This window comes from Loxodonta africana, chromosome 10 (assembly GCF_030014295.1).
Source record: "Loxodonta africana isolate mLoxAfr1 chromosome 10, mLoxAfr1.hap2, whole genome shotgun sequence".
In the NCBI taxonomy this organism is placed as follows: domain Eukaryota; kingdom Metazoa; phylum Chordata; class Mammalia; order Proboscidea; family Elephantidae; genus Loxodonta; species Loxodonta africana.
In genome coordinates this window covers 31,295,232-31,367,320 of record NC_087351.1, presented here as the reverse complement: position 1 = coordinate 31,367,320, position 72,089 = coordinate 31,295,232, and the positions used below count along the sequence as shown (strand labels likewise).

The 72,089-nt window shown below is 39.8% G+C and overlaps 3 protein-coding genes across 3 annotated transcripts; 2 read left to right on the top strand and 1 right to left on the bottom strand.

The window, feature by feature from the left end:
* Positions 1 to 7,178: 7,178 nt before the first annotated feature.
* LOC100663841 (olfactory receptor 4E2) lies at positions 7,179 to 8,313 on the bottom strand. The gene has a single exon (XM_010600978.3). It carries the CDS (start codon positions 8,208 to 8,210, stop codon positions 7,179 to 7,181), a length of 1,032 nt encoding a protein of 343 aa, XP_010599280.3. The 5' UTR covers positions 8,211 to 8,313.
* A 30,877-nt stretch (positions 8,314 to 39,190) lies between these two features.
* Positions 39,191 to 40,838, top strand: LOC100667828 (olfactory receptor 10G2). The gene has a single exon (XM_003421588.4). It carries the CDS (start codon positions 39,626 to 39,628, stop codon positions 40,580 to 40,582), a length of 957 nt encoding a protein of 318 aa, XP_003421636.2. The 5' UTR covers positions 39,191 to 39,625; the 3' UTR covers positions 40,583 to 40,838.
* A 17,573-nt stretch (positions 40,839 to 58,411) lies between these two features.
* On the top strand, positions 58,412 to 59,698 carry LOC100664412 (olfactory receptor 10G3). The gene has a single exon (XM_003421583.3). It carries the CDS (start codon positions 58,612 to 58,614, stop codon positions 59,551 to 59,553), a length of 942 nt encoding a protein of 313 aa, XP_003421631.2. The 5' UTR covers positions 58,412 to 58,611; the 3' UTR covers positions 59,554 to 59,698.
* The last annotated feature ends 12,391 nt before the right edge of the window (positions 59,699 to 72,089 follow it).

The following is a 72,089-nucleotide window of genomic DNA, read 5'->3' as shown; positions in this document are numbered from 1 at the left end:
GTGCAAGACCAATGAGTTACTCACTGGAAATATCTTTTCTCAACAACATAAATGGCAACCATACATGTGAACCTCACCAGGTGGAATACATTGGAATCTAATTCACTACTTCTGTGTAGAGAGACGATGGAGAAACTCAATATCATCAATCAAAACAAGGCCAGGGGCCAACTGTGGAACAGACTGCATCAATTACTCATATGCAAGTTCAAGTTGAAGCTGAATAAAATTAAAAGAAGTCCACAAAAGCCAAAGTACGACTTGAGTATATTCCAGTTGCATTTAGAGACCATCTATTCTCAAGAATGGATTCAATGCATTGAACACTAATGACTGAAGACCAGACAAGTTGTGAGGTGATGTCAAGGACATCATATATAAAGAAAGCAAAAGGTCATTAAAAAGACAGAAAAGAAAGAAAAGACCAAAATAGATGTGAGAAGAGACTCTGAAGCTCACTCTTGAACATAGAGTAGCTAAAGCAAAAAGAAGAAATTATGAAGTAAAAGAGCTAAACAGGAGATTTCAAAGGGCAGCTCGAGAAGACAAAGTATTATAATGAAATGTGCAAAGACCTGGAGTTAGAAAACCAAAAGCAAAGAACATGTTTGGCATTTTTTAAGCTGACAGAACTGAAAAAAAAATTCAAGCCTCAAGTTGCAATATTGAAGGATTCTGTGGGCAAAAAATTGAATGACACCTGGAAGCATCAAAAGAAGATGGAAGGAATACACAGAGTCACTGTACCTAAAAGAATTAGTTGACATCCAACCATTTCAGGAGGTAGCATATGATCAAGAGCTGATGGTACAGAAGGAAAAAGTCTGAGCTGTACTGAAGACATTGTTTAAAAACAAGACTCCAGGAACTGATGGACAACCAATTGAGATGTGTCAACAAATGGAGGCAATGATGGAAGCTCTCACTCGTCTTTGCCAAGAAATTTGGAAGACAGATACCAGGCCTCCGGACTGGAAGAGATCTATATTTGAGCTCATTTCAAAGAAGAGTGATCCACCAGAATGCAGAAATCATCAAACAATATCATTAATATCACAGAAGGTAAAATTATACTGAAGATAATTCAAAAACTGTTGCAGTGTTTCACATGCATACGAGGTGCTTGAAAATCCCTTGGCTTGGATCAGGCACACCTTAGTCCTCAAAGTGACATCTTTGCTTTTTAACACTTAAAGAGGTCTTTTGCAGCGGATTTGCCCAGTGTGATACATCATTTGTTTTCTTGACTGCTGCTTCCATGGGCATTGATTGTGAATCCAAGTAAAACGAAATCCTTGACAACTTCAATCTTTTCTCCATTTATCATGATGTTGCTTATTCATCCAGTTGTGAGGATTTTTTTTTCTTTATACTGTGGTGTAACCCATACTGAAGGCTGTAGTCTTTGATCTTCATCAGTAAGTGCTTCAAGTCCTCTTCACTTTCAGCAAGCAAGGTTGTGTCATTTGCATATCATATTGCAGGTTGTTAAGGAGTCTTCCTCCAATCCTGATGCCACATTCTTCTTCATATAGTCCAGTTTCTCGGATTACTCTTTCAGCGTGTAGATTGATAAGTATGGTGAAAGGATACAACTCACACCATTCCTGACTTTAAACCACACTGTATTCTCTTGTTTTATTTGAACTACTACCTCTTGATCTATGTATAAGTTCAACCTGAGCAATTTAGTGTTCTAGAATTCCCCTTCTTTGAAGTGTTATCCATAATTTGTTACGATTTACACAATAGAATGCCTTTGCATAATCAATAAAACTCAGGTAAACCTCTTTCTGGTAGTTTCTGCTTTCAGCCAAGATCCATCTGACATCAGCAATAATATCGCTTGTTCCACAACCTAGCTTGAATTTCTGGCAGTTCCCTGTCAATTTTGGCAGTGTTTAGTTCTGCTGTACATAGGGTCACTGTGAAACAGAACCATCTCAACAGGCACCCAACAACAACGACATATTAAATAAATTATAAATCAATTTGGTTAGACCAATCACATTAATCATGTTTTTTTATTTACGTGTGGGAATATGTTTACTTCCCCATCTCTTCAAGTTTTCTCACCAGAACTTTATAGTTTTTTCATAGAGACACACATGATTTCTTTACTGGACAAAAAAAAAAAAAAAAAAAATTCCATATAAATAAGTCTGTATTAATTTTACATTGCTACAAATTACCATAAATTCAGCACTTGAAACAATGCAAATTTCTTATCTTACAATTCTGTAGGTTAGAAGCCCAACACCATTTTCATTGGGCTAAATTCAAAGTATCAGCAAGGTTGCGTTCTTTTCTGTAGGCTTTAGGGGAGAATTTCCTTGTCTTTTCCAGTTGCTAGGGGCTTCTCACATCCCTTGATTACTGGCCCTCTTCCTCCAACTTCAAAATCAGCAATGTTGAATCTCTCTGTTGGTCAAAAAGCATGGTCAAATTTCTTAATATGTTATTACATTTGAGCTCTCCTTTCATATTTAATTTATGATATAATGATACCTTACAATCAATAAATAGGTTTAGTGAATAGGTTCATTCAACATGCCTTTTCAAGCAAAAAATCTTCACTTTTTATAAGTTATCTCAAGGAAAGATAGGCAAAAAAAAAAAAAAAAAAACTAAACAATTGTATTCCAGACTAGCTGTAGCTATTCAAACAGCATCAGTAATATTCAGTAAATGTAGGAAGGCTACATTTATTTTATGTGACTTCACAAAATTAAATAATCACATGGAAATAAATGTTACAGTAAAAAAAAAAGTGGTGTACTTTAGAAGGGTAAATTTTATGGCATATGAATTATATTTCAATTTTTTTTTTAACAGTGAAATCACAAAAAAAAAATGAGAGGGAAAAAATTTTTGTTGTTGTTGTTAAGCAGGCACCACTCCCTTTGTATCCACATACGCAGCTCTATTTTTCTTGGACATTCATTATTCCTGGTGAAAACTGGGTCAGGTGAGTTTTGTAAAGTCAAGAAAAAACAGAACAACTGTACATATTCAGCATGCATGAAGAGAAAGACTGTGTGAGTTTCCAGGACACCAGCATTCACAAAATCCAACTTGAATGATTCACTGTCAGACAGCCACTAAGGGACTCTGAGCTACACTCTTGCACTTTCAGGCCATTTGAGTTTTCAGAATTCCATAAAAGTGGAGGTTACAGTTTTCTCATGATTTGAAAAGCTTAAACCAAACTAGGCAAGATTCCATGATGCCAAATCATATATTTTCACGTGGCCAAAAAAAAAACCTTCTATCCACACATGACACACATATATACATATATACATATTCGATCCTCTGCTTTGTCTGCATTCCCCCACCCCAAATCCCACCAAACACCCACCACCAGGCCATACTGTGTAAACACCTGCCTGTCCTATAGAAAGCTGACTGTAACTTTAACCCTTTACCTGTAAGCTTGGATTCTATTTCCAATCATACCTTATTGTTTTGTTTTGTTTTTATTTACTCTCCAATTAAAAATTCTAATAAGAAATGCAAGTAATGCAACTTTCACAAAGTTCTGACTAAGAATTATCTGAGCTTCTAGACCTAAGGGTTTCCAGTGACAGAATCTCTAAACAGTACTTCCTTCTGTCAATGTGGCCTAAACTAAAAATGATAGTAGGTGACTGGGTGTTGATATTCCCACCCTGAGGAAGTAAAACCTAAAGTTTAGTTATGTATTCACTGAATACTCTGTGTGTACAAAAACAGAATCTGGGGAGTTACAAAAGAATAAGAGATGCCAATATCATCCCCCAAAAAATGATTATTTGACTATAATTGGAATAATTGGATCAATATGGGCAGCCAAAATAATATAATATATATTATCCACTGCTTCATAACAAATTACCACAAACTTAGCAACTTGAAGCATTTATTTATTATCTCACAGGTTTTTGAGTAGCAATCCAAGCACAGCTTACCTGGATCTAAGATCTCTCATAGGCTGCAATCAAGGCATTGGCGAGACCTACGATCTCATTGAAGGCTCAACTAGGGAAGCATCTACTTTCAAGCTCAAGTGGTCGTTGGCAAAATTACAGTTTCTCAAGGGCTTCTGGACTAAGGATCCCAGTTCTTAGCTAGCTATTGAGCTGAGGCTTCCCTTGGTTCTTTGACAAATGGGCCTTCCCAAATTAGTAGCTTACTTCATCAAAGTCAGCAAAAGAGAGTGTCAGCTAGCAAGACAGAAGTCACCATGCTGCCTAACCTAATCGCAGAAGTGACATTCCATCATCACCTTTGCCATATTCTTGTTCAAAGTAACAGGTCCCACTCAAACTCAACGGAAGAGGATTATGCAATGGCATGAACTCCAGGAGGTGGAGATCACTGGGGGTACATCTTAGAAGCTGACTGCCACGTACATTATCCCAAATTTACTTAAGTTATTTCACCCTTAGACTGTTCTTAAAGATTTAATTATTTAACTCAAAAAAAAAAAAAAAGACTTAGGAACAAACTTAATGACATACATGTGATGACAAATGAAAATGATGAATATTGCTGAGAAAATTTAATGAGAGATATGTTCATGAATTGGGAGACTGAACATTGTTAAGATGTCACTTCTCCCCCAAAGTGATCTATAGATTCAATGCAATCCTAATTAATGTTCCAAGAGATCTCCTTATAAAAATAGATGAGCCATTTCTCAAATTTATATTGATATGCAAAGGACCTGAAATAGCAAAATCAATTTTGAGAAAGAACAAATTTAGAGGTTTCACACTATCTGATTTCAAGCTAAAATAACCAATACAATGGGCTATTGGTGTAAAGATAGACATATAGGTCAACAGAACAGAATAAAGAATCTAAAAGTAAACTCACAAGTAAAGATTGAATTGATTTTCAACAAAGGTGCCAAGGTAATTCAATACGAAAAAAATAGTCTGTTCATATGATGCTGGATCAACTTGATATAAGAAAAAAAATACATCTCCACCCTTATCTCATGCCATATATAAAAAATATGCTCAAAATGGATCACAGCCCTAAAATTAAAGGTAAAACTATAAAATTTCTAGAAAAAAAAAGAAAATCTTTGAGTCTTTTGGGTAGTGAAGGATTTTTAGATAAAACACAAAATGCATGAACTATAAAAATACAAAATTAATAAATTGGACTTTATCAAAATTTAGAACTTCTGCTCTTCAAAATACTCTACTAAGAAAATGAAATTGCAAGCCACAGAGTGAGAAAAAATATTGGCAAGATATATATACAAACTAAGGACTTGCATCTAGAATATACAAAGAACTCTTAAAATTCAGTAATAGGAAGACAAAAAATAATAGATGAACAAGCAAAAGATTTGAATGGACACATCACAAAAGAAGATGTACAAAGGTCTAATAAGCAAAGCAACATCAACATCATGATGATCAACATTATCAATCATTGTTGTTGTTGTTAGGTGCCATTGAGTCAATTCCTATTTATAGCCACCCTAAGTACAACAAAACAAAACACTGCCTGGTTCTGTGCCATCCTCAGAATCATTGTTATGTTTGAGCCCATTGTTGCAGCCACTGCGTTGATCCATCTCTTTGAGGGTCTTCCTCCTTTTTGTTGACCCTTTACTAAGCATGATGTCCTTCTCCAGGGATTGGTCCCTTCTGATAACATGTCCAAAATACATGAGATGAAGTCTCGCCATCCTCACTTCCAAGGAGCACTCTGGCTGTATTTCTTCCATGACAGACTTGTCTGTTCTTCTGGAAGTCCATGGTATTAACTTGAGCTGTAAACTTTCACCTAAGCACAATAAAAAAAAAAATTTTTTAAAGACTAACAATATAAAGGTAACCCTGGTGGCATAGTGGTTAAGAGCTACAGATGCTAACCAAAAGGTTGGCAGTACAAATCCATCAGGTGCTCCTTGGAAACCCTATGGGGCAGTTCTACTCTGTTCCATAGGGTCGCTATGAGTCCGAATCAACTTGACAGCAATAGGTTTTTTAATAATATCAAATGTTGAATGTGGAAGTCTCATACTTCTCTGATCAGGTGTAAAATGGCACAACCACTATGAAAAACAGTTTTGTCATTTCTTACAATGTTAAACATACATTTACCATGTCATCCAAAACTCTACTCCTAGGTATTCATGCATGAGAAATGAAAATATGTGTCCACACAAAAACCTGAACATAAATGTTTATAGCTACTTTATTCATAATTGTCAAAAACTGAAAAAACTCAAATGTCTATCAATACATGAATAAATAAACATATTGTGGTATACACATATAATGAAATATTACTCAGCAATAAAAAGGAACAAACTACTGATACCCACAGCATGGACTGATCTCAGAAACTGTATGCAGAGGTAAAAGATGCCAAGCACAAAGCAGTACATACTGCATGATTCCATTTATGTGAAACTTGAGGAAAGACAAATCTAATCTATAGTGACAGAAATCAGATCCTTAGATACTTGGGAAAGGTAGAGGGATTGGCTGGGAAGGGACTATAAACACTTTTTTGGGTGATGGATATTCTGCATCTTGATGGTGTAGGTGATTACATGGATTTATATCTGTGTCAAAACTCATCAAGCCATACAATTAAAATAGGTGAATTTTATTACATGCAGATTTTGCCTCAATATAGTTGATTTTTAAAATGAGTTCTTTATACATTTACATTTCGATTTCTTTAAAACAAAAGTCCTACCAAAAGTCCAAAATAGACCCAGAAGTAGTGAGAATCACTTTCAAAAGTAACAAAGTGTAATTCAATGTAAATAAGTAAAGGCTTAAATAAACACCTTGAAGATATATTTGGAAGCAGGAATGAAACCGCTATAATGCATGAAACACAGTGATGTATAGCTTCCTGGTGGCAATAACCCACAGAACACTATAAATCAAGAGAATAGATTCTCACAGCTGTTCCTGATCCTGAGTCTGTCCCCAATTGTATTCTTGTGCTGATGCAACAGGAAACCATCTTTAAACTTTCCAGGCCTTTTTTTTCTATACATGTTCCATTATGACCTTTCCCGTTAACAATATAGTTAATAAGCCCCTCTCTTTAATGCAGAAGTCTGCTATTCTCCATGCCATTTCACCTAATGATTTTGATCCTTCACTTGTGCTCTTTCATTAAAGAAATGGCCATATCAATAATCCCAGTGTTCATCATGTGTAAGATTTCATGAAAACAACTTGTCTCTGTCTGAGCTGCTTCATGGCACTTTTTACCTCCTCATTCCTCAAGGTGTAAATGAGGGGATTCAGCAAAGGTGTAACCACTGTGTAGAAAACAGACACCACCTTGTCAATGGAGTAGCTGGTACCTGGTCGCGTGTAGATGAAGATACATGGCCCAAAAAAGAGGGCAACCACCATGAAGTGGGCTGAGCAGGTGGACAGGGCCTTCCAGCGCCCTTCAGCTGACTGTTTTTGAAGGGAAATCAGGATGACTGTGTAGGAGGTGACCAAGGCCAGGAAACAGGTTAGGGAGATGGTTCCACTGTTGGACACAATTAGCATTCCTGTGAGGTATGTGTCTGTGCAGGCCAGTTTGATGACAGGAGGCACATCACAGAAGTAGCTATCAATAATGTTGGGGCCACAGTAAGGTAGATGAATGGTCAAGAAGGCCTGCACCAGGGAATGAATAGTACCCCCCAACCAGAGAGCAAAAACAAGCTGTACACAGACCCTCATGTTCATCACATTGGGGTAGTGTAATGGACTGCAGATGGCTACATAACGATCATAGGCCATAATGGTCAGCAGAAAGATCTCAGCACAGGCAAAAAGATGTAGGAAGAAGAGTTGTGCAATGCAGTTGTCAAAGGAAATGGTCTTTCTCTCTAAAAGAAAGCCCTCCAGCATCTTGGGCACAGTGACAGATGAGTGGCAGATATCAATAAAGGAGAGATTGCTCAGGAAGAAATACATGGGGGTTTGAAGATATGAAGTAAAAATTATTGTAAGGATGATGAGAATGTTCCCCAAAAGAGTTAGCACATAAGTGACTGAGAATGCCATGAAAAATATTATCTCCAGCACCCAGTTATCAGTAAGACCCCAGAAGACAAATTCAGCCACTCTTGTTTGATTTAGTGAGTCCATCCAATGAGCTTTCCAAAAGACCTTGGGGGAAAAAATGAAAGTTAATTTAGCTTTAATAGTACAGGTATCCCCTTCTTTTCGAAAGTTCATTTTAGTCCCCTTCACTTTTACGAAAGGCCTATATTAGTACCTGTTTTCACTAAGCAAAAGAAATCCGAAGAAGATTCTCACTTTTGTGAAAAAAAGGTGAAATGCAGAGATAACGTTCAGCGTTTGTTTTGCAGGGAGCCGTTAAAGAAGCAGCGCACACCCCGCGAACAGGGAGAGTGGTGTCGCCAAGCTCCTTTCCCCGGACCTACACTCACCATCAAGCGGCCATAGCTTTGAACTGCGTCTGTGAGCATCTGCCCTTTCTCACGATTTATTTTGTGCATGCGTTAGCAAGATGTGTCCTAAGGTATCAGAAAAGCCTAAGAGAGCTCTGTATGGGTTTTTTGGGTTATTTGGTATGATTTGGTAGGTTATGTTTTGGGCCTGGGAATGCTCAAAGTTTTTTCCCATGTAAACTAATGGTAATTGTTTCTTCACTTTATGCCATTTCAGCTTACAAAAGTCTTCATAGGAACGCTCTGCTTTCGGATACCAGGGGAAGCCTGTAAAGGAATGTAGCTAATTGAAGTGATTCTGCATTCCTATATGAATTGCTTATTTATTATCAGGGGATAGAAAATATAAGACCAATTAGATAATAATTACTAGAACATAAAAAAATTACATATTAGGAGCTATGCCAAGCATTTTGTGTACACCATTCTGTTTAATCACAACACCACGGGATAAGCATTATTGTTCCTTGTCTTGCAGATGAAATAAGTGAGACTTCACAAGAATAAAAAAGTTGCCAAAATCCTTTAGCCATTAGTTAGCTGGCTCTTTCCACTTCAATCCAGTCCACTCATAGCATCAAATTAATAGTCTAAAACATAATAACCAGTTAAAATCATTCAGAATTTTACTCTTCCAATCAAATTAAATGTACGTTCAAAGCCTTCAAAATTCTACTGCGCACTGGTTTTTTTTTGGTATGGTGTCCCTTTATTTTCCTTATGCATTCTTCTCTCCAGGTAAGCAAGCCCCTATGCTCCAGGCACGCTAGCCCTAGCTACCTACTTAAAACATCGCTGCCTTTATTTATTCTGTTCTCTCTCCTCAGAAAACATGCCCTCAAATCAATTGTATTTGCTGATTATTAAAATACTCTTTGTCCTTCAAGACAATCTCAAAGACTGCTACCTTTAAGAAAACCTTCCTGACACAAGCAATCAAATCTTCTTTCCTCACTTTTATACTTCTTTATGGCACTTAACTAATAAAAAGTAAAATGTGATATTTACTTTAGCTTCCCATTAAACTGGGATTTTCTTAAAATCAAAAACCGCGCATGACTTACCCCTTGCAGCACTTGGCATTGGGTCTTGCACACAGGGGGTATGCAAAAAAAAATTTTTTGTTTGGGCTGAACCTAATTTCTTTGGTAACCTGAAAAAGAATCCAACCCTTCCCTCACAATGGAGCTAATAAGATCCTTCAGAAACTTATTTTTTTTTTTAATCCTGTAATATGATTTATTCCCTAGGAGATATGAGTGTATAAACACAAAAATTTTATGCTGTTAATATACACATACTTATACATACATACTTGATCCCAGTTCTCCTGCCGCTAGGTCTTTCCACTACTCAGCAGTTGCCTCCAGAGAGTTACGCTAGATTAACTCCCAGATCTCTTTTAGTATATTATATTCAGTTTCTTTTTTTAATATTTTTATTCTTCACAGAATATAAGGAAATGATCTACCCAGTTACTAACCAAAATAAGGAAAAAGAGCTCTGAGAACAAAAGTTGCTCTGAGGTTTTAGAGGTTTCATTGATTGAATTATGTCCCCCCAAAAATCTGTGTATCAACTTGGTTCTGCCATGTGTGGTTGTCCTCCATTTTGTGATTGTAATTTTGTTAAGAGGATTAGGGTGGGATTGTAACACTACCCTTACTCAGGTCACCTCCCTGATCCAAGGTAGAGAGAGTTTCCCTAGGGTGTGGCCTGCATCACCTTTTATCCCTCAAGAGATAAAAGGAAAGGGAAGCAAGCAGAGAGTTGGGTACCTCATACCACCAAGAAAGCAGCACCAGGAACAGACCACATCCTTTGGAAACAGGGTCCCTGTGCCTCAGAAGCTCCTCGACCAGGGGAAGATTGAGGACAAGGACCTCCCTCCAGAGCTGACAGAGAAAGAAAGCCTTCCCCTGGAGCTGACGCCCTGAATTTGGACTTGTAACCTACTAGACTGTGAAAAAATAAATTTCTCTTTGTTAAAACCATCCATTTGTGGTATTTCTGCTACGGCAGCACTAGATGACTAAAACAAGAGGTAAGAGCTATTTAGGATCATAACCAAGTGGTGTTCTCGTCTCTGCATACAGAGACAGCATTCAACAGCACTTCTTATATTACAGCGATGTGTGTCATGGTGAGTTATGTCCCAGAGAGTGACCCTGAGTAGGGAAAGCCCAGGAGAGCAGAGCTACCATGCCTCAGCTGCAGTCCTCCATATCTTCTCCAGAACAACCTAAGTCTATATGCTGAGCACAGCAAGAATAGGCTTTCTTTAGTGGTATTAAGAACGCCCTTGCTTAGACTAAGAGGCAAACAAACAAAGACTGGATGCTCATCTGCCAGTAGAAGAGATTTATTTTTACTTTGGAAGGTTGGATCATATTCAACATTCATTCTATAAACATTTGCAAGTGCCTAATACATTCCCTGCACTGTGCTAAGGATGCAAACACAAAGGAACACAGAGAAGTAATGGTCTTGATCACTTCTATCCTCAACACTCTACAATCCTATGGCTTTTTTGGATACCTAGGAAAAAGGGACAAAAGCTGTGGCAAAACCTAGAAGGCTTCAAGTCATAATCCCAGGCATCTTGAAGAATCCTGGAGAGTGTATATATTTGCATGTGGATGCATGTGCGTGTGCATGTGTGTGTGTGTGCGTGTGTGTGTGTGACTGCGTGTAGATGCTTTCAGAAAAAGCAACACATTGAAAAGGTATGCTGAGTCCTCAGCGGAAGAGAAGTTAAAATGATTCTCCTAAGTTAAAAGGGCCCTCTAGTAAACCGCTAAACACAGACTTAGGTGACATAATCAAACAAGTGGTTGAAATAGGGTCTTGCTTAGTACCATGCACATACGTGTACATATGTGTATTCCCTAAAAAGCATGACAAGCACATAGGCGGAAGAAGTAGTAAAACTCACCAATTTTCTCCAATTTTATAGGGGAAATTAGCTAATTGTTGCAAAGTTCTTTCATTCACTTTTTTCACAATTCTTTCTAGAAATGAAACAGAAAAGAAAAAGGCAAAGTTAAAACAAAAAACTCTGATTTGGATATTAGTAACTGATTTTCTGCTTCAATTCAACCTTTCTAATACTGGTCTCTGAATTTTAGAATCCTTTTTCTTCTCTTTTTCATTTGTTCTTTTCAATATTCTTGCCTTCTTTCTGGCCAAATAAGGTAGAACTAAGCCTATTTGTCATTTCCATTTCAATCTATGGACACTATTATAATTGCATTTTATCAAGTCCCAGAACCTAGTACTCAATGACCATTAATTTAATATTAGAGAAGGAAACAATTACTGGTGAAAGAAGGTAATTATTTCTAGTTAATATAAATAAACAGTACAGTTTGGGAGCTATAACCTGATGCTGACTTTAAGCTTAAAATTTTGTAGTAAGAAAATATAAACATTTTTAAGGAGCCATCGTCAAGTCAATGCAATTAGTCTTAAGTTCTATTGCTGTCCAGCTGAGCTAATAAACATTGCTGTCTGAAAACCTATTTTGTGAGTTAATTATTAAGATCTAAAAATTTAGATTCTGCTTCTTTTTACTTCTTTTACCAAATCATATATCACACCTCTGGGTACACTTGTGCAAGACATTAAGCTTTATTTTCATTATCTGGCAACAAGTTATAACTCTCTCTTTTTAATTACCTTCTTTGTAATGGCCTTTAAGGTGGGAATGTGGTGAAGTCTGGGTGTGTTAGAAGACCAATGTTCATTCATCACTAGCCGGAGCTAAGATTCCTTTAAAGATCCAATTATCTCCTCTTTCCTCAACATCAACCTTAAATAAGTAACAATAATCATTATCATCTTATAAAGGAGAGGCAGAAAAAGGATAGAAAAGTTCAGAGTCATCAAATCAAGTCTGTCAAACCAGAAGTTCTATTAAACTCTGGCTCTCCTTCAAAGGCCAAAGCAATATTCTTCAATTTAGGATCAGTAGCACTTGTTAATAGGACAAAAGTGATTTATCTTGTTGGTTTAGAATAAATTTCCTAATTGATATCAGACACTTACCACCTGCTCCTGTACCTCCTCTAGTGATTCAATTCTCCTTTTATACTCTGTTACAGAAGCTTAGGGTGTAAAATCATGAAGCACTAATATCTGCACAGGGTGAATTTCAGGCTCGAAAGCTTTGGAATTTTTATCTGACATAGATGTTGAAGTGATCATTACAGGACTATAATTGAACTTGCTGTCAATGAATACTCGGGGGTAGGTATTATTAAAAATTTTCCATTTCGAAAGCATTTCCTGTTATTAGGCTCACTTATTTAGCCGTTTAACAAGTGGACAATAAAACCAGCAGCTTCCAAATATGGAAGAGATTCAAACCTTTGCAATTAGCATGGTATGAGTTGTGTAGCACTGTACTAATCACTGCAGTACACACCAGGGAATCAAAGTTCATTAACAAATGAAACCTGGCCTGTGAATACTAAGTAGATTGGTACTAATGCACTACAAGTGCCCAATGCATCCTGGAACTTACTTAGTTTCCAGAAATATCTGACTTAACTTGTCTGCATTTGTCTCTTCTGCTTGAGCAAGAGTTCAAAGCAAAAAATATTCTCCACACCTTACAGATTGTTTAGGTGAAGTTGCCTCTATAAATAAGAAAAAAAATCAAGACGGTTTATAACCAGACAATTTTTTCAAAGGCAGGTCCTTGCTGCTTCCCAAGTCTTCTCTACAACATCCTAACATTAACAAGTACAGACTGTCCCCATATTCCCCTCTGAGATGAACAGACCCAATGTGTAGTGACAAGAATTAAACTATTAAAGAATTCACCATGTATCTCAGGCTTAAACTTGTTTATTATAGACCCATTTGCAGAGACTACAAGCACTTACAGAAATAAAATCACCAAATCTCCCAGCTCTTTGAACAACATTGGGCCCACATTCTGCCCTGCTCATCCCAATCTCCTCATAAAAAGGTCATAATGGGCACCAGAACACACAGTGGAGGAAGCAATAAGAAGAAGAGTCACTAGAGAAATTCCATGCATGCTCTGTAATGATGAAAGACACAAACTTGTTAGAAACAAGAAAACGTTAGAAAGAGATGAATAGATATGGAGCAAAGAAAAATGACAAGCAACACTTGCTCATTTCTCCCATTGCCTTTACATGTGTGGACTTGGAAAAAATTGGGAAGGGAGATGAGGATCTTGAGTTGATAGAGTGAAGTTATCATAAAATAGAGGAATTGAAGGGGCCCAGACTGTTTTCATTGAAGTCAGTTTATAGAAGCCATACTGCATTTTGTTTTGGGGGCCTGTCATGGATTGAATTGTGTCCCCCAAAAATATGTGTCAGCTTGGTTAGGCCATGATTTCCAGTATTGGTGGTTGTCCTCCAGTTTGTGATTGATATAAATTTCCTATCAGTTGTAAATCCTAATCTCTGCCTGTGGTTAATGAGGCAAGATTAACCCAACCAAGACAAGATTATGTTAAAGATGATTAGGGTGGAATGTAACACCCTTACTCAGGTCAAATCCCTGATCCAATGTAAAGGGAGTTTCCCTGGGGTGTGGTCTGTATCACTTTTTATCCTTCAAGAGACAAAAGGAAAGGAAAGCAAGCAGAGAGTAGGGGACCTCATACCACCAAGAAAACAGCACTGGGAGCAGAGTGCATCCTTTGGACCCGGGGTTCCTGCATGGAGAAACTCCTAGACCAAGAGAAGATTGATGACAAGGACTTTCCTCCAGAGCCAACAGCAAAAGAAAGCCTTCCCCTAGAGCTGTAACCCTAAATTTGGACTTCTAGCCTACTAGACTTTGAGAGGATAAACTTCTGTTTGTTAAAGCCATCTACTTGTGGTATTTCTGTTGTAGCAGCACCTGATAACTAAGACAGGGCCTCTGGGTTTTTTCATTTATTCATTGAACTACATTTATTGGCACTTTCTTTTTTGCCAGGCAATATGTGAACACTGAATGTCCCTTAATTAGTGTTGTTTGAAGAAGATGAATATACTGTGGACTGCCAGAAGATAAGAATTGAGCTAAAGAATGAAAAAAAAAAAATACATAAACAAGAGGGAGAGGAGAGACAAGAGGCCTCCAGAAAGCCAGAGAAATGGAAATGAACATAATACATGCAGTAAAAAATACCAGGCCACCCTAACATGAAGTGAGGACATTTTGTTATGTAATGGAAAAAAAATCCAAACAGATACAGAAGACTTTGAAAGCCAGTCAGATATTGTTGTTATTGATGTTAGGTGCTTTTGAGTTGATTCTGACTCATAGTGACCTTATGTACAACAGAACGAAACACTGTCCTGTCCTGCGCCATCCTCACAACCATTGTTATGCTTGAGCCTATTGTTGCAGCCACTGTGTCAATCTATCTTGAGGGTCTTCCTCTTTTTCACTGACCTCCTGCTTTACCAAGCATGATGTCCTTCTCTAGGGATTGGTCCCTCCTGATAAAATGTCCAAAGTGTATCAGATGAAGTCTTACCATACTTGCTTCTGAGACATTTTCTGGCTGTACTTCCTCCAAAACAGACTTGGTCATTCTTCTGGCAGTCCACGGTATATTCAAAATTTTCACCAACACCATAATTCAAAAGCATCAATTCTTCCTTGGTCTTCCTTAGTCATTGTCCAGTTTTCACATGCATATGAGGCAACCGAAAACACCATGGCTTGGGTCAGGCGCACCTAAGTCCTCAAAGTGACATCTTTGCTTTTTAAAGCTTTAAAGAGGGCTTTTGCATCAGATTTGCCCAATAAAATGCGTCATTTGATTTCTTGACTGCTGCTTCCTTGGGCATTGATTGTGGATCCAAGTAAAATGAAATCCTTGACAACTTCAATCTTTCTTTGTTTATCATGATGTTGCTTATTGTTCCAGTTCTGAGGGATTTTATTTTCTTTATGTTGAGGTGTAATCTATACCGAAAGCTGTGGTCTTTGATCTTCACCAGTAAGTTCTTTAAGTCCTCTTCACTTTCAGCAAGCAAGGTTGTGTCATCTGCATATCGTATTGCAGGTTGTTAATGAGTCTTCCTCCAATCCTGATGCCACATTCTTCTTCATATAGTCTAGCTTCTTGGATTATTTGTTTAACATACAAATTGAATAATTATGGTAAAAGAATATAACCCTGACGCACACCTTTCCTAATTTTAAACCGCGCAGTATTCCCTTGTTCTGTTGGTTCAACTGCCTCAGTCTATGTACAGGTTCTTCATGAGCACAGTTAAGTGTTCCGGAATTCCCATTCTTTGCAATGTTATCCATAATTTGTTATGATCCACACAGTCAAATGTCTTTGCAGAGTCAATAAAACACAGTAAACACCTTTCTGGTATTCTCTGCTTTCAGCCATGATCCATCTGACATCAGCAATAAAATCCCTGGTTCCATGTCCTCTTATGAATCCAGCTTGAATTTCTGGCAGTTCCCTGTCGATGTACTGCTGTAACAGCTTTCAAATGATCTTCAACAAAATTTTACAGTCAGATACAGAGGGATTTAAATTGATGGTAAACAGTTGGCACTCAAAGTATGTTTTAGAGCAGAAGAGTGGTATGATAAAAGTGAGGTTTTGGATAATTTTTATAACATCATAATGGAAGACTTTCAGGCAGAAAGAGCCTGAAAATAGATTGGGAACAGTAATATTGGTTTGGTTTTCAAAAAAAGTAATGTAAAACATGGTATAATTATTTGAAAAAAAGTCTTTGACAGCTTTTTTTTTCAGAGATCTACATATACACTCTTAAAATTCAAATTATTTTATAAGGTAAATTATGAAAAACTACAGCCTCCCCGGTCTTTCATATTTTTCCCCAGAGGAAAACATTTCAACTCTTCTAGGTTTCTTCACTCACCTTCAAATTTCTAAATAAAATTATACTGTTTTTTCTTTTACATTTATTCTCTTAAGCCTTTCCATCACCACCCACACACACACTTTTCCTCACCTATCTTCTCACTATGGATATACAACTATAAATCTGTTTTATATTTATGTTATTATAACTTATAATGTTCAGAGCTGAGCTATAAGATATATTGCAATTACATTTCCTTTCTAATGTAACATTTTATTTTCCTCGTGGGTTTTTTTTAGTGGGTAGGTGTTAATAATTCTCTCATTTTATACTTTGCCTGGTTTTCTATGCACCTATTATAAACCTAGCCATCTGCTTCCAAAAAGTCAGCCATAGAAAACCCTATGAATATCACTATTGGTCTCTACTAGTCTGGAACAAAAGAGAAAGAAGGAAACCAAAGACTCAAAGAAGAAACTAGTCTACAAGACTAATTGCCTACACAAATCATGGCCTCATCTATCCTGAGACCAGAAAAATTAGATGGTGCCCGGCTACCACTACAAACTGTTCTGACTAGGTACATAATAGATGGTCCCGGATGAAATGGGAGAAGAATGTAGAACAAAACTCAAATTCTTAAAAAAAAAAAGCCAGACTTACTGGGCTGGTAGTAACTAAAGGAACCACCAAGACTATTGCCCTGAGATACCCTTTAAACTTTGAACTGAAACCATTCCTAGAGGTCACCTTTTAGCTCATAAAATAAACAGTTATCACCCATGAGTACTGTGCTCCTTTAATTAAAAAAAAAAAAAATCATTTATACGAGACCAATCAAGATCTACCTTGAAGCAAAGATGGAGGGGGAAGAAAAGAAGCTAGATTAATGGAAATGGAACAACCAGAATAGAAATAATGAGAATGTTGACGAACTGTGGAAAATGTAACCCATGACACTCAACAATATGTATAGAAATTGTTAAATAGAAACCTAATTTGCTGTGTAAACTTTCAGCAAAAATGCAATAAAAATTTTTTTAAAAAAAAAAAGAAAACCCTATGGAGCACAGTTTTAACTCTTAACATACATGGGCTCATCATCAACTCAACAGCAACCGAGTGGTTTGTTTGGTTTGGGTTTTTTTTTTTTTTTTCCAGTTAGTAACACCCTCAGACTCCAGAAATTTTAATCTTTTCTTTCACAAATACTCTACAATAATTTTTATCTGTTTTTTAGAGAAGTGCCCCTGAAGCTCTCTGTCCTCTGTCTCTAATCCAGACTGTGTACTCTGTAAGCCTTTCTCACATCTCTCTTGTCCTAAGATCTCCTGACATCATCATTCTGGGAACTCTCTTCACCTCTCTTTTGTGTGGGTTATGCCCGTTCCTGGATTCCATGTGTTTCACTTTCTTGGTTTACAAATTCCTTTTGGTAGAGCACATCTTCCAATATCTTCCTGGGAAAAGAAGAAAATCTTAAAAATTTTCCTATGTGAAAATATCTTTTTTTTTTTTTTTTTCTACCCATATCCTTGACTGATGGCTGGCTGGATATAGAATCCTAGGCTGACAATCATTTTCCTTCAGAATTTTGAAGGCATTGATCCTTTGTCTTCTGATTACCAGTACTGATGTTAAGTACCCCAGTGGCATTCCAATTTCCAATCAAAAAAAATTTTTTTTTTTTTTTTTTTTTATACCTGAGTAGATTTTTCATTCTGGAAGCTTGTTCCCAACGTTTTGGAGTTTCACAGTGATGTGCCCTGATGTACCTCTTCTTTAATGCATTGTGCCGGGTACTCAGTGGGCCATTTCAATCTGGAAACTTATCTCCTTCAATTCTAGGAAATGTTTCTGACTTTTTTTTTTTATAATTTCCTTCTGTTTCCTGTGACCTCTCTCTTTGAAATGCCTTATATTAAGATGTAGGACTTCCTAGGCTAATATTCTAAATTCTCTCATCTCTTATTTCCTGCCTCTTTATCTTTTTTTTTTCTTTCCACATAAGAGTTCCTTAACTTCATCCTCCAAAATGCTTGCTGATTTTTTTTATTTCTGCTATCATGCCTTTAATATCAAAGAGGTTTTTTTGGCCTCTAAATGTTCATTTTAAGAACTTTCTTACCAAACTATTCCCCGATGTCACCTTTTAGGAAAATAACAGATTGGCAGACAAAATAAAGGATATTACCCCTTAGTACAGCACTCCAGTAAAAAACCATCTATATGAGACCAAAATGTCAACAATCACTCTAATGCAAACATGAAAACATAAGGGAGCAGGAAAATGACAATACTGGAAATGGAGCAACCAGGACACAATTAAAGAGAATGTTGACACATTGTGAAAAATGTGACTAATGTCACCGAACAATTTGTGTAGAAATTGTCAAATGGAAACCTAACTGTGTAAACTTTCACCGAAAACTCATAAAATATTATTTAAAAAAAAATAAGAACTTCCTAAAAGCTTCCTTTACAAACTCTCAACCAATTATTCTATTTCAATACCTCCTGCACCTTCACTTTTATATGTTTGAACTCATAAGATACCCTTCTCACTTCACTTCAATACTTCTGCACAGCTCTTAAACTCACCAGGGTCTTATGTAGTTCTATTATTTGTTGTGGTTTGCCCCATCTACTTGTATTCTGTTACACATGAGGATTCTTTGGCCCTAGCTTTATTGTATATATCATTTATGAGTATTTTTGTTCTATTATCTTAGTTGCTCTGTTTTTATCAGAGAATTTGGGTAGAACCAAAAATGATATCTTGATCAGAGTCTTTTCTGTAATAGACATTGTCCGTGTCCCACTCATATCCTCTTGTCATTTACCATTTCTGTGCCCTACAGTTTTGCTTCCAATTGCCAGCTCTGCAACTCTTAAACTGGAGGCTTTCTATCCGTAAAAGCCTGCTATTCCTACTCAGCAAGGAAACCCAGAAGTACCCAGGAAGTGCTAGAACACCAGGATAAGCTCTTAATCAATGCCTCCAAGAAGGTGGTAGATGTGATGGTTAAGATTGTGTGTCAACTTGACATGGCCATGATTCTCAGTGTTTATATGTGATCACTCCATGGTGGGATCTGCTGTGAGTAGCCGACAGTTGAAAAGGACTATCCTGCATCTGAATATAAATGGGTATTCTGGCTTTTGCCCTCTCTGGATCCTGCAGCTGCCTCCTGTTCATCTGACCTCCAGTTCTTGGGACTTGAGATAAAAGCTTACTTGCCAGTCCTGGGATCTGTCGATCTTCACAGCCTGTGAGCAAGAGTCCTGCTCTCCAACCTGCCTATCTCGCGTTTACCAGCCCCTGCAGCTAAATAAATCAGAAGTCTTGTGATCCTCCCTGCTGATCTTGGAATCCATTGATCTTCACAGCTTGTGAGCAAGAGCCCTGCTCTCTGACCTGCCAACCTTGGGTTCACCAGCCCCTGCAGCTACATGAATCAAGAGAAGTCTGTATCCTGATAAACGAACTTGGGATGTTCCAGCCTCTACAATCATGAGAGCAGTTTCCCTGATATAGATATATATATATGCACATACCCAGTACCCAGTGCCGTCGAGGCAATCCTGACTTATATCGATCCTATAGTATATATGTGTGTGTGTGTATATATATGTATATATATATATACACATATATATATCCAAAAACCAAACCCGTTGCCGTCAAGTCGGTTCCAACTCTTAGCAACCCTATGGGACAGAGTAGAACTGCCCCCATACAGTTTCCAAGGAGCGGCTGGTGGATTCGAACTGCCAACCTTTTGGTTAGCAGTTGTAGCTCTCAACCACTATGCTACTAGGGTTTCCATACATATATATACACACACATATATATATATATATATATATATATATCAGTAAAGTGTATAAATATATACTTCTCTAGAGAACCCAGCCTAAGACAGTAGATAAATATCCCAGTTCCCTTGACCCTTTAGTGAGATGACTCCAAAGTTCACGTTCTACACTTGATCTCAGGACTCTCCAAGAAGAGTAAGCTCCAGTAGCCCAAAGTGGTAACTGGATTGATAACATACTCTTTATTGCCTTCTCTTCCTTTCCTGAGTCACTTCCTCACACCCCTACTAGTAGTTTCTGGGGGAACCTCCTACATAAACTATTTGCCCTTGAATCCTTGTCTCAGAGTCTGCTTTTGGAGAAACCCAAGATAATATAGTTGGGACCAGTATGGTCCTTGTAATCAGATCCTCAGGATAGAATTCTAGATTTGAACACTCGCCATTCAGATAACAAGAAGGACCATATTGCTAGTGATAAGTGGGGTGGTGATAATATCTGCCATGCTGTAACATCACAGTTACTAAGACCAACTTGTGGTGAATTGAGAAAGGAATTTATCTTGAGGATGTTGGACACTAATAAGCAGGTGATCCAGGCCCCTATGTCACCTATCTCCGTTGTACTGACCTTTTTCCCTCAGCTCACACCTATGGCATCATGGGGGATTTTCTAGACCAACCAATGGAAGAAGAAATTTCCCAGACCTGGTTCATGGATGAGGTAGCTCAATATGTTGGCGCAAGCCAAAAACAGACTTGTGCTATGCTACAGTCTACAATATCATTCAAGAGTACCTGTGTAAGGCAATGATGAAGAAGAATCTCATTACTGCATAAAGTTTTGAACATACACCTTGTCCTCAACTTGGAAGGAGAAGTACCCTGAGATAAGAAAGGATACACATAGACTACTTGGCAGTAGTAAAAGGTTGGTTGAACAGGGACTTGGAAAGATGAAGGAAGGCTGGCAAAAAAGGAATGAGGATGGACTTAAGTGAGTTGTCCAATAAATGTAGACCATTGTGAATCATATCAGTGCCCACTAGAGAACATTCACCACAAAGAAAGCATTGAACAACCAAGTAGATAGAATGACTCACAATGTAAATAATTTAGCCTCTTTGCTCAGCCACTGCTGTGCTCAAAATTGAGCCTCTGAACAGAGTAGCCATTGTGGAAGAATAGAGGTTATACATGGGCTCAACAATACCGGATTCTAGTCTCTGAGACTGCTCTGTCCATGCCACTGCTGAATGGCTGACCTGACACCAGCAGAGACAAATAATGAGCCCTTGATATACTATCCCTTGAGCTACTTGATAGCAAATTGCATTTTTACATACTTTTGCATTTTTTTTCTTTAGTGTCTTGGAAAGTCCAAAGAATGCCTGATGTATTGTCATGTAAACATTCATAACATCACATTAGACCAAGGGGCCTATTTTGTGGTGAAGGAGGTACAACAATTGACACCTGATGGTTAGATCCATTGGTCTTATTCTTATCACTGGTTCCTGGCCTGATAGAATGTTGGAATGGCTCCTTTTTTTTTCCTTTGATTTTTTAAGTAAGAGATGTTATTTGAAAAGCTGTAATTACTGTACTTGTTTGTTAAAATAAAAGAAGAATACCTAAAGCAATTGATTGTTGAAAACAGTGGAAGTTCAAGACCTTCCAAACACCGTAGGTCTGAGGTGTTATTTATTTTTTTAATTGAGATAAAGTTTAATGCTCCAGCTTCTTTAGACTTTATCAAGGTGTATAAAATAAAAAGAGAGAAGAGGTCATCTTTTTCTGACTCTCTCAGCAGACTGAGGGGAGTGAAAGTTATTTTACACATACACGGATATAGGGTTGTCCCAAAATGGAAACAAACACTTCTAGAATAAACTGACTTGCTAAACTCAGTGGTTTCTTGTTTTTTGTTGAGATTTAAGACACACTACAGAAATGTCTGGTGTTTTTACCTATGTGTCTTTAAAAATGTCCCCCTAAATATGTTCTGGAAATAAACAAAATTTCTATGCTGTAGAGAAGTGTTGAAAGTAGTTTCGTATAGAAAACAGCACAAATGCGATCAAAAGGTTACTAGTTAATTGATTTTTCAGTGGCATAATGAGCTTGGCTGCTAACCAAAAGGTCAGCAGTTCGAATCCACCAGCCACTCCTTGGAAACTCTATGGGGCAGTTCTGCTCTGTCCTATAGGATCACTATGAATGAGAATCAACCCCATGGCAACAGGTTCAGTTTTTTGTTTTGTTTTGTTTTTGTTTTATCTAGGGTACTGCACCAGCCCTGGGAGCTCACGCCACTGAGCAATTTCTATTAACCCAGTATGGACCAACATCCTTCCTCAAGTACAGGGACGTGTTAATTAAAAGATTAACAAGCTTGACTTGTCTTTCTGAACTGATATTATGGTAACGTTATTTAAAAGAGGGGTGTCAGATGTTTGGACAGGGGTGCAATTTCAGTGCTTGCCATAAGCACCATTTTCCGTAGATACGCCACTGGCCATACTGAGTTAATAGAAACCGCTCAGTGGTGCCACATGCCCAGGGCCAGGGCAATACTTGCCATACCTTCCATACCCTAGTTATGCCCCTAAATAGTTAAAAACTGTAGTCGATGCTCACAGCCAGCTGCATGTGTTCTTTCTGTGAGTTAACCAAGTGCAGTGCTGACATGCTCATAACCAGACCTGACTGAAAGGAGAGTTTCTGGCTTCCAGCAGCTAGAATTCTGAAGGTCAAAATTCTTGAAACATGGCCTGAGAAAAGCCACAGCCTCATGATTTATTTCTTATGTATCTATGTAGACACAAGTATAGGCACAAACTCCATGAAACACAGGAAAAACAAAAAACAAAGCATACATTTTAGCTATGCATATTTCATTGTGAATTTTTATTTGTGTTCACTCTTTTTCGTGTTCCAAAAAGGAAAAATGAAAATGTATTGGCAAAAACTTCCAGTTCTGCCAAGATGGAGTAGCCCTAGTCCTCCTAGATTCTCCCTCTTACAGCTAAAAGCTCCTGGACATAACACACAAACAAGCATAGAAAATCTCTGGAAAATGAAACAGTGGACTGCCTAGAGACCTCAAGGCTTGAGGAACGACACTGCTGGTGCATTCCCTGGGTTGCCTTATTGCCTCCTGTATATCCTCTGCAGAAGATTAAATAAGATCCACCATCTCATAATATAATATCCATAATGTCCAGAATACAATAGAAAATCACTCATCATACCAAGAACCAGGAAAATCACACATGAATGAAAAAAACAACAGACTCCAAGATGAATCAGATGTTGGAATTATCAGACAAGGATTTTAAAACAACCATTGTAAAAGTGCTTCAGCAAGCAATTATAAATTCTCTTGAAACAAATTTAAAAAATAGAAAATCTCAGCCAAAAAAAAAAAGTTATGAAAAAGAATCAAGTGGCAATTATAGAACTGAAAAATCTAATAGCTGGATTTTTTTAAAAACTCTCTGGATAGGCTTAATAGTAGAGTGAAGATAGAATCCTATTGAGACTAGCTCAATAGGATTTACTCCACCTGAAAAACAGCAAGAAAATAGACTAGGGGTTAAAAAAAAAAAAAAAAGAACAGAATCTCAGGGACATATAAGACAATAACAAAAGATCTAAAATTTGAATCATCAGATTCCCTGAAGGAAGAAAGAGACCGAAAAAAATATTCAAAGAAAGAATAGCTAAACACTTCCCAATTTTGTGAAACTATACTGGCAGAGGGGGTCGACTGTGATTATCATAAAGACATAGAGTTGTTGCTACACATTGGGGGCAAAGAGACATATGAATGGAATTCAAGAGATTCACTGGCAGACATCTTGGTGTTTCCTTGCATGATAACAGTGAAAGGGAAATTGCACTAACCAGGGCCTGACAAGGGCCTGATATCCAGGGGCTTATTCCCCTCAAGGATGGAGGTCTGGGTCACCACATTGAGCAAGCAACCCAGACCAGGAGGAATGCTGAATGGGAGTGAGGGAAATCTAGAATGGGTGACAGAGAAGGGTGGTGATGGATAATAATTATGGTCTTGGGACCAACTGCAGTAGCAAGAACTGTACTTGTCTTACTAATTCTTCAATTTTAAGTCTTTTGTATATATAAGTGACAGGACAGAGTTAATTTAATGTTGGTGTGAATGAATCAAAGCAATACAAGGGAGTAGACTGACGCTGTCAGTGACCTCCCAACATATCCCATGGACATTTCTCATGTCTACGCATGTTGGCCCAACTTCAAATATTAGTACCTGCAACTCTTTGCCTGTGGGCTCTTTCTGGCAACTGGAGCATGCACAGTAAGCCCTGAACACCAGAAAATTAATTCCCCCAGTGAGAAACTCTCAATGACTGAGAGGTATTGGTGAATGTTGTAGCCAGTCAACAAGATGGTCCCAGTGATCTCTGCCATCTCTGGTAGGCTGTGATTGCTGGCATTTATGCCCTTGAGTAATCAACCCTCTTCTACATTGCCAAGAGCAGAAGTGATGAGGCTAGGTCATAAAAAAAAAAAAAAAACACTGTCCTCCCTCTTTTTCTCTCTTTCTTCCCAGATCACTCTCTCCTGCTGGATGAATCTCGCCTGCTGGATGACTCTGGAGGAAACCAACTACCCAACTACCAGGTCATCAGCCATGTGAATGAGCCGTCTTGGAAGTGCAACCTTCAGCTGTAGTCAAGCCTTCAAATGACTTCATCTTGATTATAACTTCACAAAAGACCCTGAGCTAGTACTACCCAACTAAGCTGCTCCTGAATTCCAGGCCCACATGAACCAGGAGGTAAGAAATGTCTGTTGTTTTAGCCAATAAGTTTGGGACAATGTGTTATGCAGCAATAAATAACTAACACTGTGGATGAATAAATAACCCAATTTTCTCACTCCTCTAGCAGAATAACTCTAAGTTTGTGTTCTACTGGCTCCAGAGCAGGGTTAAGTTCCAGTTGTGCTCAAGAGTAACTTTTTTGATAATTTATCTTCTACTGGTTTCCTTCCCTTCCCTGTCTCGCTTTCTCACTCTGCTACTGACATTTCTTAGGATCACCTCTCTAATAACTACTTGCACTCAAACTCATGCCTCAGGGTCTGTTTTTGGAAAACCTAACTTTTAAGATATTGTCCCAGACAGCAGTTCCCCTTTCTTTGATATTTCCTGCTCCCAAGTTCCCTCCTCCCAAAAAATTTGCTGATATCAGTAATATATATATATATGAAGAAAAAATTCAAGCCTCGAGTTGCAATACTGAAGGATTCTACTACAGGGAAAATATTAGACCGCAAAGGAAGAATCAAAAGAAGATGGAAGGAATACACAGAGTAACTATACCAAAAAGAATTAGTTGACGTTCAACCATTTCAAGAGGTACCATATGATCAAGAAATGATGGTACTGAAGAAAAAAGTCCAAGCTGCACTGAAGGCATTGGTGAAAAACAAGGCTCCGGGAATTGATGGAATACCAATTGAGATGTTTCAACAAACGGATGCAGTGTTGGAAGTGCTCACTCGTCTATGCCAAGAAATTTGGAAGACAGCTTCCTGGCCAACTGACTGGAAGAGATCCATAGTTATGCCTATTCCCAGGAAAAATGATCCAACCGAATGTGGAAATTATAGAACAATATCGTTAATATCACACTCAAGCAAAATTTTGCTGGAGATCATTCAAAAGTGGCTGCAGCGGTATATTGACAGGGAACTGTCAGAAATTCAAGCCAGATTTAGAAGAGGACGTGGAACCAGGGATATCATTGCTGATGTCAGATGGATCCTGGCTGAAAGCAGAGAATACCGGAAAGATGTTTACCTATGTTTTATTGACTATGCTAAGGCATTCAACTGTGTGGGTCATAACAAACTATGGATAACATTGCAAAGAACGGGAATTCCAGAACACTTAATTGTGCTTATGAGGAATGTGTACATGGATAAAGAGGCAGTCATTCGAATAGAGTAAGAAGATATTGCATGGTTTAAAGTCACCAAAGGTGTGCGTCAGGGTTGTATCCTTTCACCATACTTATCCAATCTTATGCTGAGCAAATAATCTAAAAAGCTGAACTATATGAAGAAGAACGGGGCATCAGAATTGGAGGAAGACTCATTAACAACCCACATTATGCAGATGACACAGCCTTGTTTGCTGAAACTGAAGAGGACTTGGAGCACTTATTGATGAAGATCAAAGACCACGGCCTTCAGTATGGATTACACCTCAACGTAAAGAAAAAAAAAAATTCTCACAACTGGACCAATAAGCCACATCATGATAAATGGAGAAAAGATTGAGGCTGTCAGGGATTTCATTTTACTTGGATCCACAATCAACACTCATGGAAGCAGCAGTTAAGAAATCAAAAGACACATTGCATTGGGCAAATCAGTGGCAGAAGACCTCTTTAAAGTGTTGAAAAGCAAAGATGTCACCTTGAGGACTAAGGTGCATCCGACTCAAGCCATGGTATTTTTAGTCGCCTCATATGCATGCAAAAGCTGGACAATGAGTAGTGAAGACCAAAGAAGAACTGATGCCTTTGAATTGTGGTGTTGACGAAGAATATTGAGTACACTATGGACTGACAAAAAAATGTCTTGGAAGAAGTACAACCAGAATGCTCCTTAGGAACAAGGATGGCGAAACTACATGTCACATACTTTGGACATGTTATCAGGAGGGAGTAGTCCCCAGAGAAGGACATCATGCTTGGCAAAATAGAGGGTCAGCGAAAAAGAGGAAGACCCTCAATGAGATAAATTGACACAGTGGCTGCAACAATGGGCTCAAGCATAACAACAATTGTGAGGATGGTGCAGGGCTGGGCAGTGTTTGCTCTGTTGTGCATAGGGTCACTATGAGTAGGAACTGACTGAATGCACCCAATATGTGTACATATGTATTTTTTTGGATCTATATATAGTTACGATATTAGCAAATTTCTTGAGAAGTAAATGAAAATCTATACATACCAAGATTTTGAGTAAGGGAAAGGCACAATGGGGAGGGAGTGTTGTAATTCTTTCCCATCTTTTTTCTATGCCTAGGTATTCCTACACAGCTGTAATTACTCTGTATATTTAATTATGCATCCAAGTCCAAAGCTCCTAGACCTCATTTCTGGCCTGTCTTATAAATCCTAAAAATATGTTAAGATCATGTTAATTTCTCTAGGATGCACATAATGAATATTCGTTGTTGCTAGGTGCTGTCCAGTCAGTTCCGACTTATAGTGACCCTATGCACAACAAAACAAAACACTGTCCAGTCCTGTGTCACCTTCGTGATCGCTGCTATGCCTGAACCCTTTGTTGCAGCCACTGTGTGTCAGTCCATCTCATTGGCAGTCTTCCTGTTTTTCTCTGACCCTCCACTTCACCTGGCATGACGTCCTTCTCCAGGGACTGGTCTCTCCTGATAACACGTCTAAAGCATGTGATACGAAGTGTCGCCATCCTTGCTTCTAAGGAGCATTCTGGCTGTGCTTCTTCCAAGACAGATTTGTTTGTGCTTTTGACAGTGGATGGTATATTCAATATTCTTCACCAACGGTATAATTCGAAGGTATCAATTCTTCTTCAGTCTTCCTTACTCATTGCTCATCTTTTCCATGTGTATGAGATGACTGAAAACATCATGGTTTGCGTCAGGCGTACCTTAGCCCTCAAAGTGACATCTTTGTTTTTTTAACGCTCCAAAGAGGTCTTTTGCAGCAGATTCGCCCAGTGCAATGCGTCGTTTGATTTCTTGACTGCTGCTTCCATGGGTGTGGACTGTGGATCCAAGTAAAATGAAACCCTTGACAACCTCAATCATAATTATAACCAGAATACTGAATGTCTCCTTCTGAAGCATTTGCATTTTCAATGTTCAGAGTCTTGCCCACCTCCCCCTGCAACAAATTTAGGATTTATTATAATGATCTCTCCCAGAGCAAAGAACCTAACCCGTAGAAAAACTCCATCTCACAGCCTTAGATCCACAAAATATAAGTAGTTGTCAGGATTAGTGGCATCCCTAGGGAGGTAGAGGGGTGTGGGGACTGTATCGGGTGGCACTATCTGAGGAGGTGACACCAAAATAGCTGTCTATAAAATTTTTATGCAGTATTTCAGCAGAAATTTATTATTTTTTATTTGAAAATGCCTGTAGTTAGTTATAACAACAAAAATATTTTTCATAAGCCGAGTTTACCCGTATCAATATACTTACAAGCTAAAACTCTATGCTAACTTACTTTTTGAACCTTCTAATGTACTATGGTCAGAGCTGTCATTATTACCTAACTACAATGACACTTCAAATAACATAGTTTTATCTGCTACAAGCATACGCTGTTGTTTTTGTTACTGCCAGTGTTTGTATAGTCATTGATTTTGTCAAATTTTCTGGTGGTTTAGCTACTATATTGTGATAACTTGATATTTGTGGACCTATATCAATAACTTTTTTTGAGAATGAAGCAGTAATTATAGGAAAAGAATGAGTGATATATGGGAATTAACATTTACAAGTAACATTAGCAGAAAAACCATTACAACGGATCCTGTATGGTCTGGTATGGCAGGAGGACCACGGGGGCGGGGGAAGGGATGATAACAACATGAGTTACCGCACTGGGTAACTTCAACTTCAGTGACACTGCTGGTCAGAATTTCACTTTCCACAAGCCAAGGGTAGAGAAATACTGAAATTCAGTCCCAGAGACCCTGCTACATAACACTTGCTGGAAATTCAAAACTAGAACAGAAATAGCTAACACACAGAGCTTACTATATGCCAGCATTGTTCTAAGTCACAAGATACATAAAAACTCATTCATAACTCACAGCAACCCTGTGAGACATATACTATTTTCACTCTCATTTTATAGATGAGGAAAATGAACTCAAGAAAGATAAAATGACTTGCTCAAGACTGTCCGGCTAGAAAGTGGCGAATTCAAATCCAGACTGCCTGGTTCCAAAGCCTCCAGTCTTAATTTATTCTGCAAACAGAGTTTATAGCAGGTGTACACTCAGGAAATATCACTTCTAGCTGCTGTGGTCGCCTTTTGAATTTGGTGCAGCTGAAGAGGCCTCATAATCACAGTGTCTCTCACAGCACAGAGGTAACGGGCAGAGTCTTTCATTTGGAGCTCCGTCAGATGGAGGTAACTGTACGCACTAGAGCGATTAAGAAATGAAGAATAACGACCTCTCCCCTCCAAACGCTCCAGAACATTGTAAAAGAGAAACGTGGGTGCTCCGCCATCACTTTGCTGGTACCAGGACAGCCCGTTGAACCCAGATGTCTGGTACTTGCAGTTCACTTGGACAGATTCTCCTTCCATAGCTGTCAGCTCAGTGGGCTGCTGAATGTCTTGCCCCACAGTGCCTATAAGAAGACACACACTGTCACCAGGGCAGCACTCCTGGAAGCCACATCATCATCAGAAATACTCATTTCCTGATAATGGTTGAACAGCCTGAAGAACATATTTAATGTCACTGAGCTGTACATGCGAAAAACCAAACCCACTGCCACCAAGTCAATTCCAGCTCATAACAACCCTATAGGACAGAGTAGAACTGTCCCATAGAGTTTCCAAGGCTGTAAATCTTTATGGAAGTAGACTGCCACATCTTTCTCCCATGGAGCAGCTGGTAGGTTCAAACAATCGACCTGTTGGTTAGCAGCTGAGCACTTAGCCACTGCGCCACCAGGGCTCCTTGAACATGTGAAAAGTGCTGAAATGGCAGATGTTTTGTTGCCTAAATATATACCACAATAAAAAGATATGGAAAAATAATGATAATTTCCTCATGATCACAAAAAATTGCATTGATGGAGAGAAAAAAAAATACATAAATGGAGGTAGAAGGAGGAAGAGGGAGATAATTAGCACCACATAAGGAAAAAATAAATGTATCAGGAAAGACTGTTTCACCTACAATCATCAAAAGTGGTAAACATTTCACTGGAAGAAAATTATTTTGAAAACTCACAACAGTGTGTGCTATTAAGTTGAGACTTACCTCCCATTGTCAGGGAAACATAAAGAAAAATTCCCCATATCTGCTGCAGGAGACGAACCTGACGCTGCAGCCCTAGTTCCTGAGCTGCTGGAATCTGCAGAAGATAGACCCCCTCCATGTGGGTGAGAGAGGAGAGATCAATCTGAAGGCAAAACCCAGAAGAAGCACAAGGGGTGGAGCTTCTGCTGTGAAGGGGTGACGTTAACCTTCTACAGGAGCAGCTATGGCTTCCCTTCTAGGAGTGTCTGCAGGTACACATTTTCTGCTGGTGAATCTTCAACTAAGTGATTCTGACGAACACTGAACGGAATTGCGTGTAAAGAACAGAGAAGATAAACAGGAAGGATAACATAAGGCAAAGGCAGAAGTGGTCAATCTCCCGACACTAAGTGCTTCTCTTTCTCAAAACAGGGTCAAATGCAAACGGGTGCAATCAGAAGTAGAATATGCACATGTTGTGTGTGTGTGTGTTGGTGGTGATGTTTGTGGCAGTAAGGAAGAGATAAGAGAGAGTTTTTCTACCCTTAAAATTGATCCCCCAGCAGGTGGTCAGATATTTTTAAAAGGCCAAAAGAAACATACGTATGTATGTATGTATGTATACATGTGAATATAGAGGAAGAGATGGAAAAATAAAGGAAACTATTAACATCAGTTACTTCAGAGGGTTGAGGTTAAAAGGAGGGTAGTGAGAATACTAACCTTTTCTTATACATCTGTTTTGACTTATAGTATTTTTTGTGTAGTAAATTGAGTGAGAACTTGAAAGAAAGAAAAAGAAGGGAAGAAGAGAGGAAGGGAGTTATACTAAGAGGGACGGGAGAAAAAAGAAGGAAGAAAGGAAAGAAGGAAAGGAGGGAGGAAGAGAGGGAGGGAGGGAGGGAGGGAGGGAGGAAGGAAGGAAGGAAGGAAGGAAGGAAGGAAGGAAGGAAGGAAGGAAGGAAGGAAGGAAGGAAGGAAGGAAGGAAGGAAGGAGCTATATTTCAAACTATTTCCCAAATGTCACAGGAAATTAGCACTTTTGACACAGTTTTCCCAAACTACTGGACCCCTCAAATATATTAACTTTACTAAAGGAATTTATATCCCTGTTGAACCCACTGGATTTAACCCAACCCAGTGCCTCCAATATTACTTCTATGTAGTCCGAGTAGCAGAATACACTGGAAAAATTTGGTTTTAATAAAGGTAATACTGTCATCTTGTGGCCAGATGCGGCATCGCAACTTTACACACACACACACACGCACGCACACACGCACACACGCACACACATGCACACACACACCCCAAAACTTCAAATATTTTCTTCCTTAGTAACTTAGAATTAAAAGGATTCTTAGAAATCATCCAGTATTTGTTCACTCCAATCATTTTACAGTGCAGGATCCTGTCGCTTGTATCACACTCCAGGCTTCATTTCTTCATGTCTAGGTGGCACAGTGGTTAAAAAGATCGACTGCTAATTGAGAAGTGGGCAGTTGGAAACCACCAAAGGCTGCATGGGATAAAGATGTGGCAGTCGACTTCCTAGAGATTTACAGCCCTGGAAACCCTATGGGGTCTCTCTGAATTGGAATCAATTCGATGGCAGTGGGTTTGGTGCCAAAACCAAACCTATTGCCGTCAAGTTGATTCCGACTCACAGAGACCCTGTAGAACGGAGCAGAACTGCCCCAAACCGTTTCCAAGGAGCTGTTGATAGATTCGAACTGCCAACCTTTTGGTTAGCAGCCTGAGCTCTTAACCACTGCACCACCAGGGCTGCCATGTCTAGCCAGGTCCCAGCTATTGCTTAAATTAATATTAACCTTTGGAAAATAAACAAGTGGATACCCAAAACTACTTGCCCTGGCACATACATCTGCGCATCACGTGAGAATCAATTTTATAGCAAATCAACTCCTTGTTGTTGTTGTTAGTTACCGTGGGGTCTACAAAGAGTCATGGCGACCCCAAGTGGACAGAATAGAACAGCTCCACAGGGTTTTCAGAAACAGATTACCATTTGTACCACCCTGGGGCTCCTAATTAACTCATGACTTTAAATCTGAAGTTTATATTTGAAACTGCTGCCTTTTTTCTGGCCACAGCACTTAATATGCGTCCCATCATTCTCTTGATTCAAAAAGTACTTAAGGAGAACCTATGTGCCAGGCACTGTGCTCATGCTAGGGTTTCCACAGGGAGCAAAACTCCCCTCTCTCATGGAGGCTGCATCCTAGTGAAGGAAGACAGACAATAAAAAAAAAAAAAAAAGACAATAACCAAGTAAATATAGTATGTCAGGTAGTGATAAGTGCTACTGAGAAAAAATAAAACAGGGAACAGGAAGGGGAGGAGGGTCAGGAAAGACCTCACTGATTAGGTAACATTTGAGCAGAAATCCTGGTGGCGTAGTGGTTAAGTGCTATGGCTGCTGACGAAAGGGTTGGCAGTTTGAATCTGCCAGGCGCTCCTTGGAAACTCTATGGGGCAGTTCTACCCTGTCCTGTAGGGTTGCTATGAGTTGGAATTGACTCGATGACACTGGGCTTGGTTTTTTGATTTGAGCAGAAACCAGAAGGAACTGAGGGAAGAAGCCTGATGAGTATTTGGGGAGGGAAGGTGTCATGGATTGAATTATGTCCCCAAAAAATACCTGTCAACTTGGCCATGATTCTCAGTATTTTGTGACTGTCCACCATTTTGTCCTCTGATGTGATTTTCTTATGTGTTGTAAATCCTGTCTCCACATTGTTGATGAGATGGGATTAGCAGCAGTTATGTTAATGAGGCAGGACTCAATCCACAAGATTGGGTTGTGTCTTGAGCCAATCTCTTTTGAGATATAAAAGAGAGAAGCAAACAGAGAGACGTGGGAACTTCATGCCACCAAAAAAGAAGGACTGGGAGCACAGTGCATCCTTTGCACCTAGGGCCCCTGTGCTGAGAAGCTCCTAGACCAGGGGAAGATTGATGACAAGGACCTTCCTTCAAAGCCAACAGAGAGAGAAAGCCTTCCCCTGGAGCCGACACCCTGAATTCGGACTTGTAGCCTACTAGACTGCGAGAGAATGAACTTCTGTTTGTCAAAGTCATCCGCTTGTGGTGTTTCTGTTATAGCAGCACTGGATGACTCTCAGTATTGAGGATGTACTGTGCTCCCAGTGCTCCTTCTTGGTGGTATGAGGTCCCCATGTCTCTCTGCTTGCTTCTCTCTTTTATATCTCAAAAGAGATTGGCTTAAGACACTATCTAATCTCGTAGATCCCATCAATATAACTGCCACTAATCCATCTCATTACATAATAGTGACAGGATTTACAACACATAGGGAAATCACATCAGATGGCAAAATGGTAGACAATCATACAATACCGGGAATTATGATCTAGCCAAGTTGACAGATATTTTGGGGGGACACAATTCAATCCATGACATCCCACCTTTTATCCCCCAAAAATTCATGTCTTTGCCACATGTAAAACATATTTACCTCATCATGTCATAACAAAAGTCTTAAATCAACTCCAAGTCCAAAATCCAAAAATTCTTCCTTATCTGTGAAATCTAGAATACAAGTTGTCTGCTTCCAAAGGTACAATGGCAGAACTGGCACAAGCTAGACATTTCCATTACAAATGGGAGAAATTGGAGAGAAAGAAGGGATTACAGGCAGCAAGCAAGTCAGCAGAACATATTACATTAGCCCTCAAGGCTTTGAAAATAACCTTCTGTTCTCTGAGACAATTTACACAATGGCCCTACCCTCCAGAGGGTAGGTATTGGCCATACTCTCCAGATTCCAAGTGGAGGCCCCTTGGCCCTGGGCTTCAGCTCTGCCTTCCAGGCCCACTGGGACAGCAACTCTGCTCCCTCAGCTTTAGGCACACCATTGTCTTGGTCCATCTGAGTGGTGACTCCACCACTAGAAACACCAGAGGTCATGGCTCCACCCTTTGAAACCCCAAAGGTTGAGGCCATACCTTTTGAGCTTGAGACTGCTTGGCTTCCTGTGTTCCTTGTCTCTTCAGCTTCTTTTTCCTGGTTCCTTCGCCTCTCAGCCCCTCATGCTGCATGCCTGCATCTGCCCTGCTGGGGCAAGTGTTCCAAAGCTCTGTAGCTCCATTGATAAGTGCCTGGAGGCACCCACTCTGCCAGAGAGCCTCCTATGCACAGGAACTCAGCTGTCTTGCTCTGTGGGTCAGCTTCAGAACTTTCTCACACTGGTCTCCTGGTTCTGCTGTAGCTGGTGCTCTGCTGCTGTTTCTTACCATCTGCACCTTCTCTGGTGTTAATAGTTTTCTTCACTTCCTTCGGAGTCTTTTATTCATTCAGTTTCAAAACTGCTTCTGCATTTTAGATAGCTGTTAGAGCAGCACCCCACTCTCAGTACCAAATTCTGTTTTAGTCATCTAGTGCTGCTGTAACAGAAATACCACAAGTGGATGGCTTTAAAACAAACAGAAGTTTATTCTCTCACAGTCTAGTAGCTAGAAGTCCAAATTCAAGGCATCGGCTCCAGAGGAAGGCTTTCTCTCTGTGTTGGCTTTGGAGGAAGGTCCTTGTCATCAATCTTGCCCTGGACTAGGAGCTTCTCCACCCAGAAATCCTGAGTCCGAAGGACACACTCTGCTCCTGGTGCTGTTTCTTGGTGGTGTGAGGTCCCCATGTCTTTCTGGTTGCTTCTCTCTTTTATATCTCAAAAGAGACTGGCTTAAGACAATATCTAATCTTGTAGATCTCATCAATATAACTGCCATCTCATTACATCCTAGTGATAGGATTTACAACACCTAGGGAAATAACATCCAATGACAAAATGGTAGACAATCAAACAATACTGAGAATCACGACCTAGCCAAGTTGACAGATATTTTGGGGGGGACACAATTCAATCCATGACAATGACTAAGACAGAAAGTGATCACTTCAGACCTCATAACCACCTCTAAGAAATTAGAGATCATCCAAAACTATAGTAACTAGGTTATTTCCCACAGTTGCTTTTCCCAGAGATCTACCAGAAAAGTTTCCTGTTCTCCCTCAAAACAAAATAATGAGGATTTGGGGAGGAAAGATCTCATTAGGGAGATACTTCAGAGTAGGATTTCCCCTGAGATTAGAATTTTTCTTCAAATCCCTTGACAGTGTTTGTTTTTGTTTCTTCCGGTGAGAACAATAAGGCAACCGCTGATGAAAACTGGCGTGAAATATGAGCCAAGAGATGCAGAAGTCACATGTATCAAAGAGCCATGACAGGCAGGTGCTTTCAGAGATTCTGAATACTTATTTGCCAGGGCAAACTCCTGGAAGTATTCTAAAGCCTTCCCAAAGCTGAAATACGGGAGCCCTTTACAGGGGGCCAGACTGAATCTTTAAAGAACATCTCTCTGTCTGCCAGACCATTCCACCAGAAGACAGCAAGCCTCTGCCACGATTTTGCAGCTCTGTACATGTGAGTCTAAGAAAAGCAATCCCAAAACCAGACTGATTCCAATTAAGTCCACAGAACTAATTTTGAAACTTCAAGATTTTCTCTTATTTTTTTTCAAAATGTTAATTTAATCAGTCTCTTTTCTCTGTCTTCTCCAACTCCTTCCCAAACTGCTAAGATTAAGTTCCTTTTTTTCAAACATGTGAATTTTTTTTTTAATGACTCAAAAAATTATTTACACTATTCTCTTTTCATTTTCTCTCTCTCTCTCTTTTTTTGAGGGGGTGGAATCAGGCAGTGATAAAGTCATAGAAGTCATGAAAAAGATTCTTTAGTAGTTGTGTAGACACAAAGACTGCCCAGATCTCTAACCTTTCCTTTCTCCATTAAAGAGGACACTCACTCGACTGACTCTAGGCTTGGAAGATCTGCCATTTAAAGTGGCTTTCCTTAAGCAAGCTCGTTTCTATTTATCCATTTGAGGAAGAATGGACAAGAATCTACTCTTTTGGGAGCAGAGAAAATATGTCTATACCACCCCGAATCTCTATGCCTTTCCCCTATTCTGCCCCTGCTCTACCAGGTTGTCTAACTGTGAGTGAATAATTAATTAAAACCAGTCACCACAGAGTCAATTCCAACTCATGGTGACCCCATGTGTGTCAGAGCAGAACCGTGCTCCATAGGGTTTTCACTGACTGATTTTTCAGAGAAGATCACCATGCCTTTCTTCTGATGTGCCTCTGGGTAGACTCGAACCTCCAACCTTCCAGTTAGCAGCTGGAGATGTGAATCTTCCCAGAAACAGATTTGAGTTGAGTCTTGCCCCAGAGGTAATAGAAACCATTTGATCCCAATATGTCCAAGGCAACACTGGACCAGACACCATCCCTCGTCTGAGGATTTCATAACTGTCTTCTAATGGCCCAGATCCCAAAGTTCACTGCAGAGTTCTAAATGATTTTTCTAAATGCTGCATAGAGGCCTGCCCTCTTCTGAGCCTACCTAAACGGAAATGCACTACAAGAGATGCATTCACACCAAACTGGCCCACCCCTGGCTCCACAGAGTTCCCATGAAGGTGTTCTTGCACCTCCGTTTCCCTACCTTCTCAATGCCACTCTCCTGCCTCACCCCCCGAGTCTCTCCCTAGAGCTTCCAGGATAATTACTTTTTTACAGTGTGTTGTTTATTCTCTAATATCACTAAGCTCTTATTTTCAAATGCTTTTTATATTGAATTTTAGCTTTTTGCTGCTATGTGCTTTTATTATATAAACTCTAATCATTTTACAAGATTATTTTAGCCACATCAAATACAGTTTAAAACGTGGGAACTTTTAGAATATTTTGATTATTTAATGAACCAAAGTAGGTATACTAAAATTGTTTTTAGGTTTTTGAAGCTGTTGTAAGTTTGTCCCTTTCCCTCCCTTAAATATCCTATGTCTCAACACCTAAACATGAACAGTAGACTTAAAACAAAATGGCGCCAAAAGCCAGGGGTGGCAGGGAGAGCAGAGAAGAGGGAGAATGGACACTCAAGTGTGATCTCTTCTTTTGTTTCTTTAAGTGGGTCCCAGACTCTTCTCTCTCATCAAAAACTCCAGTCCTTTTGCAAACACACTCCCTATTCTTCCAATAATCCACCTTCTGGAAATCTACTCTGCTTACCCCTCTGCGCCACAGACTACCCTCCTCTGCAACCCTTAAACCTCACACTCCAAGTCGAAACCACCCTCCTCTGCTGAGTCTGTCTGCAAACCACCAGCTGTAACCTACCTTGGCTTCCTGGGTCTTACCAAGCAGACACCCAAAACCTAAACGAGTAAAAGGGGCCTTCTTCCAACAGATCACTTGGGAGAAGTGAAACCAGATTTATGCACAACAAGCTGAGAAGAGTCAGAGTGGCAAAGAATGTAAATTAGGGGGAATATTTTTACTATCCATAAATAAGCATTATAGGAATCCTCCAAATAATCCCTCGGTGGTACAGTTCTATCTAGTTTGGTATACAAAAATTGATTTTCATAAAACATTTCAGAAATATATTGTTTGCCTAAGTGGTACCAGTTGCTGTATTTCTTCTTTATTGGTGGGCAGAGGGCATATGTAATATTTTCTATGGACCTAGAAGATTTAGGTATATTTAGTAGTATTATTATTATATTATTATTAGCTCTTAAATGTTGTGATATGAATTAAGTTATTTAAAAAAATAAGATAAAATCTCTTTGGGGAATTTTCTGAAAAAGATTAAACACGTGTTATTTGTAATTAACCTGTTAGCATTTTAATTATCTTCTGAAAATAATCATTGAAATTACAAAGATACATTACGGTTAAATGACAAATGAATGCATTTCAAATCGTAGTGTGGGGCAAAAAAAAATCTTTACGGAACAACCTATTTACCAAAAGAAGTGAAACATAGCACTAACGTACTTCACCTCTCTATCTCGTCTTATCTGGTTCAGGCACTTGAAAATCATTAACAGTCTTTAGAGAGATTTGCTATATGGTAGACTGCCAAAATAGAAAGAAAAGTACAGATAGATAGGCAAGATGAAATCCTACATTAATCAATGCCTTGATAATAAAAATTCCTCTGTAATCCGGTACAAATAATCCAGTCCCAAACTATGGATGACATAGTCAATGAATCTAGATGATATCCTGGAGCAAAAAGCCTGAATGTGCCTTGGAGATCTTATAATGAAGCTAAAACCATATTACATATGGGATGAGATGATCCCTCGCTATAAAATCCCAGCCAGGTGGGCACAAGGATCAGAGGGACAAGATCAAGCAGAAAAACACTGTCAGCTCAGTGGGATTTGTCAGCATTGGGCCAGTCAGTAAATAATTGTTAATCATTTATACTGTGCCATTCACTGTGCTAAAGGAATGACTAATGGGTCAGTCAAATAAATTAGAGATACCTGGCCATATAACATGACACATGTCTTGAAAAGCATAACCATGGTCCTCTGGAAAGCTGAAGGTGAGGACCCCCAAAATGAGTCCTGAAGGAAAAGTGGACGTTACCTAAGTAAGGAAGGAAAGAAAGCAGCCTGGGCATAGGTCTTATGTTAGAACATGGTACTGTGAGAGAGCTCTGAAGGGCCTTGTGCATCTGGAGATTAAGAAGGAATTGCAAAAGGATGGGATGGGGTGGTAAATAAGGAACAGATGATGCATATTTTTGCATACTATGGAGAGGTATATTCATTGAATATACCACAGACTGCTAGAAGTGGGGAAAAGTCTGTCTTGGAAGAATTACAGCTAGAGTGCTCCTCGGAAGTGAGGATAGCGAGACTTCGTCTCACATACTTTAGACATCTTATCAGGAGGAACCAGTCCCTGGAGAAGGACATCATGCTTGGTAAGGCAGAGGGTCAGCGAAAAATAAGAAGACCTTCACCGAGATGGAGGAAGACCTTCGACAAGATAGATTGACACAGTGGCTGCAACAATGGGCTCAAACATGGCAACAATTGTGAGGATAGCGCAGGACCAGGCAGTGTTTCATTCTGTTGTACATAGGGTGGCTGTAAGTCAGAACCGACTCGACGGCACGTAACAACAACAATGGTGAGGAGATGGGATTTTAACTGAGGGCAATAAGGAGGCAGTGCAATGATGGTAAGTAGAGGAAAATTTGGTGTGGTGATTGTGGAGTACTTGTTTCACACTGCTCCATATCAAACTTAGCCCTTTTTTTGGTTAACAGTTTTTTGATTAGTTATTGATTCTTCCCTATCCTGTTCCTTGATCTGCCAAGCCCTTCTTCTCAGTATCTCCCAGTGGATGAGAGTTTCCATCCGTCTAGGAAACTAGCCAGCCTCTGGAGGGATTCTCTTATCAAGTAAGCAGAAATAATTAAATGCCAACACTATCTCTTCTTTTAAAAAAATTTTTCTAAATCCTATTCTGTTTATCTCATTACCATTAGGCATTAATCATCAGACAAAAGCATCCTCCTACAACCTCACTGGACTGTGTTCCTCTTGTCTGATTTCACCATTCATCTTAGCAGACCACAGAAAGATATGGGCAAGACCAACAACACATCCCTGGACACCATGGTCACAGATTTCATTCTCCTGGGCTTGTTTCATCCCCCAAATCTGAGGATCCTCCTCTTCCTGGTCTTCTTCATCATTTACATGCTTACTCAGCTGGGGAACCTGCTCATTCTGCTCACTGTGTGGGCTGACCCAAAGCTCCATGCTCGCCCCATGTACATTCTTCTGGGGGTGCTCTCATTTCTGGACATGTGGCTCTCCTCGGCCATTGTTCCTAGGCTTATCTTGGATTTTACTCCTGCCAGCAAGGCTATCCCGTATGGTGGTTGTGTGGCTCAATTATATTTCTTTCACTTTCTAGGCAGCACCCAGTGCTTCCTCTACACCTTGATGGCCTATGACAGGTACCTGGCAATATGCCAGCCCCTGCTCTACCCTGTGCTCATGAATGGAAGGTTATGCACAATCCTTGTGGCTGGAGCTTGGGTGGCTGGCTCTATCCATGGGTCTATCCAGGCCAGCCTGACCTTCCACCTGCCCTACTGTGGGCCCAACCAGATAGATTACTTTATCTGTGACATCCCAGCAGTGTTGAGACTGGCCTGTGCTGACACAACTGTCAACAAGCTTGTGACCTTTGTGGACATTGGAGTAGTGGCCGCCAGCTGCTTTATGTTAATTCTGCTTTCCTATGCCAAAATAGTCCATGCTATCCTGAAGATACGCACTGCCGATGGGCGGCGCAGGGCCTTCTCCACGTGTGGCTCCCACCTGACTGTGGTCACAGTCTACTACGTCCCCTGCATTTTCATCTACCTTCGGGCTGGCTCCAAGAGTCCCCTGGATGGAGCAGCGGCTGTGTTTTACACTGTTGTCACTCCATTACTGAACCCCCTCATCTATACTCTGAGAAACCAAGATGTGAAGTCTGCTCTGAAGAGGCTAACAGCAGTTCAGAGGCCACAAATGAAAATAAAGTAATTAAAGGCTCAAGGACTACCTATATCAACATTGCTACCACTCTTCAGCTACTTCTGTTTGTGGCAAATGGTCAATAAACGATTGGTTACTTAAACTAAATTGAACTTAATTTTATTTGGAAAAAATTCTGAACTCTTTGGATCCATAATCTTTTCATCTCATTAAATTGGTTCAAATTATTTTATATTATTTGTTTAGAAATAAATGGCTATATTACTCTTCCACCTCTGACTTCCCTGTGAAATGAAAAAATGCCTTATCAAATGTTGAATAGGATGAGAATGTGTCCATCTCTTAACCAAAAAAAAAAAAAAAAAACACCTGTTGCCGTCAAGTTGATTCCAACTCATAGTGACCCTACAGGACAGAATAGAACTGCCCCATAGGGTTTCCACCATGCAGCTGGTAGATTTGAACTACCATTTATTACAGTCAAGATTTCCACTCTCTTTTTTCTCAAATAGACTCTGAGTTCTCAAAAGATATAAAACATTCACTTGTGTTTGTGTCTGTTCCCCCTCCCCTAATAACTAGGAGCAGACACACAAATCAATGTTTGGTGCTGAATTAAAACACCACCAGGAAAGGTTCTTGAGAAGCTTCTTAAACAAAAGAAAGAAATTGTTGTCAGTTTTCCCCCAAGACCTATTCTGGTCTCACTTAGAAGAAAAAGAGAACATTTCAAAGAAGCCGTAGACAGAAACTCAAGTACAGGGCAGTCTAATATCAAGTATGGACAGCTCCTTGGAGAACGAAGGGCAAGGTAAAGGTATTCTTCCATTTGCTGACATATTTTTCACTCATCTGGATGTGTGATGTCATGCTGGCCCAATTTAAAATAGCAGTGAGATGTAAAAGTCCTGAAAAGGCTCAAAATTCAGAAATGTAAAAATATATTAATATGGGTATAATAATTACACTATGCTATGCAGGAAGAGGAAACTGGTGGCTTAGTGGTTAGGTGCTACGGCAGCTAACCAAAAGGCTGGCAGTTCAAATCTACCAGGTGCTCCTTGGAAATTCTATGGGGCAGTTCTACTCTGTCCAATAGGGTCACTAAGGGGTCGGCATGATTTGGAATAAACTCAAAGGCAACGGGTTTGGATGCAGGAAGATCATAAAATCAGGAAGGATACATGTTATGGGAGAGGAGAAGTAAGGTAACAGCTCAGATTTTATGTATGATCGCTAAATTCACCAATAAAACAGAACTAATCAGTTTGTGGTACCTCCAACTGATTTTTGTGGTACAGAGCTACTGCCAGGAATTTATCTAGCTTCAACACAAAGAAGAATATACGTTCAAACCATGAAACCAGCTCACACTATGAAACAACATGAACCTCAACCTGTGTTTACATCTGTTTGCTCTATAAAACCTGGGCCCCTTCATTTCCACAGCATCTGTCTTGAGACCTATTTCCACCTCCCTTTCCATAAATCCTACCTTTTTCCTCCTTTCTTTCATCCACTTTTCATCTAGATGCTATTAAAAGAACTAATTAAATTAATTCATGCTAAGTATGAAGGATTGATGGGCTCTTTACCCTCCCAAGGTATTCAACCATCATGTTACAGGTAGTTGGTGAAAGATAGCTTTACTTCAGTGACTTCAAGTTTCAGTGGGTTAAAGCAATCACCTTATAAACTTTCAGCACATCTAAACCATAACCACTACCCGTTGAGTAGATTCCAACCTATGGTGATTCCATGGGTTTCAGAGTAGAGCTGTGCTCCATATGGTTTTCGTACCTATGACCCTTCGGAAGCAGATTGCCAGGTTTTTCCTCTGAGGAGCCTCTGGGTGGGTTAGAACTGCCAATCTTTTAGTTAGTAGCTTCATACTTAACTGTTTGTACCATCCAGGGACTTTTTCAGCGTGTCTATGCATTCTAAAAAGGAGAAATCGGAGGGGAAAAAAAGGGGAGGGTGGTCACAGATCCCAAGCAAGTCTGAAACACAGCAATGCAAATTCCATTAGATTTGAAGGCCTTAGAATAATCCTCTTTGGCTAGATACTCTGTCCTCCAGGCCCACTGAGGCAGCAACCCTGTTCTCCAATCCCAGTCAGTGGCCCACCCTTTTGGCCTACCAGGGTGGCAGTCTCATTCCCTGGAACAAAGAAGGTGGCTGCTCTATCTGAAACTCATACCTTCTGGGCCCATGGTGGCCATGGCAGCCCCACCAACCTCTGAATTGCCCTCAGGGTTATTTTTCCCTTTTCTTGAAGGATAACAGTTGTTTGCAACTGAGTAATTCTATTAGCCCATTTCCCGACTGTAGAGTGCTGAGAATCTGACAGCCTTACTTCATTTTATTCCATCTCTGTCCCCTTCAGTCTAAGCTTGCAGCCTTCAGCTGAAATGGTTGATTATATCCACAAGTCAAATGCCTTTATCAAACATCTTTATCAAACAGATGTCCAACTACATCCTTGGTGTTCTATCCAGAGCACTTGTTCTCAATTTTTACAATATGGATAGACTGAGAGTTTTCCAAATATTCAAGCCCTGGTTCCTTAACTGCTTAATGTTTCATTTCCAAATTTATCTCTTTCCTCTCGCATTTTACTATAAGTGGCAAGGAAAAACCAGGCTGTACCTTCCACATTCTGCTTCGAAATCTCTCAGCTAAATATCCAAGTTTGTCACTTATGAGTTCTACTTTCCACAAAACATTAGAACGTAATTCAGCCAAGTTTTTTGACACTTTATAACAAGGATCACTTTCCTCCAGTGTCCAATAACATGTTCGTCATTTTCTTTTAAGGCTTCACCAGAAGCATATTTATGTCCACATTTCTAGCAACATTCTGTTCATGATGATACATATATCTCCAAGATGATAGAAGCTTTATATACAGATCTCCTCACTTCTTTCTGAGCCCTTATAAGAATTATTTCTAACATCCATAATTCTACCAACAGTCTCTTCAAGGCAATCTAGGCCTTTACTATCAAGTGCCTCAAAACTATCTCAGCCTGTGCCCATTACTCAAATCTAAAGCCACCTCCACATTTTTAGATATTTGTTACAGCAGCACCACACTCTTGGTACCTAAATCTGTATTAGTTTCCTAGGGCTGCCATAACAAAGTACCACAAAGCAGGTGACTTAAAATTAGAGAAATTCATTGTCTCACAGTTCTGGAGGCAAGAAGTCCAAATTTGGGGTTCTAGAAAGGCCATGCTTTCTCTGAAGTCTCTAGGGGAAGATCCTTTCTTGTCTCTCCCAGCTTTTGATAGTGCCTGGCATTCCTTTTGGGCTGGGGCATTCCTTGGCTTGCAGGTGCAACAAAATTCCATCTCTGACTCTGTGTTCACATGGTCTTCTTTCCTCAGTGTTAGTCTGTGTCATTTCTCCTTTTGTATGAGGGCACCACCGATATTGGACTAGAACCCACCCTACTTCAGTATAACCTCATGTTAACATAACTGATATCTCCAAAAACCTTATTTTCAAACAAGGTCAGATTCACAGGTACCAAAGTTTTGAATCTCAGCATATTTTTGGTGGGACACAATTCAATCCATAACAGTGTTTTTATTAAAATGTGTACTACAATTAGAATATCATGATGGCCTTGAAAAAGAGTTGGCTCATTTAAAGATGCTGTCTAAGGAATATAAAGGTGAGGACAGTAAGAAGGAAAAATCCTTGATTTTTCCTAACCTCTTAGCCCGTTGCCATTAAGTCAATTCTGACTCACAGTGACCCTACACGACAGAGTAGAAATGCCCCATAGTATTTTCTGTAGTTGCCCTTTAATCTGGACATAGGAGTCACATGCCTCAGTTTAACACTGAGCCTCATACTCATGCGGTGCAGTGAACTATTTTATATGGCCCTTCTAGCAGTGGTCTGGTAACTCTCACAAAATGATTGGGTGAGACTATGCAAATAAGGTGTGCTTGTGGCCCACCAAGGGGATTGGATAGCCTGCTAATAATGCAAATAAGGTGCCTGGAACATTTGCAGGGATGGGACTATGCAAACAATGTACATGGAACTCTTGCAGGGGATTTGGTCAGTTTTGCCATCCCACTAGGCTTAAAGGGAACAGATCTCAGAGGCTAGGAAGGACCTCACTGCCATCAGGAAAAGCCAAGAGCAGAGCGTATCCTCTGGACTCAGGGTCCCTATGCTGAGAACTTCCTAGGCCCAGGAGACAGAGAGAGCTATAACACTAGAGACAGCAGAGATGATGAGAAGCAATGGCAAGTGTGGCAAGGAAACAGCAGCAGCAGAACAAGAAAACTGGGGCAAAACATTGTGATGGGCTTCCTCATCCATGGAACGAGGCAGCTACGGTGGGTGTGCCGACTCACAGAGTGAAAGAATTGAGTGCCTTCAGGCAGAAGGCTTCCTGGTGAAGTGGAATGCCTTCAAGCACCTTTTGGTGGGCTAAACAGCTTTGTAACACTTGCCTGAACAGAGGCAGGGGCCAGGACTGAGCAGGGGCAGAGGCCGAGCATTCAGGGCCCAGGCCGAGACTGAGGACCCAGTGGCAGCAGCAAGGCCCAACCAGGACCAGGCAGCAGTAGCAGGCCGAGAAGATTTTGTCCTGATTGAATAATTGTATTTTGAGTTGTTCCTGTTACTTTCAAGTCGATCCTGACCCTGAATTGTAACCTGTGTTACTTCCCTAATAAACCTCATAATCCTGAGTATGGTCTGTGAGTTCTGTATGGCCATTGCAACAAATTATTGGACTCAGCAGAAAAGCAGAGAGTGCCGTGGGAGGAATGGCTGGTGTCAGAATTGGTAAAAAAGTTTGGGGAATGAAGGTATGTCTGACCTCTGCCTCATAGGAATCAGCCTTGGGCTGATGCTGGTGATTATTATCTCTCCTCCCCCTGCAATTAGACAAGGAGGTCAGATGCCCTGCCATTTTCACACTCCTGTTTCTGGAGAGCGGAAGGTTCAAGGTATACGAACTGCCTAAGATGAAAGGAAGGAACACCAACATTAGTAACTAGCGCCCCTCACTTGCCTCAGCACCCCAGAAAGGATACTCAGCCACTTTTTGACCCCTGTACAATAAGTTTGGATTATTTTTCAAATCTGGTGGTTAAATCCAACTTATTATTTTGGATTGTAGTTTTCCATCTTTACCACATTTAGAATATTTAGGGAACCTTTTTATTTAAATACTAAAGCCCAGGATGTACCATTAAAAATTCTGAATTAATTGATCTAAGTTGGGACCGGGGCATAGGTAATTTTAAAACATTATTCTAATGACAATTGAAAATAATTGCTCAAAAGGAGAATGAAGAACACCAAAAACACAAGGCAATATGAGCCCAAGAGACAGAAAGGGCCACATAAACCAGAGACTACATCAGCCTAAGACCAGAAGAACCAGATAGTGCCTGGCCACAACCAATGATTGCCCTGACAGGGAACACAACAGAGAATCCCTGATGGAGCAGGAGAGCAGTGGGATGCAGACCTCAAATTCTCATAAAAAGATCAGACTTAATGGTCTGACTGAGACTGGAAGGACCCCAGAGGTCATGGTCCCCAGACCTTCTGTTAGCCCAAGACTGGAGCCATTCCCAAAGCCAACTCTTCAGACACAGATTGGACTGGACTATAAGATAGAAAATGATACTTGGCTCAAGCAGACACATGAGACTATGTGGGCAGCTCCTGTGTGGAGGGGAGATGAGAAGGCAGAGGGGGACGGAAGCTAGATGAACGGACACGGGAAACACAGGGTGGAGAAAAGGAGTGTGCTGTGTCATTAGAGGGAGAGCAACTAACACTACATAAAAAAAAAAAAAACTACATAGCAAGGTGTATATAAATTTTTGTATGAGAAACTCACTTGATTTGTAAACTTTCACTTAAAATGCAATAAAAATTTTTTAAAAAAGAAAATAATTGCTCAAGGGAATCTCTTCAGAGAAATCTTACTTTCCAATTCAAGTCCTGGTTCCAGAAAAACCAAATCCATTGCCGTTGAGTCGATTCCGATGAAAATCATGGGTAACCCACACCCTTGGAAGGTCAGGTTCCCAAACCTAGGTTGCAATTTCCAAAGCAAGTTGTGTAGACCATTAAAGTGTAAACCTTTTTTCTTCTTTCAGTTCTGCCTACTGCTAGTCACAAAATGATCAGTACTATTTTCCAAAGTATGTGTATACCTAGGAAACGAAGTTCTGAAACTCTTCCTAATCCCCTCTGAAATTCATAGTGAAATACAGCAGAAGAGATCAAGTGACCCTAAAGCACCTGAGTAAAAGTATGTACCATTCCCAGAATGGCATAATTACTGATTAAATGTTGCATTTGCTTCTTCAGGACACCACCATTTTCACACTCAGTGACAAAGTGGTTTCACAGAAATCAACTCCCAGCTAAGGGGACTAACTAGGAAATAGCTGAGGCAAAACTGGAATGTGATTGTAGAAAGCCATTGCCAGAAATTGACCCAGGGGAACGACAAGCCAGGGAAAAGCTCATGTATGGCCAATGGGTATGTCATGGATTGAATTATGTCCCCCAAAAAATGTGTGTATCAACTTGGTTAGGCCATGATTCCCAGCAGTCTGTGGTTGTCCTCCATTTTGTGATTTAATTTTATGTTGAAAAGGATTAGGGTGAGATTGTAACACCCTTACCAGGCCACATCCCTGATCCAATGTAAAGGAAGTTTCCCTGGGGTGTGGCCTGCACGACCTTTTATCTCTCAAGAGATGAAAGGGAAGCTAGCGGGGGGGGGGGGGGGGGTGGGCCTCATACCACCAAGAAAGAAACCCTGGGAGCAGAGCGCGCCCTTTGGACATGGCATCCCTGTGCAGAGAAGCTCCTAGTCCAGGGGAAGATTGATGAGAAAGCCGACAGAGAGAAAAAGCTTTCCCCTGGAGCTGACTTTTAGCCTATTTTACTGTGAAGAAATAAATTTCTCTTTGTTAAAGCCATCCACTTGCAGTATTTCTGTTATAGCAGCACTAGATGACTAAGACAGGGTGGATATGGGTCAGTTGAAAATTATAATGTACATAAAACTCAATAATAAAGAATAGATAATTGGTAGTCACTATAAAGTCACAGTCAAAATACATAAAAAGAGTTCAGAAAATAAGTTGAGTCAAATATGTGAATTGATGAGTTCCAGGCATGAGGACCAGTTAGATCAAGGCATGAAGCATTCAACTGAGAGTCAGAAAAATCCCAAATAGAAAAATGATGTGCCTGCTTGTGCTCAAAGGCCACAATCAGAGGTGTGCTTTATTCTCATTTTCTCTCTGCAATTGAAATTCCTCTTCTTTAGGAAAAAAGACAGAGCTTCTTAACAACACTAGTGAAGTCCAGCCACATCCTCAAGGGTTATCTGAGAAAATAAGCTCAGCATCTGTGTGCATGATAGGCCTCCGATTCTCAAGTCCTCAACTCAGTGGTGAGGAGCACACCCTTACATTCCATCCAAATTCATACTGTCTATTAAAAAAAAAAAATTTTTTTTTTTTATTCTTTAAGCACTTCTTTTCGAAGGATGTCAAATCTTGTCCTCCAATTTCTAAAACCCTTCTTAATGAAGGCTTTGGCCTTTATGGTTCTTCCAACTGGCCTTCTTCACTGCCCTTCACTCCTGGGTACACATGCAAATGACATTTAAGGCCCATCGATGGTGCTGATTTCTTGTATTAGTCAAGGTTCTACAAAGAAATAGATGACCCACTCAAAACAGGAAAATTTGAAGAGGGTTTTCTTGCATAGATAATATTTACAAAAATGTGGGAGTAGAGAAACTGAAAGGAACAGCAGAATAATCTGAGTCTTAGTAACACTCTTAAGCCAGAAAGGAAAAGGGAGAGAATAGTTATGAGAACCTGGAGGAAGAAGGTCACATAACTCCTATGCCCTCTCCTCCAGAAGGATGGCACACTTATATGCAATCATACTGATGTCTATGTTTTCCTGAGCTACACATGTAACGGTGAACAATCCATCCCTGAGATGGAGCATAATCTTCGTAAGAGAATTTCCTTCTGTCATTCCTTAGGAACTAGAACTAAAGAAGAGGTTATCTGCCACAGTGAGAATGTGCTCCAGGCATCTGAGTATCGACACGACTCTAGAAACTTCAGAGACACCACAGGACTAGAAAAGAACTGGATAATAGGATATTTTATTCTTGCCCACACTTAGGGGTACAGAAATTTCCAAAGGTCTCAAGTCAAAGGACACCGAAGCTGGGCTTATCCCCAGTGACTCAAAGAAACAAGGCCAAGAGAGGCTCAAAATTCAGCGCTCAGGAAGATTTACTTAAAACATCATAGAAGACAATTGAATTATATGCGCTACAAATTCCGTCCAAACCTAAGAACCTGTTTCTTTTATTCCATGAGATTGTATCTGAAGCCTTGTGTAGCCAAGATTTAAACCTAGAAGTATCTAACTCCCAATGCATATACTTAGCCACTGGTCTTTGAACATGGCTGAGCTGAGTTCCCAGTTTGACCCACCAAAACCCATGGCCTTTGAGTCGGTTCTGACTCATAGCGACTCTTTAGGACAGAGTAGAACTGCCCCATAGGGTTTCCAAGGAGCAGCTGGTGGATTTGAACTGCCGACATTTCAGTTAGCAGCTGAGCTGTTAACCACTACGCCATCAGGGCTCCAGTAACTCTAAAAACTTTGACTCATATCTTCTGGTAATGGCTTTCTCCAACCTCTAGCATCCTACCTTCTTCCAAGTGTAAATGGAAGAAGTTGCCGGGCCAAATAGAATAGACAAGTCCTGCTGGCAGTGAAAAAAAGTATGAAAAAATCTTCAAGATGGTCTTCCTTGAAACTCTCTGTGATAGAAAAATGTGTGGCTTAGAAACTTAAAATTTCAGAGGAAAATAGGTATAAAACAAGTCAGAATGAACCTATAAATGTCATTATGGATACTCTTTATAGTCACTAAATTAAATATAAGGACAGCATACTGAATAAATATCAACAACTTACGTATCTCCACGTGTGTAAGATACTTACTACAGTACATTTCATTTCTGTTTACCATTCACTACTTGCTAGAAGTTTTTTACACTCTATCCCCCTCACAGTTTCAATGAGGCACTTGAATTTTTACTACTGATTTTTACTGATAATACACAAGTTAAGGGTCAGTGCTAAATTCTACATTCAAATGTTCAGCGTCTTTCTGATTGTATCTCTTAGAGTCCCATTATGAACTGAGGTACATTTGAGTAATTCAAAAGATCGAGTTTCTTTGGAAAACTGGCAGTCTTGTATCCTCCCCATTATAGAATGTTGTATAGCCCTTCCCCAGCTCATGGTTACTTTATATTGCTTGCATACATCTTAGCTCTCTTCTTAAAGACAATGAATTTTAGTTCTGAGGATCAAGTTTATTTCCCCTATGCCTTCAAAGACACATTTGTGAAAAAGTCTACTCTTTTTCTCTCTTCGCTAGAATGTAAGCGACAGGAGTTCAGGAATCCTTTGTTCAGTAATGTGCCCCAGAAAATAAATGTTTAGTGAAAATTAATGTTTAAATAAAATAATGTTTAACATATAGTAGGTATTCAATAAAATAGTATTTTTTGACTGAAGGCCATACTAATTACCTTCTTTCCCAGTCCCTATTACCAAGTCCCTCTTATTCTATTTATCCCAAAAGAAATTACTCAAATTAGCTGATTGAAGAACTCAAATATCTAAAAAGCTAAGGAAAATATATGTAGAAATAAATATATGTGCTAAGATATAGAGAAAAAGGAGTTCACACACAGGGAGGAAATTGTTCATTTACCTTTTCACAGAATATATAGGCTATAATGTTTAACGGGAGTCCCCAGCTGGCACGAATGGTTAACCATTCAAGTACCAACTGAAAGAACGGCTATTGGAACTCAACAAGAGGTTCTCAGAAGTAAGGCAGGGCAATCTGCTTCCAAAAGGTCACAACCTTGAAAACTCTACTCTGCAACACATAAGGGCACCATGAGTCGGAATCGACTTGATGGCAAGTGATTTAGTTCGTTTTGTTTTTTGTTTGTTTGTTTATGACCGACAAACTTCAATCATTTTGGGATAGCACACAAAAATTATAATGCAGAAAAAGAAAATCTTTAAATTGGATATTAGTTTCTTCATGTCCATCATCTAGTACTTTTATGGGAATTCCCCACTAGCCATCTCCTTTCCCACTCCCACCTTCCACCTCTTCTGTTCTACAGAAAAAAGGTTCTCCTTCATCTTTTCTTTACTAAGTCCACAGACCACACACCTTCTCCAACATGCTGGATAGATCCGACCAAAGTTAAATAATATCAAAATAATCCCTCAGAGAAATATAAAATGAGGGCAGATTTGACAGAATTAGATGGAATTTTAATGTCTCAGGCTGAGGCGTTTGCATTTACTACACAAATTTCAGAGCCTCCAGAAGATAAATTAAGACATATATGACTTACTAATGTATAAAAAGAAAGTTTACACCAAGGGATCCTTTCCAGAATAGAGTTTTCTCCAAAGGCAAATTATATCTCCTACCCCTAGGGCCACAGGATATTGGAAGTACAAATAAGGAGGAGGAGGAAAGAAGGTAAGGAGGTGAAAGAGAGAGTGCAGTTTGTCCCCCTCCTTCGCCCTCCTTCTAGCAATCAATAATTCAGAAATATTGGGATTCAGTCTCGGAGTCCACTGCTACATTACTCTAACCAACAGTTCAAAATTAGAGGTGTAAGCAGGAATATAGTCAGGAAATACTAGAATTTCTCAAGTCCACCCATCCCTCGCTGGTCACCTTTTGAATTTGATACAGCTGAAAAGGACTCATAGCGTTTCCGAAGATGTCACCTTTCAGAAGCAGATCGCCAGACCTGTCTTCCTAGGTGCATCTTGATGGTTTCAAACCAACAACCTTTCAGCTAGTAGCTGAGTACTTAACCATTTGTGCCACCCAGGGACTCCACATCTGTCCCAGTGACTCCCAACTTGGGGATCCTATCTGCATCACTGTGTGCTTTCTCTGTCCACAAACATCCAAGACATCTCTTTCTTTCCTCACTGGCAGTGACCATTGCCTCACACTGAGCTTCAGACATTTTTGACTTGCTGCTTCTGCAGGCAAAGAGATCCCTCCCACCACCAAGAAGAATAAAAGGTGTTGATCATTGGAAGCACGCCCAAGGGCTTACAGAAACAGTGCTAAGGGATCGGAAGGGACTTGGACAAGTATCAATTTGTCTGTCATGGTCTATCTCAATTCTTGTCTATTTCTTTACACCAACTGCTACGGTCATCATCCTATGATTCCAACTGACTATGACATTCTCCTGCTTAAAGGCTTTGGGAGTTCCTCAGCGCCTATAGATTATTTATCTAACATGTGAGTCCCCATATAATCTCACTCCCATCTGTATCTCATTTTAACTCCCCTCACAACCTATGCTGCAGATATTCTGAACTGCTTGCCTTTCCCCAACACATGCCAGGTTCAGTCCTCCGTGTTTTTGTTCACATACTCCTACACCAGAAGAGGTGGTGACTCAAGAAATGGAAGAGATGTGTGACCCTGACCCTGAGGCAGACAAGTAAACCAACCAGTTGCCATCAAGTTTATCCCAGCTCATAGTGATCCCATGACTACAGAGTAGAACTGTGCTCCATAGGGTTTTCAAGGCTGTGAACTTTCAGGAGCAGATGTCCAGAACTTTCTTCCAAGGTGCCTCTGGGTGAGTTCCAACCACCAACCTTGCCCTTAGCAATCAAAGGTTCCCTGAGGCAGACAAGGATGGCAAAAAATTTCTAGGCCACCAGTGACATGATGTGGCCAAAGACCAGAGAATTTCCAAAGTTTTTGATTGGGTGGACAAGTTTTCATATTTTTCTCTCCTAGACAGCACTGCAAGATTTACAGCCTTGGAAACCTTATAGAGCAGTATTACTGGGTCTTATAGCATTGCTGAGTCAGAATTGACTCTACGGCAGTGGGTTTGGTTTTTGTTTTTGCTTTTGTTTTGTTTTGGTATAGACAGCATTGCATCTGTACTGACTTCTTGGAACGAATAAGCCCCTTGAACTTAACACAGGAGGGGTAGAGGGGTAGGAACAAGAATATTTTCACAATAGCCACATGGAGACTGCTGAAATTTAATTCAAATATTAAGGCTGCCACCTTATTTCATACACAAATTGAGGTGAGACACATCAGGTGCTTACATTCCTCCCAGGCTTAGGAAAAAAACATCCCTCTTGCTTTCTTTATACCTCTGTGAAGAAGTAATATTTTTACGAATCTCAATGTGCTCTTCTGTTTGTATGTTCATGAACAGGACTTTATCCCTACTCACATAAATTATCAATCTGACAGGAAAAGGGAGTGGAGTAAGGGAAGATAAGGATATCACTATTACAGAAGAAAAAAATTACTATTCAATTTCAGTTGGCCAAAATAGATTTTCATGGCTACAACAAGACTACTGGCTCGATAGTCAGAATTTGTCAAGATAGTAAAAGATTTTCTAAATTACTTTTCTCTCACTGTAACACAACAAGCCAGGCTTGATAGGCTTGATCACAGAAGATTGCACACAGAATTACGTGAAAGCAGTAAAACCTCATTTCTACAAATTGGGGAGGATTGTGGAGGGAAACATAGGTAGACGGAGGACGTGAGATGCCAGGGTTCATGGTTTCCCCTACTTGAGATCGAACCTCAGGGCAAGTGGGAACCTTATGGAGTGTGGGAAAACCAAAGGTGCCTAGAGATAGTGGTCTGTTTCTCTGAGTATGGTATAGAGAGGCTGCAGAGCTTTAGGATAACTCTGGCCATCAATTCACAGTGCAAGGGACTTCATTTTCCAGGGGCTACATGAGCTGAATAAGGACATCAGAGCTGCCTATATATTTAGTAGGGGAAGACAGGAGGATTGGGAATGTTAGGGCATTAGTGAAAGGCTGGAGTAAAAATGAAGTTACCACAGCATGCAGTGACTTCCAGACCAGAGGCCAACAACCCAAAGTATGGATCCTGGCCAATGGTGTGCTAGTAAATGTTTAACAACTGGCTCTCAAAAGAAAATTCTGTTGTGTAGTCTGTGCCAATTTTTGTGGTGTAAATACTCTTGCTGTTTTTAGGTGCCATCGAGTTGGTTCCGACTTACAGCAACCCTAAGTATAACAGGACAAAATGCTGTCAGGTCTTGCACCATCCTCACAATCGTTGCTGTGTTTGAGCCCATTGCTGCAGCCACTTTATCAATCCATCTTGTTGAAGGTCTTCCTCTTTTTCACTGACCCTCTACTTTACCAAGCATGATACCCTTCTCCAGAGATTGGTCCCTCCTGATAACATGTCCAAAGTAAGTGAAATGAAGTCTCGTCTCCTCGCTTCTAAAGCACATTCTGGCTATACTTCCTCCAAGACAGATTTGTTCATTCCATGGTATATTCAATATTCTTGGCCAAAAGTATAATTCAAATGCATCAATTCTTCTTCAGTGTCTTAGGCTGGGCCCTCTAGAGAAGCAAAACCGGAAAAGCGTATAAATATAGACAGATTTATAGCAAGGAAACAGCTCACTTGTTGTAGAGTCTGGAATATCCCAAGTCCATCGTTCAGGATAGAGGCCTCTCCCAATTCACACAGCAACAGAAGCTGGCAAACCCAAGATCTGCAGTTTGGTGAGCAGGGCTCCTGCTCACAGGCTGTGAAGGTCAACGAATCCGAAGATTTGCAAGAAAGACCACAAGGTTTCTCCTGATTCACGTAGCTGCAGGGGCTGGCAAACCCAAGCTCAGCAGGTCAGGAAGCAGGACTCTTGCTCACAGGCTATGAAGATTGACAAATCCCAAGATCGATAAGTAAGCTGCTAGCTCAAGTCCCAAGAACTGGAGGTCAGACAACAAGAGGTAGCTGCTGAATTCAGAACAAGACAAAAACATTGGCAAGGTGAGCAGGAGGGAAGTAGGCTGCAGAGGGCAGAGAGATGAAGGCTGAAGGGGCAGTGAGCCGCCACAGTCCCCACCCCCACCAGTACCACCCACCAGATTCTATCATGGTGATGATCACATATCAAATTACAATAGGGAAGTGATCACAACGTTATGCAACTGCCAAAACACTGGAAATCACAGCCCCGCCAAGTTGACACACAATCTTAACTGTCACCTTGGTTCGGTCTTTAGTCATTGTCCAGCTTTACTATGTATATGAGGTGATTGAAAATACCATGGCTTGGGTCAAGTGCCTCTTAGTCATTAAAGTGACATTTTGCTTTTTAACACCTTAAAGAGGTCTTTTGCAGCAGATTTGTTCAATGGAATACATCGTTCGGTTTCTTGGCTGCTGATTCAATGGGCAAGCTCCAACATGACATCGCTGTATATGCAGCTGGCAATAAATGCTTAGTAGCACACCACTACATAGTATTTCCACCATAAAGATATGAGAGATGTGAATAACCTGAAGAATATAGATATTACTAAAACATAGTAATTAGAAAATAATGAGTTTTGAATGTTTTAACATAATTTCTTTAATTGAACATATATTTTTTTTATATTTAATTATATCTAAATTTAATTGCAAGTTTAGCAAACAGTTCACAAAATACCTGAAAATTTAACAATCAGCCAGTACAACCCAACTCCATCTCACAACTGATTCCAGTGATGCATAAGTCACCCCCAAAAGCCCAGAATGGGCCATCCTCACCTGTATGGTTCAAGGAACATACTGGACCTGACAGGCCCCCCAAAAAGAAGAGCAAGTATCCAAGAAACACTCCAACAATTGAAGGTATCCTTTTTCCCTACTATCATAAAAACAATGGAATTATCAAAGACTTTTTAAACTGGAGATGACTAAATTTACTACACTGACCTGAATTTAGGGGATTTTTTTTCCTTTTAATCTCCAGAGAAATCGGAATGTGTAAGATAAGATTAGCTCAGTTATTGAAAATTAAGTGCATTTTCAATGCATTTCTGAGTAATGTAAATGTGTGCCCCCACAATACTTCAAAAAAAAAAAGAATCACAGAAATTAGAGGCCATTAAACAGAGTAGAGTATCCTTTTCAGCTGACATTCTAGCTATGTAATGATTCCTGCTTGCTGCCAAAACAAAAAATAATGAGGATCTAGGGAAATGTAGTCCTCATAGGGGAAATGTTTCAGGGTATAGCTCCCAAGAGTCAAATCATTTTCTTCAAATCTCTTGACAGTGTTTTAAAAAACTGGGTGAAGGAGATCTAGCTAATAATGTAAGAGAAGTCACACTCTATAAACAGCCTCCAAGGAACAGGGGGTCTCACAGATTCCTAAAACAGTCAATGGGCTGATCCCTGGAAGATTTTAAATCCACCCAAAGCAGAGATCCAGTAACCCATCATCGCAAGCCAGTGGGATGCTCTGAAGGATGCTTTCCTTACCTGCTGGTCCATTCCACCTGAAAACAGACCAGCTTCCTCCAAGATTTTGTTGGTGTGTCCAGGTAAGTCCAAGAAAGAAAATCATCCCTAAAGCAAGATCAATTCACAATAGGAGGAAAGGCTTAATTTTCAGACTTTAGAAGTTTTAGCAATTCTGTCAAAAACATTATCTAGTCTGCCTCTTCTCCACACATCACCCCTACACAGAGAGCTAATATGTTAAAAAAAAAAAAAAAATTTTTTTTTTTTTTTTTTTTGTATATTAATTTTGGCTTAAACTGGCTTTTCTCCAGATTCGAATTGAGAAAAGGCATTTTAAAAGTTTAACATTTATTTTCTCTATTTGGGGGAGGTAATGCAGTCCCTGGGTGGTGATCGAGTTAACGCAGTTGACTACAAATGGAAAGGTTGGAGGTTCAAGTCCACCCAGAGACTATTTCCTAAAAAAATCAACCATCGAAAACCCTATGGAGCAAAGTTCTACTCTGACACACATGGGGTCTCCTTGAGTTGGAATCAACAAAATGGCAACTGGTTTTTATAAAGTGATGTAAATGATGTGTCAGATTCAGCACTACTTTGCAAGATTCCTTAACTCTTATTTTCCCCAGTCATGATCACACTCAGTCCACTTACGTGAAGGCTGGAAGACCTTCCATTTCAAGTAACTTTTCTTATGCAAGCTCTTTTTTTTTTTTTTAACTTAAGGTAGAAGGACAGATAATCAAAACAATAAAACACGAGTTCTACCTCTCACTGTACCCAAACTCTGTCCTTGCTCTGTCTCTCTGCTCAGACTACCTATCAGGGCCTAAAGCACTAAGTTCTGGGTCTCGTCCCAAAAGCAAACAAGAGTGAACTCAATACTGGTTCATTCCTCATCCCTTAGCCTTAGCAATTCGTATTTGCTCCGAATGGAGATGGCCCAAACCAAAGGTGCCCTATCCAAAACCCTAACTCAAAGTAGAGATGCCAGAAAAAGGCCAAATCCCCTCTGGAATATCTAATTTTTTTTTCTTTTTTAATGAGAAGAGATGCTGCCTGCGAAGGGCTGTGAGTTGGCCTCCTGATGAAGAGGGCAAAGAGTTCATCCTACAGATTCTACGTAACTCTGTAAAGAGGGTCACATCTCTCCCTTACCTTGCTTCTTAGTGTGGCCCTCTTTCTTTCCAACCTCAGGAGCTTCTTCCTTGAATTTCCAGGCCAAAGCCCCTGAACCTCATTATTTGCTGTTTAAAACGTTGACTTGATAAGTAGTGTCACTGGGTTCTTATTTTCTTTCATCATATTTTTTTAATTAAATTCTGACTATTTTATAAAATGGTCTTAGCAATACTAAACACTATTTAAAAGAGGAAGTTTTATGGTGCATATATATAAAATCATCTAAGGTGTGGATACTTAAAATGGTTTTTAAATTGCTGAATCGAAGTTTGCGTCACTCCTCAACTTAAATACCTTAAGATGCCACAGTTTCAAGTGATTAGCAGGCCAGGTGAGTTAAAGGGAGAAGTAGTCAAGACTCTTGGTTTCTTCTAGGCTGGTCCCAGATTTTTTCTAAAATCACTCTCTCTCTCAAGAGTGATTGAGTCCTTCTGTAAACATGTTCCTACAGAGTTGCCACCTTCTGGAATTCTGCTTTATTCCCGTTCTCTACCTTCCTCTGCAGCCCCATTAAAACCAAAACAAAAAAACCGTTGCCATTGAGTCAATTCCGACTCATAGCAATCCCGTAGGACAGAGTAGAACTTCCCCATAGGGTTTCCAAGGAGCAACTAGTGGATTCGAACTGCCAACCTTTTGGTTAGCAGCTGAGCTCTTAACCACTGCCCCACCAGGGCAACCCCGTTTCAAACCAAAACCAAACCTGTTGCCATTGATTGATTCCTACCCATACCAACACTATAGGGTCAGCAAAAAAAAGTCAGCAATTCAAATCCACTAGTCACTCCTTGGAAACCCTATGGGGCAGTTCTACTCTGTCCTATAGGGTTGTTATGAGTCCTGTAGGACAACCCCATTAAACCACCCCAAATCAAACCATCATCTTCTGGGGGCTGTCTCTGCCTGGAAAAGACAGCCACTGTAACTACCATCAGTGTCCATGTCCTGCCAGGTCCAGATGGACAAAGGGAAAAGGATCCTTCTCTCAGAATTACGTACAACTGCCAGGGGAAAACTCAGATTGGTGAAAAAAGATAAACTGGGGAGCACTTTTACTGTGCATAAAGATTCATTATGGAAGTTCTTCAGATATTTTTCTTTTCAGTACAATTCTAATCTGATTGATTTATAAAAATTTTATTTTTATTTTGAAATTTGGAAAGACATTTGCCTAAGGTATAAGAATATTTAGAGTATTTATCTTCTCTTACTGATAGAAAAAAATTTGACTCAAAATATTATGAGCATGGCTGTGTGTGAATAACACTTTCTTTACAAAAACAGGGCAACCCCTGCTATAGTTCATAGCTTCTCCCTACTTTCATCTCTTCACCTAAGAGAAAAACTTCTCCGCCACTCACCCAGATATTCACAATCTCTTTCTCTAGTTCCTCCTCACTTTCCTCTCACTTCCATGCTAACTCCTCTGTTGTCCATTCTCTAGGAAAGATCACTCCAGGGGATGGAAAGAGTCAACAGCACACTGTTGACTGAGTTCATCCTGACAGGAATTCCCTACCCAATCAGGCTAAGAACATTTCTTTTTGTGTTCTTTTTGCTCATCTACATCCTGACTCAGCTGGGGAACCTGCTTATTCTAATCACCGTCTGGGCGGACCCTCAGCTCCATGCCCACCCCATGTACATCTTTCTTGGTGTTCTCTCTATCATTGACATGGGCATCTCCTCCATCATTGTCCCTCGTCTTATGATGAACTTCACTGTAGGCATCAAACCCATCCTGTTTGGTGGCTGTGTGGCTCAACTCTATTTCTATCACTTCCTGGGCAGCACCCAGTGCTTCCTCTACACGCTGATGGCCTATGACAGGTACTTGGCCATATGCCGGCCCCTCCACTACCCTGTGCTCATGACTGCTAAGCTGAGCGCTTTGCTTGTGGCTGGAGCTTGGGTGGCAGGGTCAATTCATGGGGCTCTCCAGGCCATCCTAACCTTCCGCCTGCCCTACTGTGGGCCCAACCAGGTAGATTACTTCTTCTGTGACATCCCTGCTGTGTTAAGACTGGCCTGTGCAGATACAACAGTCAATGAGCTGGTGACTTTTGTGGACATTGGGGTGGTAGTTGCCAGTTCCTTCTCTCTGATCCTCCTTTCCTACATAAAGATCATTCAGGCCATCCTGAGAATCCACACAGCTGATGGGCGGCGCCGGGCATTTTCAACCTGTGGAGCCCACGTAACCTTGGTCACCGTGTGCTATGTGCCCTGTGCCTTCATCTACCTGAGGCCTGAAACCAACAGCCCCCTGGATGGGGCAGCTGCCCTATTACCAACAGCCATCACTCCTTTCCTCAATCCCCTTATCTACACTCTTCGGAATCAAGAGGTGAAGTTGGCCCTAAAGAGAATGATAATAGGCCCAGGGACTAAAAGTGAGATTTGAAAGTATGTGTACCCCACTGGAGAAGTCTTCACACTTAGAATCTGTTCTAACGTTTAGATTTTAGAAAGTTTTTTTTTTTTCTTCTCGCTTTTACTCTTTTATGTAGCCACATTATATCATCAGTACAACAGTATCAAGAACAGTTTAAGGTAAGACACCACTTTAGAGCAGTTCCTTGGTGTCTCCTACAAATAAACAACTTCAGCTTTTCCAAGACTAGAGAGTGAAAGTAAAGTCACAGAGAAGATAGCAAAAACTGGCACACTAGACATCCAGAAGGCTGGCATACCAAAAACAACCAGTGGGCTTTTGAGCCTCTAGGTGACATTGGTCAATCCCTCATAAGATGGGTATAGTTGTCTTGAGGGAGGACGTTCTTCAGTGTTGTTTGGATTGGCTATACCTTACTAGCTGGTGCTATAAGAGAACACTATATATGTTCTCTGAGCATCTTAATAGGCCTGGCTTCGGAGACTTCCTGAGACCACAGTGGGTATGCAAAGAGGAGCTAGAGTGCTTACTCCACCTTGCCTGCTAAAGAAATAAACTTTCTCTTAAACTGGTGCTTTCACAAACCAAACCAAACAATCCAGAAGAAAGAACGCAATAAATCCTCTTCAAATGTCTCCAAGCCAAAAAATAAAGCTCAATATGAAATTTCTCATTAAAAAAAATAGGGCAATTGATCAGGACACCAAGATAATCTATCCAAATTAGTATTTCATGACAGTTTAGATTTGTGAGTTTGACAAGCTTTTATTGAATTGGCCAAGGCCAAATAAATATGGAAAAATTTTGTGCAAAGTCTCTGGTTTCCACCCATTAGCACCTCCAAACTTATTTTGTTATGCTTCTGCCTCACTCCCCAGCATTTTTAATTAGATGATTGAAATCACATTATCCATAAAGCAAAGATTTTTCAGTCATAGCAGATATTCAACAGTTTGGGTTTGTGATTTCTCATCCCTGAGTGGCTCACAAGTTCACCTAACTGATGTAGGAGACAGAAAACTAATCATTCTCCCTTGGATAAAGCTAACCCACACAATTTCTCAACATTTTGTTCAGAAAACAAATAACACACTAGATATCAGCCTCCTCAAACTAAAATATTATTGATGAAGTATCTTAATCTCTTAAAATATTTAATGGATTTTAAAAAAGCTTAAATCTATAGCTGGTAAACCAAAAATTTTCCAAAGCACTTATTTTCCCAATGCATAGCACAACTGTTCCTGTGGCTGTTATCTTAATCAATTAAATAAAATTAAATGAGCTGTAGATGCATAATAAAAATACAGATCAAAATGAGATAATTCTCAAGTAAACATTTGTTTAAAAAGTAGATACATTGAAATATTATTCATCCATAAAGAGGGATGAAATTTGATACATACTAGGGCACTGAAAACATTATGCTGACTGAAATGAGTCAGAACCAAAAGGACAAATATTGTCTGATCCAGCTAATATGAAATGTCTAGAACAGGTAAATGAATAGAGACAAACATTTATTAGTAATTACCAGAAGCTGGGGAGAAAAGGAAAAGGGGAGTTATTGCTGAAGGGGTACTGAGTTTCTGAAACATTAAAGAATGGATGGTGGTGATGGTTGTACAACATGATGGATGTAATTTATGTCACTGAATTGTACATTTAAAAATGTTTGAAAGGAGGTGGAACCAAGATGGCATTATAGATGAAAGCACCACGCCATCCCTTCACAGCAAAAACCCGAAAACCTAAGTAAAACGGAGACAAATGTCAATCCTGGAACCCTAAGCATAAAATGAAGAGATAAAGAATTCAGCCAAGCACCGAATGGAATAAGAAACTGACAGAGAACAGAGAGCGAGGAGATACGTGAGGACGTCCCCTATCAGCTAACGCAGCACTGATTCACCGTCTTGGACTGCTGTTGGAAATCAGCGGACAAGGAGTATAGGAAAGCAGCTCCATGGAGCTCCCAGGAGCAGAGAGAGCACCCAGTAACCAGTGATATACGCTTTCCCACCTCCCATCTTTATCCCCCCTGCTCTACCTCTGCCACTTCCTTGCTGGCTGCAGTCGCTCAGCAGGCTGGGAAATGCAGGGTCCATGCCACTTGGATTTGCCCCACCCACATCAGAGATCAGTGGACAGGGAGTACAGGAAAGCAGCTTCAGAGAGCTCCCAGCAGGAAATGGAGCAACCAGTAACCAGTAATAAATGCTTTCGTACCCTCCAACCTTATTCCTCGCCACACCCCACCCCCCACTGCTAGGCCTCCTCTGCTTGCGCAGGTGACAGTCTCTTGGCCGGGAGGCACCAGCTTTGGCCCCAAGCCACTTGAATTTGTCCTGCCCACACTGGTCGGCTCCTTGAGTGCCAAGTGTTTGTTGTTTGTGTCGCTTTTTCCCACTTCTTTTGGTTTCTTCTGTGCCTCTCATGACCTCTCCATCTTTTCCCTTGAACCCCTGGCTCTACGTGTCATCTTTGCTTCTTCTTGAAAGGCTGGGAAGCACTGCTTTGCTGGGGAACTGCTTCCCAGGCCCATGCCACCACGCTGGTGGAGTCCCCAGGATATTTTGTTTGTTTGTGTTTGTTGTTGTTGTTTTGTTTTGTTTTGTTTTGTTCTATTTTATTTTCTTTGTTTTCTTTTTCTTTTTTTGTGGCTTGGGAGCCACTTCTGTCTGGGCTGTACTGCTACTTCCCCAATCTCTGCAGCCACAGCAGTGGGATCCCTGGGGGCATTTCCTTTTTCCTTTTTGTCCTCCTTCATTTCTCAGTTTCTCATCTCTCTATACTTACCTTCCTTTCCTGACACTGTGTGACATCTCTACCACTTCTAGCCATGCTGTACTTCGCAGCCTGAGAGCCACTTCCCCAGTCTCTGCAGCTGTACCATAGGGATCCCTGGGGGCTTTGCTTTGCTTTTTTTTTTTTCTTTTTTTTTTTCTTTTTCATCCTTCATTTTTCAGTTTCTCATCCCTCTGTACTTACCTTCTTTTCCTGCCTCTCTATACTTACCTTCCTTTCCTGATGCTGTGTGACATGTCTACCCTTTCTAGCCAGGCTGTACTGTGCAGCCTGGGAGCCACTTCCCCAGTCTTTGCAGCCACACTGGTGGGATCCCTGGGGGCTTTGCTTTACTTTCTTTTTTTTTTTAATTTTTATTTTTTTTTCTTTTCCTCTTTTTCTTTTTTTTTTCTTTCTGTTTTTCTCCATTTCTCATCTCTCCACTCCAACAGAAATTTCCCTTAACACACTTTTTTTTTTTGGGTTCCTGTTTCCCGTACCTATCTTACCTCCACACATCACAACCTCCCCCCTCCTTCCTGCCTATCTGCACCTTGTGCTGAACATCACACCCTGAGCAGCATAGGCATGGCCTACCAGAACCTGCCCTACACTGAATCTCGGCCCACCCTGTCAGCCCTAGTATGTGCCACAAACAACCCAGCCCAGCCCCTCACCTTCAGCTGGACCTGCTCTGCTACACCATAGGTGAGCAACTGGCCCTGCCCATTGGACAAGGAGGTGAAATGTATCATGCCCACAGACAAGCAAAAAACAAAGATTGCGTGGCCTGCCTGCTCACACATAACCAAATAAAATATAAAAGCAGGACAAAACAAACAAATATACAATCAATAAATGAAGAAAATAACTAGTGAATGTCCCAAAGGCAACAAACAATATCAAAACATATTTTTAAAAAAGGAAAAGATAGTTGCAGTAGGCTCCCAAAATAAAACACCAGATGATTTTCCAGTAGAAGACACTAGAACTGCCTGAAAGGGAATTCAAACTTCTTGTATTAAGTACTATCCAAGAGTTGAAGCAAAAACCAGACAAAAATGAGGAAAAAATAGACAAGTTTATGGAAAATACAGACAAAAAAATGCAAAAATTCAGGAAAATAATACAGGAACAAAATCCCAAAATAAATTCACAACTAGAAATCATATAAAAACAACAATTATAAATCCAAAAGATAAAAAACAAGATTTCAGAAATGGACAGTGTCATAGAAGGACTGAGGAGCAGATTTGAAATGATGGAAGACAACATCAGTGAAATTAAAGACAAACACCTGGATACAACTCTGAGGAAAAATCAGAAAAAGGAAAGACGAAAAATGAGAAAAACCTGAGAGTTATGTGGGATACAATGAAAAGCAAAAATTTGAGTGTTATCGGAGTTCCAGAACAGGGGAAAAACAGAAACCATGGAGAGGATCATTGAAGAATTGCTGACAGAAAACTTCCATAGTATCACGAAACATGAACATCTGACCATCCATGAAGCTTAACGAACCAACATAGGATAGACCCCAAAAGAAAATCACCAAGGCATATCATAATCACACTTGCTAAAGCCAAAGACAAAGAAAGAATTCTGACAGCAGCTCTAGAAAAACAAAAAGTCATATACAGAGGAGAAACAAGACTAAGCTCTGATTATCTGGCAGAAATCATACAGGCAAGAAGGCAATGGGATGATATATATAAAACCTTGAAAGAAAAAAATTGCCAACCAAGAATAACATATCCTAAAAAACTTTTGTTCAGATATGGTGGTGAAATTAGGATATTTCCAGATAAACAGAAATTAAGGGAACATGTAAAGCCAAACCAAACTTACAAGAATTATTAAAGGGAACCCTTCTGCCTGAGAACAAACAACATCAGACCACAGCCTGAATCTAGGATGCAAGATTGTACCAGCCAGATACCAACCCAGGAAATGAACTCTCAATGACTATCCACAACCAAAAGAATTACAACAGGGAACCAGAGAGGTTAATTTGCAAGTGGCAACAACTTCAGAACGAATAAACGGTGTAGGTATAGAACTTTCTAATGGAGAGGAAGGCAAGGCAATACCAAGTAATAATAGACTGGTTCTAACCTAGGAAAATAAAGGTAAATTTCAAGTTAACCACAAAGAAAGTTAACAAACCTACTCATCAAAATAAAGAAGAAAACATAAAGTCTCCTTAAAAATGAAATCTACAAAAACAAAAGAAATGAAAAAAAAAAATCCACAGACAAAAGGAATTCAGCACAGGAGAGTAAGAGGAACAAAGAAAATGTCAGCACCGCACAAAAAAAGGCTCTACAAAATGATACCAATAAACTCACACCTATCATAATTACACTGAATGTAAATGGCCTAAATGAACCCATAAAGAGACAGAGAGTGACAGAATGGATTTAAAAAAAGAAAAAAACAGGATCCATCAATATGCTATCTACAAGAGACACACCTTAGAAACAAAGATGTAAATTTATTACAAATCAAAGGATGGAAAAAAATACATCAAGCAAACAGCTACCAAAAAAGAGCAGGAGTTGCAGTATTAATCTCAGATAAAATAGACTTTACAACAAAATCCACCATAAAAGACAAAGAAAGGCACCATGTAATGATTGAAGGAACGATCTATCATGAAGTCTTAACCATAACAAACATCTACGCACTAAATGGCAGGGCTGCAAAATACAGAAAACAAACTCTAACAGCACTGAAAAGAGAACTTGACAGTTCCACAATAAGAGTAGGAGACTTCAACACACCACTCTCAGTAAAGGACAGAACATTTAGAAAGAAACTCAACAAAGATACAGAGGAGCTAAAGAGCACAAGCAGCCAACTCGACCCCATAGATATATGCAGAACACTCCACTCAACAGCTGCAAAGTGCACATTCTTTCCCAATGCATGTGGAACGTTCTCCAAAATAGACCACATCTTAGGCCACAGAGCAACCCTCAACAAAATCCAAAACAATGAGATAATACAAAGTATCTTCTCTGACAACGACGAAATCAAGGTAGAAATTAACAACAGGAAGAGCAAGGAAAAAAAATCAATTATATGGAAACTGAATAACACTCTGCTAAAAATCACTGGGTAGTAGAAGAAATCAGAGATGGAATCAAAAAATTCCTAGAGTCAAATAAGAATGAAAACACATCATGCCAAAACCTTTGAGAAATAGCAAAGGCAGTCCTCAGAGGTCAATTTATGGCAACAGACGCACACACCGAAAAAAAAGGGACAAATCAAAAGATTAGCTAACAAAGCTTGAACAAATAGAAAGACAATGGCAAAAAAAAAAAAAAAAAAAAAAAAATCCCACAGCCACCAGAAGAAAGGAAATGGTATTGGGGAAAAGATAGTCTTTTTAATAAATGATGCCGGCATAACTGGGTATCCATTTGCAAAAAAATGAAACAGGACCCATACCTCACACCATGCACAAAAACTAACTCCAAGTGGATCAAAGACCTAAACATAAAGACTAAAATGATAAAGATCATGGAAGAAAAAATAGGGACAACGTTAGGAGCCCTAATACAAGGCATAACCAGAATACAAAACATTACCAAAAATGATGAAGAGAAACCAGATAACTGGGAGCTCCTAAAAATCAAACACCTATGCTCATCTAAAGAATTCACCAAAGAGTAAAAAGACCACCTACAGACTGGGAAAGAATTTTCAGCTATGACATCTCCAATCAGCACCTGATCTCTAAAATCTATATGATTCTGTTAAAACTCAACCACAAAAAGAGAAACAACCCAATCAAGAAGTGGGCAAAGGATATGAACACGCACTTCACTAAAGGAGATATTCAGGCAGCTAACAGATACATGAGAAAATGCTCCAATCATTAGCCATTAGAGAAATGCAAATTAAAACTACAATGAGATTCCATCTCACTCCAACAAGGCTGGCATTAAGCCAAAAAACACAAAATAATAAATGTTGGAGAGGCTGTGGAGAGATTGGAACTCTTATACACTGCTGGTGGGAATGTAAAATGGTACAATCACTTTGGAAATCTATCTGGTGTTTCCTTAAAAAGTTAGAACTACCATACAACCCAGAAATCCCACTCCTCGGAATATACCCTAGAGAAATAAGAGCCTTGACACAAACAGATATATGCACACCCATGTTTATTGCAGCTCTGTTTACAATAGCAAAAACCTGAAGCAACCAAGGTGTCCATCAATAGATGAATGGTTAAATAAATTGTGCTATATTCACACAATGGAATACTACGCATCGATAAAGAACAGTGAGGAATCTGTGAAACATTTCATAACATGGAGGAACCTGGAAGGCATTACGCTGAGGGAAATTAGTCAGGGGTAAAAGGACAAATATTGTATAAGACCACTATTATAAGATCTTGAGAAATAGTATAAACTGAGAAGAACACATACTTTTGTGGTTACGAGGGTGGGGAGGGAGGGAGGGTGGGAGAGGGTTATTTACTGATTAGTTAGTAGATAAGAACTACTTTAGGTGAAGGGAAGGACAATACTCAATACATGAAAGGTCAGCTCAACTGGACTGGACCAAAAGCAAAGAAGTTTCTGGGATAAACTGAATGCTTCAAAGGTCAGTGGAGCAAGGGCGAGGCTTTGGGGACTATGGCTTAAGGGAACTTCTAAGTCAATTGGCAAAATAATACTATTATGAAAACATTCTGCATCCCACTTTGAAATGTGGCATCTGGGGTCTTAAATGCTAACAAGCGGCCATCTAAGATGCATCATTTTGTCTCAACCCACCTGGATCAAAAGAGAATGAAGAATACCAAGGTCACACAATAACTATGAGCCCAAGAGACAGAAAGAGCCACATGAATCGGAGACTTACATCATCCTGAGACCAGAAGAACTAGATGGTGCCCAGCCACAACCGATGACTGCCCTGACAGGGAGCACAACAGAGAACCTCTGAGAGAGCAGGAGAATAGTGGGATGCAGACCCCAAATTCTCATAAAGAGACCAGACTTAATGGTCTGACTGAGACTAGAGGAATCCCGGCGGTCATGGTCCCCAAACCCTTCTGTTGGCACAGGACAGGAACCATTCCCAAAGACAACTCATCAGACATGGAAGGGACCGGACAATGGGTAGGAGAGAGATGCTGATGAAGAGTGAGCTACTTGTATCAGGTGGACACTTGAGACTGTGTGGGCATCTCCTGTCTGGAGGGGAGATAGGAGGGTAGAGAGGGTTAGAAACTGGCAAAATTGTCACGAAAGGAGAGACTGGAAGGGCTGACTCATTGGGAGAGAGTAAGTGGGAGTATGGAGTAAGGTATATATAAGCTTATATGTGACAGACTGACTTGATTTGTAAACGTTCACTTAAAGCTCAATAAAAATTATTAAAAAAAAAAGAAAGGAAATGGTAAAGATAGAGGAGAAATAAACGAAATAGAGAATAGAAAAAACAATAGAAAGAATCAACAAAGCAAAAGGTTCGTTCCTTGAAAGGCTCAACAAAATCAACAAACCACTGGCCAAACTGACAAAAGAAAAACACAAAAGGATACAAATAACCCAAATAAGAAATGAAATGGGGGACATTACAACAGACCCAACTGAAATAAAAAGGATCATAACAGAGTATTATAAAAAACTATACTCCAACAAATTTGAAAACCTAGAGGAAATGAACAAACTTCTAGAAACCCACTACCTACCCAAACTAACACAAAATGATGTTGAAAATCTGAACAGACCCATAACAAGAGAAGAGGTTGAAAAGGTAATTAAAAAAACTTCCAACAAAAAAAAACCCTGGCCCAGATAGCCTCACTGGAGTATTCTACCAAACACTCAGAGAAGAGCTTACACCAGTACTACTCAAAATATTTCAGAACATAGTAAAGGAAGTGGCACTTCCTAGTTCATTCTATGAAGCCAGCATAACCCTGATACCAAAAACAGGCAAAGATACCACAAAAAAGAAAATTACAAAACAACATCTCTCATGAATATAGATGCAAAAATTCTCAACAAAACTCTAGCCACTAGAATTCAGCACCATATCAAAAAAAAAAAAAATACACTATGAACAAGTAGGATTCATATCAGATATGCAAGGATGATTCAACATTAGAAAATCAATCAAAGTAATCCTCCACATAAATAAAAGAATCACATGATTACCTCAATAGACCCAGAAAAGGCATTTGACAAAGTCCAATACCCATTCCTGATAAAAATCCTCAATAAAATAGGGATAGAAGGGGAATTACTCAACATAATAAAGGGCATCTATGCCAAGACCTAGCTAGGGCAGTAAGGCAAGAAAAAGAAATAAAGGGCATCCAAATTGGTAATGAAGAGGTTAAACTGTCCCTATTTGTGGATGATATGATACTATACATAGAAAACCCAAAAGACTCCTCAAGAAAATTACTGGAACTAATAGAAAAATTCAGCAGAGTTGCAAGATACAAGGTAAAAAACATACAAAAATCAGTTGGATTCCTATACACCAATAAAGAGAATGATGAAAAGGAAATCAGGAAAACAATACCATTTATCATAGCCCTAAAAAAATAAAATATTTAGGAATAAATCTAACCAGGAATGTAAAAGACCTATACAAAGAAAACTACAAAACGCTACTGGGAAAAAAAAAAAAAGAGAGAGAGAGACCTACATAAATGGAAAAATATACCATGCTTATGGATACATAGTAGACACAACACTGTGAAAACGACAATTCTACCCAAAACAATTTACAAATACAATGCAATCCCTATCCAAACACCAACATTATTCTTTAAAGAGATGAAAAAACTAACCATTAACTTTATATGGAAAGGGAAGTAGTCCCAGATAAGTAAAGCTCTGCTGAAGAAGAAGAAGAAAGTAGGAGGACCTACACCACCTGACCTCAGAACCTACTATTCAGCTACGGTAGTCAAAACAGCCTGGTACTGGTACAACCACAGATACATTGACCAATGAAAGAGAATTGAGAGCCCAGATGTAAATCCATACACCTATGATCACCTGATCTTCAGCAAGTGCCCAGAGCCCATCAAATGGGGAAAAGACAGCCTTTTTAACAAATGCTACTGGCAAAGCTGGATGTCCATCTCACACCATATACAAAAACTGATTCAAAATGGATCAAAAACCTAAATATAAAATCTAAAATGATAAAGATCACAGAAGAAAAAATAGGGGCAACACAAGGGGCCCTAATACAGGGCATTGACAGGATACAAACCATAACCGACAATAGAAAAACTCTAGAAGATAAGCTAAATGACTAGGATCTTCTAAAAATTAAACACGCTCATCAAAAGAGTTCACCAAAAGAGTAAAAAGACTACCTAGAGACTGGGGAAAAAAATTGGCTATTACCAATCAGACAAAGGTCTAGTCTCTAAAGTCTACAAGAAAATCCAAACCTCCACAGCAAAAATACAAATAATCCAATTAAAAAATGGGCAAAGGTAATGAACAGACACTTCACCAAAGAAGACATTCAAGCAGCCAACAGACACATGAGGAAATGCTCATGATCACTAGCCATTAGAAAAATGTGAATCAAAACCACAATGAGATATCATCTCACCCCGACATTACTGGCACAAATCAAAAAAACAGGAAATAAGATGTTGGAGAGTCTACAGGGAGATTGGAACTCTTATGCTCTGCTGGTGGGAAGGCAAAATGATACAAGCATTTTGGAAAACGATATGGTACTTCCTTAGAAAGGTAGAAATAGAAATACCATCTGATCCAGCAATTCCACTCTTAGGAATATGCCCTAGAGAAATAAGATTTGTCACACGAGTAGACATATGCACACCCATGTCCATTGCAGCATTGTTCACCATAGCAAAATGATGGAAACAACCTAGATGCCCATCAACAGATGAATGGATAAACAAACTATGGTACATACACACAATGGAGCATTATACAATGATAAAGAACAAAGATGAATCTGTGAAGCATCTCATAACATGGATGAATCTAGAAGGCATTATGCTGAGTGAAATAAGTCAATCACAAAAGGACAAATATTGTACAAGACCACTACTGTAAAACTCATGAAAAGGTTTACACACAAAAAGAAATAATCTTTGATGGTTATGAGGGAGGGGAGTAGTAGGGATGGAAAAACACTAAATAGACAACTGGTAACTTTAGTGAAGGGTAAGACAGCACTCAGTCCTGGGTATGCCAGCACAACTTGTACAAGGCAAGGTCATGGAAGCTCCATAGACACATCAAAACTCCGTGAGGTACTGAATTGCTGGGCTGAGGGCTGTGGGAACCATGGTTTCGGGGAACATCTAGCTCAATCAGCATAACACAGTTTATAAAGAAAATGTTCTACATTCTACTTTGGTGAGTAACATCTGGGGTCTTAAAAGCCTGTGAGGGGCCTTTTAAGACACTCCACTGGTCTCATCCCTTCGGGAATGAGTGAGAATGAAGAAAACTCAACATAGAAGGGAAAGATTAGTCCGAAGGACCAGTGGACCACATCTACCACAGCCTCCATCAGATTGAGTTCAGTACAACTAGATGGTGTCCAGCTACCACCACTGAGTGCTCTGACAGGGATCACAATAGAGGGCCCTGGACAGAGCTGGAGAAAAATGTAGAACAAAATTATAACTCACAGAAAAAGACCAGACTTAGTGGCCTGACAGAGACTAGATAAATCCTGACAGTATGGCCCTGGACACCCTTTCGGCTCAGTAACGATGGCACTCCCGAGGTCCTCCAGCCAAAGATTAGACAGGCCCATAAAATGAAACAGGACTAAAGGGGCACAACAGCCCAGGTGCAAGGACTAGAAGGCAGGAGGGGAGAGAAAAGCTGATAATTAAGGAACCCAAGTTTGAGAAGGGAGAGTATTGACATGTTGTGGGGTTGTTAACCAACATCATAAAACAATGTGTACTAACTGTTTAATGTGAAACTAATTTGCTCTGTAAACCTTCATTTAAAGTACAATTTTTTAAAAAGTTTGAAATGGGAAATGTTTTGTTATATGCATTTTACCACAATTTAAAAAAAAAATTTTTTTAAGTAGATTGGCACTTCACATACACTAGGGTGGCTTTAGTTAAAAAAAAAAAAAAGGAAAATAGCAAGTGTTGGTAAAGAGGTGGAGAAATTGGAACCCTCATACGTTGCTGGAGGAAATATAAAAAGTTATCAGAAAAGTAATATTATGTCCTCCTTCTGGTTAATCTTGAGGATTATGTCCTAAATTTTTGCCATATCCTCACTATAATTGGTCTTAGCAGATGTTATTTGTTGGAGACAGAGATGAGGATGCTTCCAAAAGACTATCTATTGTAGTTTTATTCTTGGCTTGATAAGGTCCATGCTCTCTTACATAACATAGCCCGAAGGGAAAAAAAAAATACGTCTATCCTAGTACTTTGACTCCAAGATAAAAAGCCAGCACAAGTATTGGGTTTTTTAATTTCTGCCTTTTGACTGGACAATCTAATCCATTTACATTTAGAGTAATTATTGATAAGGAAGGACTTACTTTTGCCATTTTGCTATTTATGTTTTATGTGTCTTATACCGTTTTTGTCCCTCATTTCCTTTAATATTGAATTCTTTTGTGTTTGGTTGATTTTTTGCTGGGAATAATTTTGATTCCTTTCTTTCATTTTGTGTATATTTTTTAAGATATTTTCCTTGTGGGTACCATGGGGATTACATTTAACATCCAAAATTTATAAC

What these genes read in the sequence shown, in the direction of transcription:
- LOC100663841 (XM_010600978.3), bottom strand. Translation starts at nt 8,210, where the DNA reads ATGAACTTTCGAAAAGAAGGGGATACCTGTACTATTAAAGCTAAATTA.
- LOC100667828 (XM_003421588.4), top strand. Translation starts at nt 39,626, where the DNA reads ATGGGCAAGACCAACAACACATCCCTGGACACCATGGTCACAGATTTC.
- LOC100664412 (XM_003421583.3), top strand. Translation starts at nt 58,612, where the DNA reads ATGGAAAGAGTCAACAGCACACTGTTGACTGAGTTCATCCTGACAGGA.